This window comes from Bubalus kerabau, chromosome 4 (assembly GCF_029407905.1).
Source record: "Bubalus kerabau isolate K-KA32 ecotype Philippines breed swamp buffalo chromosome 4, PCC_UOA_SB_1v2, whole genome shotgun sequence".
In the NCBI taxonomy this organism is placed as follows: domain Eukaryota; kingdom Metazoa; phylum Chordata; class Mammalia; order Artiodactyla; family Bovidae; genus Bubalus; species Bubalus kerabau.
In genome coordinates this window covers 32,020,003-32,091,405 of record NC_073627.1, presented here as the reverse complement: position 1 = coordinate 32,091,405, position 71,403 = coordinate 32,020,003, and the positions used below count along the sequence as shown (strand labels likewise).

General features: G+C 48.2%; 1 protein-coding gene across 1 annotated transcript; it reads left to right on the top strand.

Annotated features, from left to right (window-relative positions):
- Positions 1–14,970: 14,970 nt before the first annotated feature.
- On the top strand, positions 14,971–55,646 carry HS3ST3B1 (heparan sulfate-glucosamine 3-sulfotransferase 3B1). The gene is made up of 2 exons (XM_055576470.1): positions 14,971–15,568; positions 54,288–55,646. The coding sequence occupies exons 1-2, from the start codon at positions 15,021–15,023 to the stop codon at positions 54,904–54,906; spliced, it is 1,167 nt and encodes a 388-aa protein (XP_055432445.1). The 5' UTR covers positions 14,971–15,020; the 3' UTR covers positions 54,907–55,646.
- Positions 55,647–71,403: the final 15,757 nt, after the last annotated feature.

Genomic DNA, 71,403 nt, shown 5'->3' with positions numbered 1-71,403 from the left:
CGTGGAAGGCGGGAATAGAACACAGAGGTGGGGGAGGGAGAGTGGCCCTCTGCACCCTGTCCTTCACCTGGAGCATCCCCTGACTTTAGACCCTGTCGTCGGCTCTCCTGCGTTGGCCACTTCTGCAGGTCCTGGGACTTATTCTCCATAACTGTGGGAGCCAGTTCCTTACCAACCAGCCAATCCATCAGTCCTGTTGGCTCTGCTCCTCCAACTTAGGCTAGTCCAGGTGGGTTTTAGCAGGACAAATGTGTAAGGAGGATATCCTTGCCTGATGCTGACTCAAGCTTGTCTCCTTCACTCAGCTGCACTTCTCTGATACAGAGGAGGCTGACAGTTTATTTTATTTTTTAAATAATATTTATTTATTTGGTTATGCTGGGTCTTAGTTGTGGTGTGTGGAATCCAGTTTCCCGACCAGGGATCGAACCCTGGCCCACAGTACTGGGAATGCGGAGTCTCAGCCTCTGGACCACCGGAGAAGTCCCCACCCTGTTTATTAACCTTTGTCCCCTCGCTAAGAAGGGAGCCTAGCAGTTTAGGAAGTTTCAGTGAGATGAGCAGGACTGTAGACACAAGGCTGTAAAGAGTTTTAATTGAGTCTTTATGTAATTGTCAAGGTCTTGGCAACTTCTGGGTTTCCTCTCAGTGGGCAGCTTTTATATCTTTATATCACACCTACATGTGACCAGAACTGCCCGGACGGAGGCTGCCAAGGCTGAAAAATAAAACAAAAATATTTATATGTCAACTTTATAGACTCTTCCCGAAGCACCGTCTTTATTTGTGGGCTATGGGCAGCCAGCTAGATTTAGGAAGACTGATGGCTACTCATAACACTTGGCATAGTGTCTTATGTCTAGAGCAGTAAGACTAACATATTTTGAGGCTCCCATAAGAGGTAACACCATTGCCACCTAGAAAATGAACCCATGCTGCTACAATTCTGCAATTTCAGAGGGTCCATGCACCGCACCCCCCCAGTCTCTAATACAGGGCCTGCATGAGTTTGTGCCCACTCGTGTCCAACTCTTTGCAAACCCATGGACTGTAGCCCACCGGGCTCCTCTGCCCATGAAAGTCTCCTGACAAGAATATTAACATGGATTGCCATTTCCTTCTCCAGGGGGTCTTCCCAACCCAGGGACGGAACCTGCATCTCTTGTGCCTCTTGCATTGGCAAGTGGATATTTTCTCACTAAACCACCTGGGAAGCCCCCTAATATGTGGAGGTGGCTCTTAAGAGATTTTCCTTCACTCTTTCTAAGTGTCTTACTTACGCTGACATGTTTCATCTCGGGCTGACTGCCTCAGAGATTTCCAGGACCATATATATCCATTCTGTCCACACACTGATGGTGAAACCACGCAATTAGGAGGCAGACAGATCTGAACGTGAATCTGGGTGTGTCTGACCCTGGGCGCTGTGATGGCAGGGGTGTGTTCCCACCTCTCTGGGCTCCCATCTGTAAAGTGGGCACAATTCTTGCCATTTCAGAAGTTGCGGGAGGGAGAACCGGAGTAAAGAATTTGTATGCTTTGCTCTGTACTGGGCTGCCCCAGGGAACTGTTTGACGAATGATTTCCCTAAATTGTCCAATTGTTCTGGCCTCGGGCAGACACTGCCAGAGGCTCTGAAGTAGAGTGAGATTGGAAACAGAGCCGCAAAGCCTCCCTGCAAGTGTGGGCGCGTGTCTGCCCTGCAGGGCATCTACCTGAGTCTCCTCCTTGTCCCCACCGCCCCCTCCTCGCAGGCGTCTGGTCCTTCCTGTTTCTGTTTTGGTGCTGAGTTCGCCTTCACACAACAGTGCCTCCTAAAGGGACCTCAGTCTTCCATGCACCCCACCTCCTCCTCTAAACTCTACTACGCGTTTAGCACTTCGTATTTCTGTTCTTGTCTTTCAAGGCTGAGCACGTGCAGTTCACAGTCTCCAACGGCATCTGCTACAGAACATGTTTATGGGGTGGAATCCTCATCCCTCCACCCCCCACTTCCCTTTCCTCTACACGAGCCCCCAAGTCCTCCTGCAGGAGCCATGACTTAGGGCCAAACCAGTCCTTGTGTGCTCAGTCACTTCGGTCGTGCCCAACTCTTTGTGACCCTATGGCCATAGCCCACCAGGCTCTTCTGTCCATGGGATTTTCCTGGAAAGATGGACTGAGTTGCCGTGCCCTCCTTCTGGGGATCTTGCCGACCCAGGGATTGAAGCTGCATATCCTGCATTGCAGGCAGATTCTTTACCACCAGCGCCACCTGGGGAACCAACCCTTACCCCATGAGTGTGAGGGTCCTAGGGCTACTGTAACCAATGACCACAAACGGAGGGGCTTAAAAATGACAGAAACGTGTTCTCTCACAGTTCTGAAGGCCCAAAGTCTGAAGTCACTGAGCTGAAACAGAGATGTTGACAGGAGTAACCACCCTCCGCAGCCTCCAGGGGAGGCTCCGTCCTCACCTCCTCCAGCCTCTACCTCTCCTTGGTTTATGGCTTATGACCATCACACTCCAGTCTCTTCCTCCTCTGACACATTGCCGTCTCCCGTGTGTGTGTGTGTGTGTGTGTGTGTGTATGTGTGTGTGTGTGTGTGTGTGTGTGTGAATCTCCCCCACCGCCAACCTCTCGTATAGAAGGACATGTACATCCTAAGCCAGAACCCACCCAGACAACCCAGGTCAGCCTCCCCATCTCAACACCCTTACCTTAATCGCATCTTTTGCTGTCTAAGATATTAGTCATAGTTTCTGGGAGTTGGGGCCTGATATCTTTGGGGCACGTTTTTCAATCTCATCATCAGCACGTAAAGCTGCAGCCATTCATTCATCGGCTCAGTTCTTGCCAGATAATCCCCGTCAACAGTCCCTTCCCATCCTCCTTGGGTCATCTCAACCCTGTGTTTATGTCTCTTTTCTCTCCGCATCCTGCCACCATCTGCATGGACAACAGCCTCCACTTTTAAAGAGCCAGTGACTCCCTTTGATCTCACAGCCCCCAGCCTCCACCCACTTTTCTTCCAGCCTCACTTTCCACCTGGCGCTTGCACGCAGACCTGCTCCTTCGGTGTCATGCCCCCTCCACGCAGGTCTACAGGAGGAGCGGGGACACACACTTGCTTACCTGTGTCTCAGCTGCCTCTTCCTGTCCCGGTCTTGTGTGGACAGCCCCATGGGAGTATTCGTTCATATGCAGTTCTTAGAGCCTCTGTCACAAATGACCACACGGTTGGTGGCTTAAAGCCGTGAAATTTACTCACTCGCATCCTGACACTAGTGACGTGGATGGCCTCACTGGTTCCGGAGCCTCTGGAGGAGGACGGGTCCCCGGCTCCTCTAGCTTCTGGGGGCCCCTCGGCTCCTGGCTGCAAACTCCAGGCTCTGCCTCCATCTTCATGTGGACTTTTCTCTGTCCTCCTCTTCCCTCTGAGGACACTTGTCATCAAATGTAGGGTTCACCCCGATCCAGAATGATCTCAACTCAGGATCCTTACCTTCATGACATCCGTAGAGACCCTTTATCCAAACAGAGCTGCCTTCTCAAGTTGTGGGTGGGCATTCCTTCAGGGAGACTTCCGTGCAGACCTCTGCGCCTGTCCAACTTCAAATCTGAAAAACACAGCACACAGCAGTGCTGCAGCCAACGAAGGGCCAGGTAATGCAGGCTGGAAGGCTGCGGGAGTCACTCCCAACTGATGAGCCTTGACCAGTGTGGGACAAGAGAAAGAGAAACCCCCCTCCAGTGGTAGATAAACCTCCATCCCATCCCGGGAACCTCTCTCCACTCTTCTGAAGATGGCTAGTGGGAAATAAAAATAAAGAAGTCTAATGAGTCAGTCTGCCCATCTCTTTCAGCTCTTCTCTAAGTCACCGCCCACAAAGTACGCCCACAAAAAAGCCCACAAGGAGCTCTCCTCTCCTTGGTCTCACATCCCACATCTTATAAGTGGCCACTTATAAGAAGGACATCTGCATTTGCTATTTGGATTCTGTACATCTTATAGATTTTTTTGGTCCCTCATTTCCTCCATTGTTACCATCTTTTATGCTTAGTTGATTTTTTTGTAGTGACACACTTCGATTTCCTTCTCACTTCCGTTTGTGTATCTTCTATAGATCTTTTCCTTTTTAAAAAAGAAAACTTTTTATTTTGTATGGGGTATAGCCTATTAACAATGCTGTTATAGTTTCAGGTGAACAGCAAAAGGACTCAGGCATACATATACATGTATCCATTCTCCCCCAAACTCCCCTCCCATCCAGGCTGCCACGTAGCATTGAGCAGAGTTCCATGTACCATAGATCTTTTCTTGATGGTTACTACGACACATTTAAAGTCTTAAAGTTATAACAATCTAATTGCAATTGCTATCAACTTAACTTCAGCAGCATGTTCTCTGCTCTCATACAATTCCTTATCCACCTCTTTAATGTTATATTGTTACAAAAGATTACATCTGTACACTGTGTCCAGCATCATATGATTTGATTTTTATGTGTCTGTCTTTTAAAACATATATAAAATAAAAATTATACTGGCTTTTCTACTGGCCCATGTATTTACTTTTATCGAGGATCTTTATTTATCCAACTTTAAGTGGCTCTCCAGCATCCTTTCATTTCAGCATGAGGGACTCCCTTTATCATTTCTTATAGAGCCAGCCTGAATTCACCAAAACAAACTTTCTCTGGACTTCCCCAATGGGATCTAATTGCTTGAATCATTGCTAGGTAGTATCTGTGTTTATACTCAGGAGTCCTTGAGGCCAAAGACAGATGGAAGGTCATGAAATGCTGCTTTCAAAGGTCATTAATTCCTTCCTGGATGGAGCCAAGGGCCCACCAAAGCCTCTTCCAGATCTGTGTTCCTACAATGCCAGCTTGCAGTGCAGGAATCATTCAGCCTTCCTCAGTTCCTTTAGGGAATAACTGTTTGTCTCTGAGCCACCAGTTAGGAGGGCCAGGAAGTGGGGAGAGATTCCATGTCTATGGCTATCTGTTTCCAATGGAATTCACCCTTAGTGTCCATGTATTAAACTAATCTGTCTTCTTCATTTGTATAATGAATGCTGCTGCTAAGTCACTACCGTCGTGTCCGACTCTGTGCAACCCCATAGATGGAAGCCCACCAGGCTCCCCCGTCCCTGGGACTCTCCAGGCAAGAACACTGGAGTGGGTTGCCATTTCCTTCTCCAATGCAATGAATAGATACCTTTATTATATCTGTATTTAAAGCTGTCAAGATGGTTCTGCAGATTGTGAGTTGTGTGAAGGCATGTACTGGATTTCTATGTATTTCTTTTTGGAAAAGATTTATTTATTTATCTTTGGAAAAGACCCTGCTTCTGGGAAAGATTGAAGGCAGGAGGAGAAGGGGACAACAGAGGATGAGATGGTTGGATGGCATCACTGATTCAATGGAGTTGAATCTGAGCAAACCTTGGGAGATAGTGGAGAGGCCAGGTGAGCCTGGTGTGCTGCAGTCCACGGGGTCACAAGCAGTCTGACACGACTTATCAACTAATGACAAATTTTTATTTAAAATTTTTTTTGGCCACATGATGGGGGATCTTAGTTCCTTGATCAGGGATCGAAACCATGCCCTCTGCATTGGGAGCATGGAGTCTTAACCACAGGCCACCAGAGAAGTCCAGTGGACTGCATGTCTGTTACTAACACAGGGACTAGCCAAAGAGGTAGCTCAAGAAAATACAAATACATGAATGAATAAACGAATGAATCAAGACTTGGAGCTAGTGGAAGATCCAGAATCTCACTCACTTTAAAATGCAGGCGCTCTAAAGCAGACCACAGACTGACATTAAACAGTATTTAAGTGGGCCATTAAGTAAGTTATTACTCTCATGCAATAACCCAATGTGCTTAATTACTTTAATTACTTTGAGTAACAAAAATTTGTTGGCCACTGACTGTCAGTCTAGGATGGTGCCAGGCGCCAGGGCAGGGGTGGAGGAGGGTTTTCACAAAGTGGGAGAGTTGGTCTGTGGATAATGATGAAATGTACCAACAGGAGAAAGTGAACCATCGGCAATGGCCCAGGCTTCTCTCTGAGGGAGGCTGGACTGGGAGTCTCTTGCGTGGTGGAGTGGGGACCATGGGGGATGAAGCTCTGTCTGGCCCCTTTTGCTGCAGCTTAGATGACCTTCACTTTGTTGGAAATCAGTGTTCGCTTCTGTTAACAAGAGTCAGAAGTCTTTTTGACTCAAACATTGTCATTTCTGCTTGGGCTCAGGAACTCTCTGGAAGAAACAGAGGTTTGTAAAGGCCAGAGGTTACCAGTTGGAATTTCTCAGTCTGATCTATTTGTGTTTGCCTTAATGACCCCCAAGGCTCTTTTAAAATTTTATTTCAAACATATAACTTTTTAAATCCCCTCCCATATAAAATGCAGGCAATTTCACATAAAAACCCAGTTTTGTATTTTAGCTTTGCTGGAAAAATTAGAAGATCTGGTAACACCGACCTACCAGTCTAGAGTGCGCCTGCGGCTTTTCTGCCTCCTCAGACTCCCCTCCTCAACCTTCCCCTCTCACCCGGCCAGGCATGGTCTACACCATGTTTCAGGACACGTATCTGAACAGGAGGCATTCAAGTGATGCTCGTGGGGGAATGTCCGTGGGGGTGGAAGGCGGGAGGGTGCTCCCTAGGGGCTTAGATCAGAACATCTGAGTATGTTTTCAGCTCCAGAGGTTCTGAAGGCACCCCCTCTCTAATTGCTCATCTGAGAATCATGGGCCATCGTGAGTTACAGAACAGAGGAGGGCATTGTGGCAAGGGAGAGTGAGGTGACGGTCATTTACTTCTGATGCGGAGAGCCAGCATATTCTAGATGCCAGCATGGGGCTGGGACTGCTCTAAGCCCTGATGGCATTACCACCCACTTTACAGAAGGAAATTGAGGCAAAGAGAGATTACTAACTTTCCAAAGAGTTGTGGGAAAGCAGGTGACAGAACCAGATAGTCTTGTCCAGATGAAATCGGAATTGAGAGCCACAAGTGCGCACAACCAAGAACCACGCTTTGAGCAGGAGCGGGACAGGCAGAAATGAGTGATGATGAGTACAGTTAAGATGAGCACAGCAGAGCCTGTAGGCTAAACGCCCACTGAATTAATGCTAAAAGCGATTTCCTCAGAGAGAATTTTTCTCCAGGACAGTGTGTTACTTTCAACACACCAGTAACTTCCTCAGGACACAGAATTAGGGAAACCAAGTAAGAAGCTGCTCTGGGTTTAATTAACTAAGCTGGTTCTTAAGTAGACTCACTTTTGTACCTTCCAGATGGAAATGGGGTTGAAAGTCTGATGCTGGGAGTTGAAGAGGTAGGCAGACCACTATGGGGACAAAGCCCACCTTTCAGGCTCAGAACTAATTGTCATGCGTGGATGATGGAAGTCAACATCACTATTTTATATTCACACTCTTACTTCACAAAAAGTACCAGGCATTCCTATTTCAAGCGGGTTTCCCAAAAGTTCAAAATTCATCAAGCGCTAATGGAAGTCAACAGGAAATCCATCTTTGTTGGTTGTACAGCCAGTTTTTTCCATAATGCACTTAGCAAAACCAGGGAGACGGGGTGGGGCAGGGAGTGGCGTTTATGATGACGGGCAACTCACTTATCTGTTACATCTGTCTGTTTGGTGACTGTTGGGAATTGGAAATGAGGAATAGGTTGCGAAGGTGATTTCCAGAGGGAGAAGTGGAAAGCAGAGAAGAACAGTCAGAATCGAAAGAGGACAGAGCGTCCATCGTGAAGTGGGTATGACATTGGAATGAGACTAAAGGGACTGTGAAGCAGAGCTGGAAACCTGTGGAATCAGCAGCCTTCTGGATGCAAAAGAGAACAAGAGGTAGTGTGTGTCTGCATTTATTAAAGGCACACCAGAGAAACTGGTGATGATATGCAAAAACAGGGTCACAGACACCTGGCTCTGGGGACAGTTCCAGGCTGAACATGTCTCAGGATTTAGAAGGGATCGCAAGTTATATTTCAGCGGCTTTGGTCTGAGAAAAATCTGTGTGTGATACAGCAAGTCTGTGGCTGTTGGTCCACAAGACACTGTGTCCAGTGACTTCCTGTCACTTTAAGAGGAATCAGCAGGAAATATCTAGAACCATATACAGACCTTTGGGAGATAAGTTATAGGAAGCACTGGTGCCCCCAGACACTGCTGAGGATTCTCAGGGTTCCTCTTTAGCCAATAAGCAAGGAGAATCTGCTCAAAGGTTTTCAGGTGGCCACCTGCTACTTGCAAAGCTCTTTAAATTCCCTGAGCGGATGACTGTAGGGCATTCACACTCCTGGGTGTGGTAGAAACCAACATTTTCTAGGTGTCCTCTCTCTGTGTGCAGCAAGAAACTGTCTCCGAAGGTGGGTTTCGGTACAGACCAGATAGGTATCTGGAAAAGGTCCCATTGTGATGGCTGAAAAATACAAATAGGTCAGGAATTTAAGGGTATTGGTAAGGAATCTGGATTCCTGTTCTATTTTTAAAATTAAATGCTGATGTGATTGAAAATTCCCCTTCTGTATTACATCAGATGTCCCCATCCATTCTGTAAGTGGGGCTTATAAACTATAAAAAGTTTATTCTATGAATGTGTAAAAATACTGCAAGGTGCGCTAATTATTAAAGAAACGTAAATTAAAAACACAGTGAAGTCTCACCCATTAGGATGGCTGCTATGAGAAAAAATAAGATAACAATTGTTGGTGAGGGTGTGGAGACAGTGAAACCTTTGTTTTCACTTTGGTGAAAGTGAAACATTCCTGCCCTGTTGGTAGGAATGTAAAACAGGGCAGATGCCCCGGAAAACAGTGTGGCTGTTGCTCAAAAAGTGAAACAGAATTACCACAGGATCTAGCACTTCCACTCCTGGGTAGATATCCAGAATAATTGAAAGGAAGATCTTGAAGAAATATGGTTATACTCTTGGTTATAGCAACATCATTCATAATAGCCAAAAGTGGAAGCAATTCCACTGTCCACTGATGGATAAATGGGTAAACAAAGTGTGGCTTATACGATGGACTATTGTTCCATCCCTAAGTCGTGTCTAACCCTTTGCAATCCCTTGGACTGCAGCATGCCAGGCTTCCTTTTGCTTCACTGTCTCCCGGAGATTGCTCAAATTCATGTCCCTTGAGTCCATGATACCATCCATGGTTTAAGGATAGAAAATTATCCATTCTCAAAAAGGAAGGGCATTCTGACACATGGCACAACAGAGAGAGGGAGGCTTGCTTGCTTGTGTGCTCAGTCATGTCCTACTCTTTGTGATCCCATGGACTAAAGCCCGCCAGGCTCCTTCTGTCCATGGGATTCTCCAGGCAAGAATATTGGAGTGGGGCTGCCATTTCCTCCTCTAGGAAATCTTCCTGACCCAGAGATCAAACCCGTATCTCTTATGTCTCCTGCATTGGCAGGTGGGTTCTTTACCACTTGAGCCATTGGAGAAGAGCTAGAAAGGGAGGGAAATACGTCAGGTTCGGGCTCCTGGACAAGCATGCAGGTTGCCCTGAGACCAACACCTGGAGGAGGAGGAGGCGAGGCAGGCTTGGGCAGAGGGAGACTCCAGCTGCAACTCGAGCCCCACATCCTCTGCCCACCCAGCAGGAGGCTCTCAGTGATGCCTGGAGCTGACTAGGATGACCGGGCCTTCTCCTCCTGCGGGGTCACTGGATGTCCCCACCCCCAACCCATGCTTGGGAAAGGGCATGACCTCCGGCCTCCGCAGGAACCCTCTGCAATCTGGAGGGCCTGACAGCTGGAGGCTGTGTGAGACAGCTCGTCCTTCACTGACCGGGACTGGGTGGCCTGTCTGTGTCCACACAGAAGGGCTGTGATTCATGGGTGAGGAGATGGGAGGTGAGAAGGGAGCAGGTTCAGAGTAGCCTGGGGCTCACTCTGTGTCAGGCTAGCCCACAGCTGCCTCCACTGTGACAAGAGGGAGGAAGGAGGAGTTGGGAGGAGTCAGGCGGGTGCTCATCTGGTGGTGTAAAGGTGTGGACATCTGTGTTCTCAAAGAGGTTTTGAGAAATGCCAGAGGGATCATAAGAAATACTGTCTCAGGGGCTGGGGAAGTGGGCCTCCTGGAGACACTTAGGAGAGTCGCAGCCTTACATGTCTGTGGAAGTTTGTGGAGGAAAAGTTAAAGCTGGACCCATCATCTCTAAGACGTGACCTCCTCCAGCGCGGGCCCGAAAGACTGAAGGCAGGACCGGCCTTGGAGGATTTCCACGGCCAGGAGACCTTGACGGAGAAAGAGGAGAAAGAGGGGGCTGACGGCATCTGGAGCAGAGGAGCGCAATGACAGCCAGCGGTACTGGGGCTCAGAAGGGGTGTGTGACTTATTCAAAGTTACACAGCTGGTAAGTGGCTGGGAACCAGATTAGGCAAAGTAATGCAACCCTAGTGAGAAACTTCCCTGGTGGCTCAGACGGAAAAGAATCTGCCTGCAGTGCAGGAGACCAGGGTTTGATTCCTGCGTTGGGAAGATCCCCTGGAGGAGGGCAGGGCAATCCACTCCAGAGTTCTTGCCTGGAGAATGCCATGGACAGAGGAGCCCAGTGGGCTACAGTCCATGGGGTTGCAACTAACACTAACAGTGACAAAGTCAGGGTCCTGGCAGGACAGCTGTGGGACATCACCTGAGTAACGCACAGGTTGTGTAACAGAAGGACCACTTACAAAGATGCTGGAGGGGAAGGAGAACCTGGGGAGGGCACGTATTTGGCGCTGGAAAGGGGAGGTGTCATCACCGCCCTAGATCTGCAGAGGCGAGCAGACAGCCATTCCAGAACCTGGTGACAGCAAGTCAGTGTAGAAGGACTTCCCGCCAGGGGCTGTGTTTTGCAGAAGAGGGAAACTTCCAGCCTTTGATGACCCAGCCCAGAGGGAGCCTTCGGATAAGGGAAGCCTAAGGACAAGGGAAGCTCCAAACCCAGAGCACAGAGGCCACTGTGAGGGAGCTGGAATCAGCACAAAACCTTGACTCCTCAGGACATCAACCACCAGAGCTCGTTTCTGTTGTTTTTGAGCACCAGAGTTCTTTTATCCTTAGGACAGGAGCAGTCATCTCTCTTCTGTGATGTGCTGAGGGTCCTCCTGGGACCTGAAACTGCCAGAGCCCCGGCGCCGGGGTGATGGATCCAACTGAGGTCGCTAGACACACTGTCCCTCAAGTGCAGCTGGAGCGCAGCCTGGGAAGCCCTTTCCTCTTGGCCGTTTCCTTCTGGCCACTCTTTCAATGGGTTTCTGATGGCCCGTCTGCTGGCCTGCCTCTAGCCCTCAGCTCTGACCGGCGCTCTCCGCGAGGACAGGGGCTCTGAGGTGCGCCAGGGACAGCCCCCTGGGAGTTGGGGAGCCAAGACCCACCCCCCGCCCTCACCCCGCAGCTGTCGGAGCGCCCCCCTGCGGGCGGGCATCTGGGCGCAGCGGGGCATAGGGTGGAGGGAGCTTGCAGCTGCCAACTCCGGGGTCGCCTGGCTGGGGGGCAGGGAGAGGACACGGGTTCCGGTGACAGGAACCGGGCTCCGGGCCACCAGCTCAGGCAGCCCAGGAAGTGCGACCTTTGTGGCGAGCAGCTGGGGGCCGGCCGGGGGAGCCGGAGGGTGGGCGGGATGAGCGTCAGGGGCTGGAGCCCAGAACCAGAGAATCTTCAGGCGGAAAACCTTGGCGCAAGTCCCCTGCTTTACAGATGGGGGATTTTAGCTCCAGATAGTGAGCCGACAGCGTGGTAGGCAGCAGGAGGTGAAGAGGGACAGGAGGTGGCCCCTGGGGCGGCCTGTGCGTTTCTAAGGGGAAGGGGCTGCCTGCCAAGTTAGACCGTCCGTGGTCCTAGGTGAGCACCCCATATTAGGTAAGCGCAAAAAACCAACCCAGAGAAAACAGCCCTTCCACGTGTGCTGAAATCCCACTCGCTCCTCTCTCGGTTTCCCGGGGCTGGCGAAACTTATGCATAAATGTATCCAAGGCCGGCCTTTCTCGCATCTGGGTGGTCACGTGACGTGGGGACCCAGCACTGCTGAGCACAGGTTAAGGGCAGAATCTCCAATTGGGTTCACGGTCGGCCGCGCCGACAGATCCTTGCAGGCTGACCTCGGGTTACCCATCAGCTGATTGGGACGATGGGGGGAGACGGCTTTGACCGAGGGCAGAGCCAGCAGCGGCCGCCGCGCCCGGGGATTTCGCGGAGCTCTTTGGGGCTGACCAGCCGAGTGGGAAGAAGGGTCAAAGCGCAGGGTCGCGGGGCAGGATTGCTCCGCCCTGTTGAACTGCCCGCGGGGCGCTGCTCAGGCCAGGATCACCGCGGACATCAACTCAGCGCGCCGCCCGTCGCTCAGCGGTGGGGATCGAACGCGCTCGGCTGGCCTCGGCGGCGACTTGGCTCGGGGTCGCTGGGCTCTGCGGCGCTCTCCTGACGGTTTCCGATGCCCAAGTCTTTGCTTCCACCCCCTCTTTCCCTTCGCCCCTGGAAAAAAAATATCCTAAATATATCTGGCGAACTGACTTTTTTTTTTCTTCTTTTACACTGGACTTTGCTAACCCTCAGGACAGGGATCATTTTTAATCAGAATTATCGATTTAGAAAACCAAAACCAAACTATAACATTCACACCCAGCCACGCCCAAAGTTAGCCATGTGGTAGCTACAATTCGTGTGAACACGCACAAATCATAAACCACTATCACCCACCCCCAAATCCACAGACGTCCACAAACTCAAAGCCGCCTAGAGATAGCAGGCAGTGACTTCATTCCCCGAAATTATATGAATTTGAGCAAACGCTTCGGAGACACTAACATTTTCCCTCGCTTAAAAAAAGAGAAAAAGAAAAAGTTGGCCTAAGCTAATGCTCAGAAATACATTCTCATGCTTCAGAACTTTAAAATAAATTAGTAATAAATTAATGTAATTAAAAACTAAGGGGAGATAAGTCACTTCCGAAGGAGAGGGGGAAAGAGCTCTGGGAATAAAATTTCCCTGCGAATATAAAAGGGGGATGAATTCTCTTCCTAAATTACTTCCCCCGCAGCCACTCTATAAGAAAATGTCTTGGGCTCCAGAGTTACCAGGAGGTCGTCCGAAGCACAGCTGGGCGTGGGGGCCGCAAGGTCACCCGAACCCTCCAGGGTCGCCGCTCCCGCTCTCCCGCACTTTCCAACTTCAGAAGCTCATGATCGAGGGGCGTCCTCGGTGTGTTCCCGGCGGAGGGGAACAGGACTCGCGGCGAGACTGAGGGACTCGGGGAACTTCCTCGGGAGGGGACAGCGCGGCAGAGGGACCTGGGCTCGGCGGTTCCGCCGCCCGCCCGCGCGCACTGGGAAGACAGCGGGGGCCGCGCTCAGCCTGGGGCCGCGTGGAGGTCGGGATCGGAAGGAAGGTTCTGTCCCGGAACCACGCGGGGCCAAGCGTGGGAAGCCCGCTGACCCCTCTGGGGCCGAGTTTTCTCATCCAGAACTTCCTGAGTGCCGCCGGGGTGAACAGAAGCTTCCAACCGGAACGCGGCGCATCAATGCAGCAGCGAGGCCGCCGCCAGGCCGGGACGGGTCACTCTACGGAGGAAACTCTAGGCAAGAGACTTGGAGTTGACTTTAAGTGCAACTCCGGGATCGATTTGCTCCGAGTTGACTTTTGACACAGAAAAAACACCTAATACTTCGTGTAACAGGTCAGCAAATCAAACCGACTCCTGATGCAGGGGAATGTTGGCTTTGATATTTATTCATGGGAAGGGAAGAGAACGTTTTCCAACATACCCAACAACTCATATCCGGACAAAACTTTCACACACACTTTTCGGCGCCGGGAAAAATTCCCACAGCCTTTAACTCCCTGTTAGTTTCTCCCGACCTTTCTCCAGCCCTTTGGGAAGCAAGGGAAGAATTTTTCCTAAGGATAGTTTCTCAGGAACTATCTAACCATCCATCGATTGCGTTAACCTGCTGCCCGAGAGAGATCAACTCCCAGCAAACAGTAAGAAGGAGACTTTAAAAAAGAAAAAAGTTCGACAGCGATTTCCACTTAAACTTCCTAAACCCTTGCCAGTTCCGGAAGGGCCCCCCTCCGAGTCCCGGAGTAGGGTGGGCGGGCATCTCCGGCCAGACTCTTGCGCTTCCACCCCTTCCCTACTTCTAACGCGCGCACACACCACCATCCCGCCCGCGAACCATCTGTATGGGGACGCGTGTCCGCACACAGGAGCAAATGCAGCCGAGCCCGGCTCCTGGGGAACGAGTGCGGAAGTGCGTGCGGGCGCCGGGGTGCAGCGATCGGTAGGTCGGCGCTTTCCCTGCTCGCGCGGTCTCTCCAGCATCCTTACTCCCAGCTGCGTCTGTCACCAGCCCCTGGTTCCGCCCCTCCAGGCCCGCCCCTTGTCTCTCAGCCAACAGCAGCCCCCGATTGCTCTCCACCGCTCCCAGAGCCTTTCCACACCCCCATGTTCCGGGAGCTGGTTGGCTGCCGAACCCTCAGCGAAGCGGCGGGATTTGCATGCCGCTCCGGGTTTCTGGTAGGTGGAGTGACCCATCACTCCCGGTGGCCGGACCCGCCCACTCTGCTTCGGTCTCTGGCGCTCTTCCTGCGCAGTCCTCCTTCGCAGCCTCCGCAGGGGAAGCGCCGGGGCTGCTCTCAGAGCTCGGTTCACAGGACCGTGAGGAGGCAGCCCCGGCGAGCGGCTGTGCGGCGCGCACAGTCCAGAGGGGTCGGAACGCCGGAGTGCGGAGCTCTGCCGGCCCCGAGCGCGGCGTCGCAGTCCCAGGCCGGCAGTTGCCACCACCCGACCTTCGTTCCAGTTGTGGCTCCTCCCGGCAACATGTCAAAAGCCGCCGGCAGTGCAGCTGCCGCCGCCACCTGGGGCAGAGCAACAGCGGCGACCGCGGGCGCGCGGGGCCAATAAGCCGAACCGCCCGGCGTCCAGGGAACTCTCGCCGCGCTCCCTGCTCCGGCGGGCCCTGCGCCATGTGCTGAGCCATGCCCCTCGCCGCGCGCGCGGGCAGCGCATGGGGCAGCGCCTGAGCGGCGGCCGGTCCTGCCTCGATGTCCCCGGCCGGCTCCTGCCGCAGCCGCCGCCGCCCCCGCCGCCGGTGAGGAGGAGGCTCGCGCTGCTGTTCGCCATGCTCTGCGTCTGGCTCTACTTGCTCGTCTACTCGTGCGCCGGCTCCTGCGCCGCCGCGCCCGGGCTGCTGCTGCTGGGCTCCGGGTCCCGCGCCGCCCACGCCCCGCCGGCCCTGGGTCCCGACGGGCCTCCCCCGAGGCTGCCGTTCCCGGCTTCGCCAGCCACCCAGTCGGCTGCGGGCGAAGAGATGGCCGCAGGCGCCGCGAGCCAGGAGGAGCAGAGCCCCGAGACGCCGGACTCCCCCAGCCCCATCTCTAGCTTCTTCAGCGGGTCCGGGAGCAAGCAGCTGCCGCAGGCCATCATCATCGGCGTGAAGAAGGGCGGCACGCGGGCGCTGCTGGAGTTCCTGCGCGTGCACCCCGACGTGCGCGCCGTGGGCGCAGAGCCCCACTTCTTCGACCGCAGCTACGACAAGGGCCTCGCCTGGTACCGGTGAGTGTCCCGGGCAGGGCCAGGGGCTCCAGCCGCGATCCTGACTGGGAGAGGACGCAGGCGTGGCATGTACACCGGGGAGCTGACAGGGGTACAACTTCGGACCACCCGGGCGGGAAGGGGAACCGAGCGACGACCGCGCGGTGCTGGCCCGCAGCGCCTTACGGGGTGCGCTGGGCTCCGCTCTCGCCCCAGTCTGGAGACACTTCTCCAGGCTCAGCGGCCCACGGTGCCTAGGGATTAGTCCTGCGATCTTTCCTCAAGGAGGGAGGCCAGCGACTGGGAAGGTGCTCAGAAAAGCGCGCAACCCTCTAACTGAGGCCACCTCTCAAACGAATCTAGTGTTTTATTTTTCCTCTCGGATCCGGGACGGTCTCCGCCCCAGACCAACTTCTAGAGCAGCTTCTGCTGTCCGGATGGGGATAGGGTGGGAGCTACACCGTGCTGCGGAGGCCGCAGGCAGTCCGTTCACTTTCCGAAGGGGGTCAGACCGCTCGCGGCCCGGCAGCCTGGGCTCCGGAGGGCGAGCGGGCAGGCGCGCGGCGCGTGGAGCGGTGCTGGTCCCTGTCGGGCAAAGGCGCGCACTGCAGCCGGCGGGAGGCGCGCAGCTTTGAAGGCTTCCAGGCGCCCGGGGCACGGCCCACCGGTTTCCGCCTCCCCGGCCCGGACGCTGAGAGACCCGGGGCAGGGACGCGTGTCTCCGCTGGCCCTTGAAGCGCCGGGGTGCAAAGAATATTATGGGTGCATGGATTTGAGAAATGCGGGTTGCGTGGGCTTCCGTAAACTCGGTTCTCGGGTCGGGTTATGGGTGCGGCTCCAAAGGGACATTGCCACCCACCCCCCGGGGGTCATAATCGCGACCTCTTACCAAGGCCTCCCGCAGTCTTTGAGGGTGAGATGTTGGGTTGGTTGAGTTTCCGGTGAGACGGGGGTGAGCTAGGGGTCCAGATTCCGGTCTCACGCCAACCAGGGGTCCGGCCCTTCTCCCCGGTCACTGCCTCCGACCCCCACAAACATAACTCCCTCGACTCGCCAGCACCCCTCCAGGTCCAATCAGCCTGCAAGAGGCTGGGGATTTCGGAAAACAAAAGAAGAGAGTCGAACCAAACCCCATCCCTGCCCCCATCCCCTCTTTGGGGACCGGGAGAGCTCGAAAGATAAAAGGGGGCTGGCCGAGCGGATTAAAACCGCTCTCTCCCCAGCCTCGCCCTCCCCTCCCTTTTGTCCTAACGTTTATTATTGTCAGGAGTTGCCCAAGTCTCGAGGTTTAGCCAGCCGTGACAGTCACCCTTCCCACCGTCCCCAGGCCCTGGACACCGGTTGTTGAGAATGGTGGCTCTGGAGCCCGGCGCCTGGATGCTCGTCCCGACCCCGGCAGCTAGCGGGAGTCCTCGGCGCCCTCACCTGCGCTCCGGGCGGCGCGCGAAGGAGCGACTGCGCCGGCGCGTGCGGGTGCCTGGCTGGCAGATGGGGGCCGCGCTAATTGCCGGCTATTGTTATCGACTGTATTGTTGTAATTATTCCAGCCACCACCGCCCCTCCTCCTCGGGGGATAACGATTCCGGGGGCTGGGACAGGCAGGCTTGTTACTAGCGCCCTCCAGGTAGAACCCTTCGTAGGCCGGAGGCAGTCCGGCGTTTTCAGAGATCAGACGCGCCGGGGGGCCGGGCTGGGAGGAACTGACAGGAAAAGAACTGAATCCTTAATGTCGGGCGGTTCCAGCAGCACCTGGGCAGGCAGTGGAAATCCCCACAGGAAGACTCGCGCAGGCTCCTGGGCGGCCGCCCTCCACCTGCCACGTTCCTTTTGATTGACTCAAAATGCTGAATAAAGAACGAAGTCGCCCTGGAAAGGCTGGCCGCGCGCCTGCAGCCGCTCGCATCGTGGCCCCCGGGGCGGCTGGACTTGGGGGGCGCGGGGGCTTGGCCGGGCCTCGGGGCGGGAGCGGGTCGAGGGGGCAGGCGGGAAGTGCCTTATCCCCCACAGTCACTTGGCTACACTGATGGGTCGGACTGTCCGGCCCGGAGGCCCAGCGCCCGCGGCGATGACCCAGCGGAGCGCGGCGGGAGGAGCGAACTGTAAACGTCGCAGCTCACCCCCAAAGCTGGGTTCCGGGGCTGCCTCGATCCACGCGGTGCGTGGCCGCAGGGTTAGTGGATTAAGGAATCTTTTCAATGCCATCTGCTTACTTACAACTTTTAAATTAACTTGGAATATTCTGAATGTCTGGGCAAATGTGTGGACTTAATTATTTTGAAGGTGGCCGTTTTAACTTGAAAAACAGACCACACCGGGAGAAGAAGCCTAACCCAGAAGGCTTTTCCTAAAATCCTGTGTCCAGGGAGCAAGCTCCCTTCTTCCCCCGCCCCGCGGAGTTCTGTCCGCGGGCCCCAGTCTGCTGCTCGCTAGAGGAGCACTGCTCGGCTCCGTCTGTGCCATCAGAAACTGGATTGGAGAAGAGTATAAATAATAATTAGCCGGCGTTGCAGTTCAGAAGCAAGTAGTTAAAACAAATCCTCAAAGCTGGAAAATAGGAAACAGGGGAGACATTCCAAAGGCAAGGATGGATGGTTGAATCCAAGGGTCAGCATCGGTCATGGGTTGGAGAAGGAGATTCTGCCTGTGTCTGAGGGAGCGGTTAGTAAGTTTCAGGGACTGATACACAGCCCGGGTGCGGGCCTAACCGGCAACCCAAGGCCTGGGCAGATTTGCTTGAAGGCTCCCAAGTTGATAGTAGTTGCTTTGACGTGGCAAAACGAGACACCATTGGGCGGGATCCTGGTGGGATGGAGCCCACAATGGTGGCGATGCGGTGCTGACCTGCCATCAGCCAGAAGTCGGGGAGTTTGCCACGTCTTTCCTGCCTGCGTGCTCAGTCACTGCTTTCTTCACTGCTGCCCTTCAACCTAAGAGTCTGTTTTAGTCGGGGATGCAAACTCTTCTGGGTTTACTTTTCCAGTTCATCACTCAGCTTACTCTTGAATCTGGCCTCCCAAATTTAGCAGGTACTTATGAGGATCCCACGGGAGGGACTTAGGACTTCTCTTGAAACTGGCCCTTACCTTCTGTTGCAGGGGGTGATAGTGTTTGAAATACAGAGACAGGTGGTTCAAGAGAACCTCACACTTGCCAAGATGGAGAAACACCCACCCAGTACATTTAGGCTTTCAACATTGATTTAAACTGTGCCAGTCAGTCAGTCCTGTCTGGCTCTTGGCAACCCCATGGACTGTAACCCTCCAGGCTCCTCTGTCCATGGGTTTTCCCAGGCAAGAATACTGGAGTCGGTAGCCAGTTCCTTCTCCAGGGAATCTTCCTCATCCAGAGATGGAACCCAGGTCTCCTGTATTGCAGGCAGATTCTTTATCATCTGAGCCACCAGGGAAGCCCAAAATTAAGTATATATTCTTTAATAAGTTTCTCTTTTTGATTTGGTTTAGGTTTCATAGATTGTCACAAATTTGAATGACCTCAGTTTGGGATTTAAGTTAGCCAAATATGGTGTAACTATTTTTTTTTTTAATATATGGAAATATTCCTTAGACTTTCCACCTTGACTCTTCTTTCCATGTTTGGCTATAAAAACTAAACTGACATTTTAATGCTGTGGCCACACTAAAAAAAAAAAGTGCAGTGTGTGTAGTTAAGTAAGGTTGGCAGCTAACACTTACTGAATGTTTTCCCTATGTGCCAGGAACTGTTTCAGGTTTTACAGGATTAGCAAATTTAATCCTCATCATGATCTTGGGAAGCCTGTACTTTTGCAGATGAGGAAACACAGGCACAGAGAGGTTAAGACACTGGCCTGAGGTCTCACAGCTAGAAAGTGGCAAAGCTGATAACACCAACCCAGGGAGTCCTGCTCCAGAGGTCACTGTGCCATTCTCCCTTGCTTAAGTGACAACACGTGATATTGGTCATATATGATGAATTCATAACTGAGTTGCTGAGTTGTTTTTTTTTTTTAAGTGTTTGAGTTTTCTGTTGTACCTCCAGTGACCTCAACGAGGGTTGCTCACTTTGTCATTTAGCGTAAAAGAAGACCAGCTCCAGAACAGGATAGTAACAGTAAGGACATCCAAAGTTAGTTTATAACCAAGTGAGGGTAATTACATCACCTGGGCAGTTTGCTTTCTCTGCCTGCACCAGACAGGGAGAATCAGTGGAGTCACTAACATGACACAAATATCCCCAAGCATAAAGACAGAGAAAACACGGCAAGTGTCCCCACTGAGAGGAAGTTTATTCTCCTATATTTGTCCTCTTTTAAGGCTGGGAGACGTGGGAGAACACAGGGTTAAAGGAGATATTCCAGAAACTCCTGGAATGAATTTATTCATTTAAAAATGTGCAGTGCTTCAAATCAAGACTGAAAATGTGGACTTCTTAGCCAGAAGACCATTACCATTTTGAGTAGAGTGCTTTAGTATTAGAATCTAAAACCCAGTAACTTCAGAAATCTCTGTCTGGAAAGCTTATACCTGAAAATAGCAACTTTCCCTACATTTTAAATTTAACAAATGCTGAGAAAACTAATTTCTCCCCTCTTTGTCTAGTCTGTTTTCAGAAACTTGGTGGCAAAGACTGTTTCTGTCTTCCCTAAGCGAACTTTAAGATAAGACCTGATTGGGGATAATCTTTTTTGAAGTAATTGCATTTTTTCATTCCAGTTTAAATCAAATATGCAGCTCGCTTCAAGCTGCTGAGTGAAGATCAAAAATCTACATTTATATGCAACAATTTGAAATACAAACCATCTTGTTACAAAGCTGTCAAGATTTATTAGCAAGACAGTGTAGCATGTGTTGGATTCTGTTTTCAATTAGGCACCTAAATTAGACCATAAAATGGTTGATTAATCTTTTACAAGTTGAGGGGAAAATATAACATAAATTAACCTAATCATAAGTGTTTTCCCAGATGCTCTGAGTTAATAAAATAGTCAATATTAAATAGCAACCTATTTGTTTTAGGTAAATAAAATGCTGAAGTTCATGAATTAAATTACACTTATTATTTTCCAAATGATATGCTATTATTGAACTCGTCTCTAAAAAATCAGGTTGCAACCCACGTTATTAAAAATATGTATCAAAATAGAATACTGTAACTTGACTAAGCTACTAAACTAGATTTTGCTTTTTTAATGGAGCCAGATTATTGAAAATTTTCAACTTAATGTAGACTAATATTTATAAATATTTATCTTTTATAAATATAAATATATTTTATATTATAAAAGATATTTTTCCTAGCTAAAGTTGTATTTATTGCTAGATAGTTTTTAAAGTAACCCATCACAAGCTTCTGGTTTTTTTTTTCCTGCTTTGCTGTTATTATTTTTTGTCTGAAGAAAAACTTCTGATAGTTTGAAAAATCAATATGTCACAAAAACCTCACTCCAGATATATATGCTGATATACTGTTTTGTTGAAAATGTTGTAGGACATAAGGTTTTCTGATTATATGAGATGACTCTTTGAATCACCAAAATTATTTAGAATTAAAAGCACGCCAAGAATTAAAAAAAAAAAAAAAAAAAGCATTTATTTGAAGCTTCAGGACTGAAATACATGACCAGGGCTGCCTGCCCATGGCTTTCTATGTCAGTAGTTTTTGAATACTTTATGCTCTCAATTCTATGAACATGGAAATTAAGTTGATTGACAGAAACACAAAATGTCCAGTCTCAAGGCACAGCATAATGAGCACTTCTTTTGCTGTGAATAGACTTAGTTCCCAAATAGGGTGCTACTTACTTCTCTCTTTTAACAGTCAGTGATTCCAGAGAGTAAGGGAAATTTCAGTGCTAAGCTGTTGGGATAGTCAGGCATCCCAGCAAAATGAATTCCCCAAGTATGTGGCATATTTTCAATGGTAATGAATACAATATGCTGCCTACCTCAAATGAAAACATTTACCATGACCAAAAAGAAATAAGATACTGATATCTTTGAAAACTCTTTGGGAATAGAACTTAAAACTTTAAAATATATATATATATATATATATATATATATATATTTTTTTTAAAGATGACCTTGTTAGAACTCGCCTATTCTCTATTCTCCTCAAACTATACCAAAATAAAACTAACATCAAATAAAACTGATATTAGCGTATGTTGCTTTTTCTTTCGGATTTTAGATTTGGGGAAAAGTTTAGGATGTGAGGAGCAATTACCAGCTTACTGATATGTTAATAAATAATTTTCATTCCAGCCAAAAGACTGTGAAAATACATCTAATGCTAATAAAATCCCCTATTAATTTTCTCAGTATGGAGATAAGAGTGACATTGGTTTCCTTTATATCTGAAATTCTTCCCTTAAATACCCGTTTTGTGACTTGAAAAATACTAAAAGTAGCCTAAGTTTACTGGGGTATTAAAAAATTGTGCTTCACTGTGTCAAGTATGAAGCATATTTAAATTACAAAGCTGAAGTGCACTTTGTTGCCTCCCAAAGAGAGCTGCTTTTAAAAATTATGAGTCCGGGTCTGAAGAGAGAGAACTGGCATAAAGAGTACTGCCAGCAAGGCATTTATATTTTCTGTTGCATTTTAAAAGTGTGTGTGTGTGTGTGTGTGTAGACAAGAATTTGCTGTGACTTTAAGTTGATACATTTGTTACAGAACAGATAAACTCTTGGCACAAAAATATTTTTGTCCTAACTATGGCAAATGTGTTAAGGCTCTCGTTTTTGTACACTGCATTTCAGCCCAAGCTAGACTATTTATTGCCAAGGGGTCACTTCTTTTAAACTACCCTTTGAGTAGATGTGAATGATGCCATATGCGTTCATCAAGCAACTTGGGGGCACATGATCCAGAATTCCTGTTGTTTTTTTCCCCCAGGTCTTTGCCACACAATACTTAACAAGATTATAGTCGCTTAGAAACTCACAAAACTTGGAAAGATAGTTTTGGGCAACATGAAGCTTGGGGCAACAAATGGAGAGTGGAAGGAAAAAAGGTACATATACACTGGGAAGATAAGATTTTTCACGCACACTCGACTTAATGAATGGGGGCGGGAGGGAGGGTCTGGTGACAGAAGTGGCCAACAAGTCCCAGCAGGCCCGACAGGCCACGTGTCTGCTCTCTGGCAGCCATAGGGGTGTTTGCGCGGAGCCCCCGGATCTAGAGGGGGTGGGCGAGGCGCAGTCAAGAGCGCGAGACGCGGCTTCTTGGCCGGCTGGCCTCGGGTACTAGAGCGCACGGCCCCTGGGTCGCGTGAGACCCCCGCATCTGGTCGGAGGAAGCAGATGGCGGCGCCGCCTCGTGTCGGGGGCGGGGCCCGCGGCCCGGCTGCCCCTCGGCCCAGCGGGTCGCCGGCCAGGGCCACGTGACAGCGGAGACGCCGCGCTCGGGCTTCACCTGTTGGGCGCAGCTGGGTCAAGCATCCCGCGCTCGCAGTGGGTGGTGCCGGCGGGCATGGCCCCACGCTGATTGGCCCGAGCAGGAGCCGGGAGGCCAATGGTAGTCCGTCTTAGGGGTGGACCCGCCCAGAGTGGGGCGGGCCCGCCCGCGGCCGAGCCGGGCTTCTAGCTGCTGCGCATCCTTCCCGCGAGCTTCGCGGATGCTGTGAGCCGCTTTTCAAACTGGGCTTTTCTGCTGATCTGTGTCTCTTTGAACGTTTGCCTCTGTTGGGTGGAGCAGTGAGGACGCTGGAGTCTGAGTCTGCCTTTCCATTGTCCGCGGTGTCGGACGTGCGTCTGAATGAATGAATTCTGTAGACCTGTGTGTGGAAGCTTTGTCTTTTTAGGGCCTTATTGTGGGTGGGGAAGAGAGTGGGACCATTTTCAACCTGCATGGTTCTTTGCTTTCTTCTCCTCACCACCACTCCTCACCTTTCTCTTTTGGGGGTGGGATGGGGTGGACTGGGGATGAAATATGTAATTCTCAGTTCATTGACTTCTATAAGGGATATTTAAAATGCAGTTCAGCAAGTAGAAAACCAAAAATAGGTTCATTACTATAATGTGACCCTTTAAGTGACAGGATGAAGAGATGGAGAAGACACCAAAGGACAGGAGAGGAGGGCAAGGAAAACCCAGTAATTCTCAGCCCCCTTACCAATCCTGGGTCTCTGCTGGACTGAGGTCAGGGCCCGTCCTCCCCAGCCCATCCCCACGGCGCTCTTGGGGTCCTCGGGGACACGCTGTCCTGGGCGCCCTTGGTCTCTTTGCCCCTTGCCCGCAGCCTGCAGCTGCCTCTGCCTCTAAGGGGAAGGAATGTCTTCACCGGCAGCCTGGAAGCCGCCTTTCTGCTCCTCCAGCCACACCGGCGGGCATCTGGAGAGCGGGGGCAGGGGGGGCCCGCACTAATAAGCTGACCTTTTTCAGGCAGAATCCGAGCTTCTCTCGGGATGAGCTTTACACGGTGGCGCTGAGAATTCTGCTGTGGGTTTGGATGAGGGCAGCCTTGGCTTTCTCAGGTGGCGTGCAATTGGTAAAGAATCCGTCTGCCAATGCAGGAGATGTAAGAGATATGGGTCAGGAAGGTCCCTTGGAAAAGGAAATGACAACCTACTCCAGTGTTCTTGCCTGGAAGATTTCATGGACAGAGGAGCTAGTGGGCTACACCCCATGAGGTCGCAAAGAGTCAGACACAGACACTGAGCACACACAGCTTTGTCCTGAAAGTTTATTCAGAGGTGCAGGAGATGACCTGTCCTAAAAGTGCAGGGACTCATTTAGGACATTGCTTACTGCCACAGGAGATGCTGAAGAAACACAGGACTTGGCCCACATGTCCATTAAAGTAATCTCCCTGAGGGAGACCACACACCCAGCTGACAGAGAAAGGTAACCTCCAGATCACTCCTGGTGCGTCTCCCTCATCCCCAGCTAAAAGGTCTCTCCCTACTAGTCCTCCTCCTTCTGGCTGGAAACCCTCCCCTTCTGACTGGAAACGCACCCTGGCTCAGCATGCCCAGCCATTCCACTCAAATGCTGGTCCTTCCTCTGACTGTTTCATTCTCCAGGCACTTTGCGTGTGCTGGTGCTGCAGTTAACACAGATCCACAAAGAAATAAACATCCTGTCCCAGCAAAGAGCATTTATAGATGCCCAAGTATGTGTGTGCGATCTGGGGTAGGAGAGCAAGGTAAGGCGCTCTCCTCACATTGTCATGGACTTGAAATGCTTATTGGAAGAAGGGAAAGGTGACCATTTTAAGTCTTTTTCTATCGTCAATGAGGGCTTCCCAGGTGGAACTTGTGGTAAAGAATCTGCCTGCCAGTGCAGGAGACACAAGAGATGCAGGTTCGATCCCTGAGTTGGAAAGATCCCCTGGAAAGGGAAAGTAAAGTGAAGTCACTCAGTCGTGTCCGACTCTTTGCAACCCCATGGACTATAGCCTACCGGGCTCTTGCGTCCATGGGATTTTCTGGGCAAAGGTACTGGAGTGGGCTGCCATTTCCTCCTCCCGAGGGTCTTCCTGACCCAGGGATCGAACCCAGGTCTACCTGCACTGCAGGCAGATGCTTTACCCCTGAGCCACTAGAGATACTCATTTCCCTGGAAAAGGAAATGGCAATCCACTCCAGTCTTCTTGCCTGGAAAATTACATGGACAGAGGAGCCAGGTGGGCTTACAGTCCACAGGGTCGAAAAGAGTCGGACATGAATGAGCATGCACTACACTGCTAGTCAATGAATAATACATTCTTATAAATTATGTGTACCTTAAATAAAAGCTTACCCAGCAAACACTTACTTCGTTGTTGTTGTTTAGTTGCTAACTTGTGTCTGACTCTTTTCGACCCCATAGACTGTAGCCAACTAGGCTCCTCTGCCCAAGGCATTTCTTAGGCAAGAATCCTGGAGTGGGTTGCAATTTCCTATTCCAGATGATATTCCAGATCGAACCTGTGGCTCCAGCCTCATTTCCTGCAAAAGCAGACGGATTCTTTACCACTGAGCCACTGTGCTTACTTTATATATAGAAAGAGACCTTGCATTTATTTATTTGTTTGTTTATTTGCCACACTGTATGGCATGTGAGATCTTAGTTCCCTGACTAGGGATTGAACCCATGCCCCCTGCTGTGAAAGTGTGGACTTAACTGCTGGACCACCAGGGAAGTTCTGGTTGAGTATTTCCTTTTAAAAACATATACATACTCTTTATTTTTTAGAGCAGTTTTATATTCACAGCGAAATTGAGTGAAAACACTGTATACACCCTGCCTCTCACAAGTACCACACACTCCACCCACCATCGACCTGCAGCCCCAGAGTTGCACTTTTTTTCCCACTGATGAACCACCATCGTCCAAAATCCTTAGTTTGCATCAGGATTCACGTCTGATGTTACACATTTTATGGGTTTTGACAAGTATATAACGACGCATATCCATCTTTAGTGTGTCATACACAACAGCATCAATGGACATGAGTTTGAGCAAACTCCAGGAGATAGTGAAGGACAGGGAAGCCCTGGCATGGTGCAATCCATGGGGTCGCAAAGAGTCGGACAGGACTTAGTGACTCAACAACAGCAGAACTGTATCAGTGCCCTTAAAATGCCCTGTTTGAGCACTTCCTTTTATCGAGGGTTCTCCTAGGCAGCACTTGAGGTCCCAGGAAAAATCAAGAGACATGAGCTTGTCCTTGAGGGGCCTGTGTTCATCGGTGAACTAAAATCTACAGATTCAAAGAGGTGTCAGAGCAAGTTCAGGACAAAAACCACTAATACATCTAAAAACCATTGGAAGGAGACAAAGGAGTGTGCAATAAAATAGTGAAAATTAAGAAATGTGATTTTGTATTTCACTTTTCTGGGGATGTTCCAGAGAAAGCTGAGAAGAAGGAAGGAAAGGGGATGTCAGTTACTAGGTGACGCAGTAGGGAGAGAAAACAGCCCCTCTTTAGCGAGCCAGGCATGCTGTGTGCCAGCCAGCGGCTGGAGCCTGTTTCGTCTTAGCAGCCTGTTTCTTGTGTGAGTTCCCCTAGTCTGCAGAGGAGGAAAGGGGCACTCACAGAGATGACCACTGTCATCCACCTGTGTCTGTAGGTGGCTCAGCTCCTTGAACTCAAGGCCTTCCTGAGGGCCCTTCAAACTCCACGACTAGGAGCTTCTCTCCCGGGCTGAAATGCAACAGGACATTCCTTCTGGAGCAGATTAAGCCCTGTCCTTTGTTATTTCTTTCTACCCACCCCACCCCAAACACAGGCTTTTCTATATTAAAGTGTCCCCAAGATTATATTTTTTTCCTCTTTTTCTGCCCCAATTTATGCTCAGTCTCAGCCTTGTCTCTGTTGCAAAGACATTTGCATGGGTGCTGGTGGTTTTCATGCATGTCACCCCGCACTGACCCCAGCCTCTGGCGTCATCCCCCATGCCCTTCCGAGATAAGATCTGTATCTCTGATGCTCCTTTTCTGACCTCAGCCCCTCTCCATATCCCCATTTGCCAGCCCATCTCTTTGTCTCACCTGTTCCTGGAAGCTGCCCACCACGAGCAGGACACTCAGGTTCTTAGTTTTCATGACACTGAAACCCTCTGCGATCTTCTGCTACCGCATCAGCTGACACCTAGCCGGCCTTGCCCCCGCTCTGTACACTCCCTGTTGTGTATCATCCCCAGTAGCTGGCAGGAGAAGGTCTTCCCCCTGAGCAGCCCTGGCCCGTGGAGTTCCTACCCTCCACCAAGAACTCGGGCCTTAGCCCTGCTGTCGCCACCCCTGACCCATGCCAGAACCACCACGTGCATCGATCCTTCTGAATGACATCTTCTGCCTGCGAGCACCTGTCAGCACATCTCACCCCGATCCCAACACTGGGAGAAACTGTAGAGAAATTGAAGCACCTGAAGGAATTCTGCTGTTTCAGCTACCTCTCTGCATGGCCTTGATTCCTGTATACTTTATCCAAAACAGCCCTCCATTGTTTCCAGGAAGTGTACTCTTTTCCGTATTATTTGAAGAAAATAATAGCTAAAGAAAATAAATTTTATCTGTATATCTGACCTATATATATGTGTATATATACATATATATACACTTGGGCTTGCCAGGTGGCTTTAGTAGTAAAGAACCCACCTGCCAATGCAGGAGCCACAGAAGATGTGGGATCGATCCCCGGGTCGGGAAGATCCCCTGGAGGAGGGCATGACAACCCACTCAAGTATTCTTGTCTGGAGAATCCCCATGGACAAAGGAGGCTGGGGGCTATAGTCTCTGGGGTCTCAAAGAGTTGGACATGACTGAAGCAACTTAGCACACGCATATATACATATATATGTATTTCTTTGGTAACTTTTATTCATATGCCTACAAAAAAGTGTACCGATTGTTAAGTGTGCACCCTGATGAATTTTCACAAGCCACATCCCTGTGTAATAGTGGTTCCAGAGTCCCCAGGGCCATACCCATACTCCCTTCTGGACACTGTTCCTGTACCAGGGATGACCACTGTCCTACCTCTTACCTCTACTGATTGGTTCACCTGTTGATGGACTTAAAATAAATGAAATGCTTGAATGAATATTTATCAGTTCAGTTCAGTTGCTCAGTCATGTCCAGCTCTTTCTGACCCCAAGGACTACAGTACGCCGGGCTTCCCTGTCCATCACGAACTCCTGGAACTTATTCAAACTCATGCCTGTTGAGTCGGTGATGCCATCCAACCATCTCATCCTCTGTCAACCTTCTCCTCTTGTCTTCAATCTTTCACAGCATCAGGTCTTTTCCATTGAGTCAGTTCTTCACATCAGGTGGCCAAAGTATTGGAGTTTCAGCTTCAGCATCAGTCCTTCCAATGAATATTCAGGACTGATTTCCTTTAGGATTGGCTGGTTTGATCTCCTTGCTGTCCAAGGAACTCTCAAGAGTTTTCTCTAACACCGCAGTTCAAAAGCATCAATTCTTCAGCACTCAGCCTTCTTTATAGTCCAACTCTCACATCCATACATGACTACTGGAAAAAGCGTAACTTTGACTATACAGACCTTTGTCAGCAGTATTTATAATGTTTTAAAAACATGCAAATTTATTGCTGATGTTGACAGATTTGGAGATTGCACATACAAATGCAGATTTTCTGTTCTTTTAATTTTTACTTTATATTGGAGCATAGTTGATTAACAATGCTGTGTTAGTTTCAGGTATACACAGTGATTCAGTTATACATGTATCTATTCTTTTTCAAATTCTTTTCCCATTTAGGTTATTACACAGTATTGAACAGAGTTCCCTGTGATATACACTAGGTCTTTTGGTTATCTATTTTAAATATAGCAATGTGGGACTTCCCTGGTGGTCCAGTGGTTAAGAATCCACCTGCTAATGCAGGGAACATGGGTTCAATCCCTGGTCCAGGAAGATCCCACATGCTGCAGGGTGGTTAAGCCCATGTGCTTAGAACTGATTCTCTGCAACAAGAGAAGGCACTGCAGTGAGAAGCCCACGCACCCCAACTAGAGAGTAGCCCCTGCCTGCCACAACTAGAGAAAGCCCATGCACAGCAATGAAGACCCAGCACAGCCAAAACAATGCCCCCCCAAAACCCCTTCCCTTTAGAAAAATAAATATAGCAGTGTGTACATATCAATTCCAAACTCCCAGTCTATCCTCCCACCCCCAGTTTTCTGTTTTTGATGAGGGATCTGACAGTTTTGGGCTTGCCTTCCTCACGGCAGCAGCTGGCTGGAGCTGGAGAACAGCTTGGTCTGTGAACTGGGATGGGGCATGCATCTGTCTCTCCCTTGAACACAGTCCACACTGTTCCTTATTGTCTCACAGTCGGATCTGGCCACCAGCTTCTTTCGCCGGCTTCCATCGCTGTGCCCTCGGCAGGCTAATTGCCGGCTCAGCTTTCCAAGAAGCTTATGATGTCTGTTTTCAAAGGTAAGGGCTCGTCTCTGTGCTATTTATACAGAGCAGGATGTCTGATGATGCTGCACAAAGAGGCGAGGCTGTTTTGCACCCTGCCTGGTCCAGGGTCGCCCCCATAGTCTCCATCTGTGTTATCATCACCCCAGGCTGACTGCTCTCCCCGCACAGAAGTCTGAGAAGTAACTGCAGGGCCATGTGGAAACACTGGCAGCCTTGAGCCGCAAACAAAGCCATTAGCCTTTTTTTCTTAACATGCATTTTCCCTTCTTTGTGTCAGGGCCAAGGTGGGGACACTGAGAAGTCTTCTTTGGTGCCCCAGCGCTGGAAACGAAGGAAACTTTCAGATTGGGTGTCGCTGGCAAGGGAGATGAGTGGGACCTTTTACGGAGTGAGATGGGGATTAGTTTCCCTGTTGGTGCAAACCTTGAGTTACAGGAGGGTGGATCTGCATTTCCCTCCGTGTGCTCTGCTTGCTCCAACGACCTTGTTATCTCCTGATGCACTTAGCAAGGACCCCTCCTCGTCTTGGGTGAAATCCGAGTGCCTGTGTACATGGCCCCTTCACCCCGCCTGGAGGTGGGGGAGGAGTCTGGCTAGGGCATTTCCCATGGTCTGGAGGTGAACAGTTTCACACCATAGTGGGGTCCTCAATGGTGTATTCTTGACTAGCTTTTCACTCTTATCACACTTCCTTTCCTATAAAGTTACGTATCTTTTACCGGGACACTTAATACCCACCTGCTCTCTCCATGGGACTGTGAGCATCAGGCAGTAACGACACAGCCTTCCTGCCAAGTCATGATCGGAGTGTCTGGGTGGCCATCCTAATGGGACTTCCCTCGTGATTTGATTGCATCTGCCAGACAGTTTGGAACAACGATGGGCCAAGTGGTGTGAAAGTACTTAGAAAAATTAGATGTTAAACTGTTGTCAGTCACTTCAGGGAGCTCACATTCTTATGCAGTGGGCCATAGTGATAGATAATGTAGCACAAAATGAGAAATGCCAAAGGAGCAGAGAGAAGAGGGCCCAAAGGAGAGGTCACCGTTGAATTGGGCTTTGATGTATGCATAGGAGTTTGCTGGCTGATTATCCCAGAAAGCATTCAGGGTAGAGCCGCTCTGTGGAAAAGGCCCAGAGGCCCAGAGCAAGGCCTGGTTGAGTGCTATGGCCATGTTGGGGATGGGGAGAGGGTGCAGGAAGCCGGCTCAGAGGCAGAATGTTATCTTGAAGCTGGGCCTTCAACTCACTGGGAGATTTTGGGGTGAGCAGAGCCTACCATACTGAAGAAATTCAGACTTTTTTACAAATTATGCATGAATCATATGAATGTATTTTTAAGGAAAATGAAATGATTTGGTCTTTCCAAGGCAGAGAAAGCAAGAAATGTATATGGATGGTTTTCTGGGGTGGACAACACGCAACCCCACTGGATGGTTTGTGCGAGGCTCTTGGAATTCCAGGATGAGTCTGTGTCTCTGTGGTACTCAGGAGGAGGGACAGAACCCAGCATTCGTCTCTGGGGACTTGGATGACTGTCCCAAAGGGCTTTGGGGGAAAGACAGCCCTTCTTCCCAAGTCCCAACTGGGCTGCAGATGTGGGGAAGGAACAGATGGCTGTAGCCCACAGGCAGGACCGCCCGCCCCCTCCTTTGGTCCCCGGTTCTGCAGCGGGGGCAGCCCCGTCATCCCTCTGGGGTGAGGTTCTGAGCAAGCAGAGAAAGCCAGGAGAGGATGCCACGTCGCCCCTGCTCCCTGGCCCTGCCAGGTAGGGCTAACCCTGGCCATTGCCTCAGAACCTGGGCAGGTCTGAGAGGAGCACTATTCCCACCACTTACCATGAAGGAACTCAGTTAAGCTTGGGAGTGGCCCATGTTGGCTTATAAAAGTGATGGGAGTTATTGATCAAGCCTGGCTTAGAATTGCATTTCCCTGATCCAAAGACTATTTCAGTGTAGAAGAACCAGAGCCAGAGGTCAAGGGGTGGATCCAGGAGAGTCTGGCCAGGGGCTCTGGGTAAGGGGGCTGCCAATGTGACCAGTGTTGGACCCTGTGCACCGGCCCCGTCTCTCTCCATCCGTCCCCTCCAGGGGGATGTTCTGTCACTCGTGGTTATTTTTAGGGTTGTTTTCTTACAGTCCCAGCTGGAAACAGAAGTAAGGAACAGGCCTGTGGCTTTTGTGTGTGTGTGTTCTGTTAAAGGAGCATTTGTGCGGGAGGGAGAATGAGTCCCAGTTTCCTCGAGACTCAAGCTTGCATTTGTTTTGAGGACCTACCCCAGATGGTGTCTTTAGGGGACTCTTCACTAGGGGATGGGAAGTGCCAGGGCTTGGCACCTAGGGGCGTGTATCCTCCGTGGTTGCTCACCCCCTAGCTGTGGCAGATGGGAGGCAGGTCCCAAATGCTGGAGCTGTGTACCTGGTGCTAGTGGGCAGCTGTGGTCTGGGCAGCAGGTAAAGGTAACTCTCGGGTGACAGCACCATTCAGGTTCAGCCCACTCATCTATAGCACGTCACCTCCCTGAAGAAGTTGCTGGCTGCTGGTTGCTTGTCGATTACATTCTAATTTAGATTTGGGGCTGTTCTGTCTCTACTCTAAAATCCTTTGGCTTCTTTCTCCTCAGTGAAATCTCTCGAGAGGACCACCTGGGGGTGGTAGGCATTAGGGGTATCCCCACAAACCTGATGCTGAAGCTGAAGCTCCAATACTTTGTCCCCTTGATGCGAAGAACTGACTCACTGGAAAAGACCCTGATGCTGGGGAAGATTGAGGACAGGAAGAGAAGGGGGCAACAGAGGATGAGATGGTTGGATGGCATCACTGACTCGATGGACATGAATTTGAGCAAGCTTTGGGAGATAGTGAAGGACAGGGCAGCCAGGAGTGCTGCAGTCGACGCGGTTGCAGGGAGTCAGACATGACTTGGCGACTGAAGAACAACAGCACCAACCCTGTGGCCTGTGTCGTTTGAAAACCAGCTATGGGGACGGAGAATTGCGGACAAGTCCAGTTGGTTTCACTTAGCTTGTGGTGTCCCTGGGTTAGAATGGCCACAGATGTCAGCTTTTTTCCTTATAGTTGCATATTGATTTTATTAATTTACTGAGCAGCTATTCTGTGCCAGGCTCTGTGGATGCAGCCACTTATTGATCTCACAAATATTATTGACTGCCTATTTTGTCAGCACTGATCCTCACCTCCTGTCGCTTACATTCTACTAGGGCGAGAGACCAATACGCAAGCAAACTACCAGAAATAGAAGATCCCCTGTGGTGATAGGAGCCATGAAGAGACATAAAACAGAGAGAGGGGATGGAGAGTTGTGGGGGAGAGGATGATGGGAGGAAAGGGCTATTTTAGGCCTTTTTAAAGGAGTGATGTTGGGCAGAGACCTGAAGGAAGAGAAAGGATATCTAAGGTCCCTGCCCACAACAGCAGGTCCCTGTGAACAGCGACTGTGATCAGAGATCAAAGAAGGAGGGCAGGTTAGGGGCAGAGAGGAAGCTCTCTGTGTTCTTAGCCTTGTTCTTAGTGTGAAGCGATGCCCGTTGGGGTCTCTGTAAATGAGGGTGGGGACAGGGCTTAGCCTATGATGTGGATATTGAGTATAGAGTGTGCGAGCAAAGGCAGGGGGTGAGGTGGCTAAATACAGTCATGTGTAATGCAGGCAAAAAGAGAGGGATGCTCAAGGCAAAGAAATAATGCAGAAGAAGGAGTGATTAAATCTAAGTGGGGAAGGAGCATCCCTGGAAAGGCTTCAGAGAGGAGGGTTTTGGTGGGGGGTTTGATGGATGAATAGGAGTTCGTGTGCAGACCAAGTAAGGAAGGAGGTCTTGGCAGAAGGAACACACATGAAAAGGCAATGAGGTTTGTGTGAAAAAGTGTCGTGGATGAGGGAAGGACCAACAGAAAAGAAAGGAAGGCGAGGAAAACAGCATCAAGGGGACTGAGGTCTTTGGTGACCGAGCCTTTAACAATCAGGGGGCAACTAATACAGTTTATCATGCATCTTTCTTTTCCTCTCTGTCAAGTATTTCAGCTTGGAAGAGGTATTTACAAGGTGCTGCTGAATAGTATGAAACAGGAAATGTTTTGCTGGTAATCAGAGAAGATGCCATCCAGAAAAAAAAAAAGACAAGCGTTAGGAGCCTCTCAGGATGAGCTCGAAGACCTATATCCTCTTAGCTGCGTGCTTTTTGCCTGCCTGGATGGAGCCTGTCATTAGGGTAAAGCCCAAAGCCGTGTAATTAGAAATTCTACTTCTCGGCTCACGGACCTGCGGCAGGAACAGCCCTGCAGAGGCTGGTTCCTGAAATCTTAGGATCTGCGCGGACCCGGCTGCCAGCGCCAAAATGCCAAACCTGGTAATTATGAGGTGGCTTTGCAAGCACACACCTGTCGTGAAGGTGCAGGCAGGACCTGCTGCCCCCTCACTGGGCAGACGACTGTGCTTGGAGCATCCCCAAGGATGCTAGTTGTGTGCTGTGTGTTTATCCTCTCCCTCCTCACCCTCCCCTTTCTTTCTAATCTTTCTAATCTGAACACTTGTTACTCTGTCTCTTTCTGAATGCCACACTCCTGACCATTTCGTCTCATGAAGCCACCTCTTTGGTTATTTCACTAGGAGCGGCCCTGGTGAACTGTGCTTTTCTCTGAAAATCAAAACCAAGAAAGCAGTCTTGCCCCTTTGGCTGTGTTGTTTTCCTCATCGTTCAGAAGAGACGCTGCACCGAGGGGCCCAGCTTGGAGGGTGGGAGTAAGCTGCTTGGGGGATGGTGTTGGGTGGTGGAGTTTTTTCCCCAGGATGGCTCATCAGATACTTTCCACTCGACATTCCTGGTTTATAGCCAGGCTAATTTAATTTCCAGCCGAGAAGCGACTCCCCACATGATGGTAATCTCAAATAGTTAATGAGCTAGAAGAGGAGGCAGCCTATTGAGTTGATTCTTGGGGGCTCTGCTCTGTGGCTTCGCAGAACTAATTTATCAGCCTGTTTTTCTTGGTTGGAGAGACTTGTTCAGCCTGGCACAGCTTTGTGTATCTCCCCGCTTCTAAAGATGGATTGAGCCATGACTTCTGGCCTCTGGACATTTAGAACCAGCTCGCTTTGCCTTCTGTACCTGGTTTGTTTAAAGAGAAGAAGGAGAGCAGAGTGGATGCAGCCTCTGTCTGTGGTACCTGAAAACACCTTGTGCGCAATCCTGGTTCTTTCCTTGTCCCCAGTCCTGGTTCTTTCCTTGTCCCCAGCCAAGTGGGGAGCAGAGCCTTCTGGATGAGCCGTATAGAACCATTTTGGTCTTTGAGGTTGGTCTTAGGATTTGGGGCAAGTGTTTTTTCCCCTGCAGAACGCTGGAATTTTGAGAGATTTTTTTTCTTTCTTGGCCTCACTGTGCAGCATGTGAGATCTTAGAGATTCCAGAGAACACAGCCCTTTCCCCAGGTTCTCTGCAACCCTAAAAGTGGGAGCACTCTGCTCTGAGGGCATGACTCTGAGATTCGCATGACTGTTTTGCAGGCAGCAAGGGTAACATTCTGTAATGATAATTAATAAGCCCCATTTCTGACCAGAGTGAGAGGAGAACCCTCTCTCTTCAGAGGAAGAGGGGACCCAGAAAAAGGGGTCCTTTCCTGGATAGACACTGTATTTATCTCATAAAGAAATCTCTCAGAATTACACATTCATGGAGACAGCTTAAGGAGATGTGGTATGTACATATACGATGGAATATTACTCAGCCATAAAGAAGAATGAAATTCTGCCATTTGCAACAACTTGGATGACCCTGGAGGGTGTTATGCTGAGTGAAATCAGTCAATCAGAGAAAGACAAATACTGTATGATACCACTTTTATGTGGAATCTAAAAAATAAAACAAACAAGTGAAATTAATAAAACAGAAACAGACTCACAGAGAACAAACCAGTGGTAAGTTACCACTGGGGAGCGGGTGGGGGGAGGGGCAAGATAGAATGAGGGGATTGAAAGGTACAAACTATTATGTATAAGATAAATAATCTACAAGGATATATTAAACAGCACAGGAAATCTAGCCAATAGTTTATTATAACTTTAAATGGAGTATATGTATGAAAATACAGAATCACTATATTGTTTAACTATAACTTACATGATATATATCAACTATGCATGCTAAGTCACGTCAGTCGTGTCCGATTCATTGCCACCCCATGGACTGTAGGCCATCAGGCTCCTCTGTCCCAACGATTCTCCAGGTAAGAATACTGGAGTGGGTTGCTATGACCTTCTCCAGGGGATCTTCCAACCCAGGGATCGAATCCCCATTTCTCTGTCTCCTGCATTGGCAGGCGAGTTCTTTACCACTAGCACCACCTGGGAAGCCCAATAGTTCAATTTAAAAAAAAAAGGGAAGAGAAAAAAGATGGTCAGGACTCCAGTTCTTGGGATCCTTACACAGTCAATTGATTCCATGCCTCGTTTTGGTACCTGGCGGTCCTGCCTGCCTCCATGTGACAAGTTAATTGATGTGTGTTCAGCCAACCCAGGGAAACAGTGTCCTTGGGGGAGTAGCGGGGGGAAGGGAGGTATATTAACTTCCCAAATGTGCTAATGGGGCAGCAGAGAGGAGTCTCTTGTTCTCCTCTTCAGGAGTGTTTGCTCACGGGCTTAGTGCTGTGTGTTCCCAGCCCTGGATTTGGAAGTGGATTCATTTGGGAAAGTAGCATCTTAAAGGTCTTTATTTGGCTTTGTCAGTGAATGGAGGGCAGTGCTGAGCATTGCAGGGAGAGGCAGTATTTGTTCATGACCCCGGCCTCCAGGCTGGCCTGCCAGGGAGCCTCGCACCCCACCTGGGCTAATCTGTCTGGACCCAAAGCTAGCTTAGAATCTGGGGTCATGTTCACCTCATCTCCATTTCTGCTTTTTACATAGACACTGAATCCTAAACCCTCTTGTGTTTATATCATTTCTGGGCTGAGCACCTTCATTGTGTCCTGACTTCCATCCTGAAAAGTGGGTTGGAAGCCACAGTTTCTGTGGGTGAACTCAGAACCCATAAGCGTCCCACCCTTGATCCATCTTGCTTAAAAAACTGAAGGTCTTTCCTCATCTCTAACCTGCTTTCCTTTTTTCCTCCCTTCAGTATGTTTTCCAATCAGCTGTCCTGTTGTTTTCGCCCCCACACCCGCTTCCCATTCAGATCTACGGAATTGCATTTATTCTGTGTCCGCCTTCTTGAACACGTACTTCAGGTGGTTTTTGAAGGATACTTAAAGGGCCACAAACACATAAAATGTGAGAGTAAGAAAGGAGAATCCATAGTGGGGGCCACATAGTGGACATGACCTTCAGCTTCATGGCAGCCTTCACAGACAGACAGGCCTCAGTTACACAAGTCATTCAAACAAACTGTTTGCTCAACGGAAAGCATGACTGTTCTTGGTACTAAGATGGGAAGGTGGTTGGTATCAAGAGGATGCTATGGGGTAAAAGCCACTGGTGTGGATAGCACTCTTTTTATATTTATTTTATTGAAGTATAGTTGATTTACAATGCTGTGTTAATTTCTGCTATACAGAAAAGTGTATATATATATATATATGTGTGTGTGTGTGTGTGTGTGTGTGTGTATATATATATATACATATTCTTTTTCATTTTCCTTTCCATTATGGCTTATTGCAGGATATTGAATATAGTTCCCTATGCTACATAGTCAGACCTTGTTTATCCATTCTATATGTAATAGTTCACATCTGCTAACCCCAGCCTCCCACTCCATCCCTCCCCGCCTCCTTAGCAACCACAGGTTTGTTCTCTATGTCTGTGAGTCTATTTCCGTTTCATAGATAAGATCATTTGTGTCATATTTCAGATTCCACATATAATTGATATCATGTGGCATTTGGCTTTCTCTGTCTGAATTACTTCACTTAGTGTGATAATCTCTGGGTCCATCCATGTTGCTGCAAATGGCATTATTTCATTCTTTTTTATGGCTGAGTAGTATTCCATTGTATGTATGTACATGTATGAAACTGAAAGTGTTATTCACTCACTCATGTCTGACTCTTTATAACCCTGTAGACTGTAGCCTGCCAGGCTCCACTGTGCATGGAATTCTCCAGGCAAGAATACTGGAGTGGGTAGCCATTCCCTTCTCCAGGAGATCTTCCTGATGCAGGGATTGAACTTTGGTCTCCTGCATTGCAGGTGCATTCTTTACCATCTGAGCCACCAGGGAAATCCATATGTGTATACACACATGCACACATACATACCACATCCTCATTTGGATAGCACTCTTATGAAAAGCACATGGCTAATCCAGGCTTTTGGTAAAGGATAATTTTCTAAAGGCAAAAGGTAAAATCATGATTCATCCACTACAATGTTAAGGATTATATTTCCTTAATGACCATGTTAAGGATTTTATTTTACTTATTATTAATGAGAGAACATGGCAGCTGTTACCATTGGTCCAAAGAAGTCAAAAGAACCTCAGTTTCCTTGGAATAAAGGAACGTTGAGATGACATTATAAGTGGGCGAAATTGACTTTTCCCATGTAGTGGGTGGTGGAGAAGGAAACCCACAGAAGTTCTACCAGAAGGCACTTATTTGCATGCCTGTGGTCAAGAATCATGTTGCCTTGCCGTGTTGTTACCTATAATTTACAGAGTTGCCAAATATCTCAAAAGCAATAAGAAAGCTATCTCCAGATAACGTATTGTTCAGTTTTCCACTGGGGATGCCCAGTAATCTTTTCTGCTTATTCCAGTGTTCTTTACACCTTCTTGTATCAAGCTTCAGTAGCCTCACGGAGTTTATCATCAGCTAACAGCCCAGATCTGTCTCCCCCACTCCTGATACACTTTCAGGTCGCTCACTCCCATGTTTGATGTGGCTTCTCATTGTCTGAGATCAAATCCAAGTTCTTTCTAGCAATTGTTTATTTATGCACCCTTCATTCATCTAAATGCCATTGAGTTTGGCCACAGTGCAAATAAGGCAAAGTCCAGGCTTCAACCCCCTGGAAGTAGATAATAGCAGCTAGAGAAAGGGTATGCTAACATGTATGTGTGTGTGTGTGTGTGTGCGTGTGTGTGTGCGCGCGCGCACACACATGTGTATATTTGCAGGGAGGCTGTTGGCAGGGTAGGATCATAAGAAGGGAGCAAGAATTGCTAACCCAGCCTAGGGTGGGAATGAGTGCTGTAGGAACGTACGAGAAAGAGGGGGACTCTGCTTGCCCGTGGCTGGGGTGAAGGGTAAGAATGGAGGAATGGGACAAGCATGTCCTTTTGGAAAGGTAGGGAGATTCCCGGCCAGGAAACTTGAACATCTTGTTCAACATCATGAGAAGCTGTGAAGTTTTCTAGGTTTAGCTTCTGGAAAAGATGTTGGGGAAGCAGTGGGGGGAGGGCTGGGCAGAGTGGAAAGGGGGCCACTCCAGCCACTTCCTAATCATTGTAGTCTTATTTCTCACCATTCCTCAAACAAACAAACTTCAGTCCAAGCCCAGTGTCTCAACCACTGCCTTATGTTCCTACACTTGGGTATCTTTTCTTCTTGACATTGTTGTTCCCCTTGGCCTTGGCACCAGCTCAAGGAAGCTGCAGATGTCCCAAAGGACATGACTTTTGGATGCTTGTTTTGCACATTTCAATGCAATATCTATTGGGGAACTTCCTGGATGTGGAATTTCTCTCCAAATACACAGTGAGCCCCCTGAGGGCAAGAAACGTCCCTGTGAATGATACCTTCACACCATGTCACTGATTCCTTAGCTGTCCATAAGCCATCCCACCCGCCATCCCACCCACATTCCTAGTCCTTCCCTGATTCTAGTGTATTCCCTGATTCTTTAACCATCCATGAGAGATCCTGCCCACATTCCTAGTCTTTTTATTATTGTTGTTGTTCAGTCGCTAAGTCATGTATGATTCTTTGCAACCCCATGGCCTGCAGCATGCCACGCCCCCCTGTCCTTCACCATCTCCCAGAGTTTGCTCAGATTCATATCCATTGGTGGTTTATTACTGCACCCCCCCCCGCCCCGCCCCCAAACTCGGGGGCATCCAAAGTTCAAAAGTGAGAAGAGCTCATGGCTGGCGTCTGTCCCTCAGGTGAAATAAGGGACTTGTTCTTTGCTGTAGCTTAGCACGCAAGGTCAAGACCTTCTTTATGTGGATGGCCTCCTGATGGAATAGTGTCACTTAATGTAATGGGTGTGGTGGTACATAAATGTTGCTCTAGGATTAATTACTTTGGGCATTCAGATCCTGATATGGTCACCATTTTCAAACCTTCCCCAAATGGTAATTTATCATCCCAGGTTGCCCCCAATTCTCTTTACATATTTGCCCTGTGACCCCCAGTCATTAGCTTTAAGCACTGCAAGTTAATTTCCTTTCATTCCTTCATGTGTTTGTTCATTCAGCAGATTATTTTCCAGTGCTTCCTATCCCAGGTTTTTTGCCCTTTTTCTTGTATTTCTTTTGAAGATGTACTGTCTTACGAGGTACCATCCAAAGAAATACAAAACAAAATATGGCAGGCCATAAGATTGAACCAAACATCTTGTTCTTAGAAATCATCATTAGGCTTAAAAGTAGTTACAGGGTTAGTTTTTCACTGGGGCTAATGCAGGGTAAAAGGCTAATCTCACTTGTAATTCTTAGCAGCCCTCTCACTAACCATTTGGTTATTTGATCCCCCTGGTGCTCGCAGTTTTGTTCCCTTGCGGGAGTTGTGGGGTAGGGGGAGGGAATGCTTTGTGTCAAGAACAGAAGCAAGGCTGGAAGTTGTAAGACTCACCATCTACCAAAAGGTTCTCACAGAATATGAACCGTCATGAGGGAATGTGCTCAAATAATCCAGAACACTAAGCAAAACTTCAAGCCTCCAAGACTTTCCATTTCTCCTCCCCTCGGACATGAAATATACAGGCAAGTTGGACTCTGCTTAGCAATCTGTTACAGATGTATTGAGGTTTTATAAAAAATGGTGACTGGCAATAAGTGGATGAGACTCTGAGGAGGTTGCACTTACCTTTCTCCTCCTGAAAACTGGCTCTTAGAAGCCTCTATCCTTTCCAAACTGAGAGTCTCCATAAGCATAGGAGAGGGTGGACTTTGATGGGTGTCTTTAGACTTTCTATCAGCCTTGCGTGCCACTTCCTGTCTCAAGACACCTTCAAGCACCTAGAACCACTGGGAAGAAACAAGTGCTGCTGCTGATAGGTGTGTGAGATAAGAAACTGCGAAACTGCGGGTCTTCTTTGTCTGCAGCGTTTGTCTCCAGCTTAATACACTCCCAGGGATGTTCTCTGTGGGCAGAAAGCACCTCTTTTCTTCTCTAAAATGTTCTTAGCGATTTAGAGCCTGTGATAAGGGGAGTTTATTTGTTCTCATTTCCCATCCGTTGAGCTTTACTCAAACTTATGTCTGGGGTTTTTATTGACCTAATTTACTTTATACTGTTTTCAGCTGATAACCATAAAATGGGGTTCTGTTTGTCAAGTGGAAGGGGAGCGGGGAGCAGGATGGAGCCATTGTCTTGGACTTAAGAGTTGACTGGGGTTTCTCTCATCCCCAACTCCCGCTGGCCCCGCAGTCAGGGGGCAGGAAGGTAACGGATTATGTCAAGTCTTCACTCTGTGGATCTGGTTTCAGCAGTTGGGTTGTTTCTTTTCATCAGCCTCAGATGGCTCCTGCCCCTAAACAGACTGTTTTACTTCATGTAAACCTCATTCTCTGCCATAGAAAGAAAGAGGTGAGGAAGGAGAGCAAGAAAGGAAGAAAGAAAAGAGGGAGGAAAGAAGGAGGAAAGAAAGAGAAAGAAGGGATGAAAGAGAGAGTGGGAGAGAGGAGGGAGGGAGGAAAGAAAGAAGGAAGGAAGGAAAGAAAGAAAGAACCTTCCGAGGCAGGATGTGTTCATATGAAAGACTGCCTCATTTCCTGCTCCTTTTTGGCTTGGATCATCACGTCCATTCAGTAATGTCAATGCAAGAGGGGGAGCTTGGTTTTCCTTGGTTGCCAGGGTCCTACCAGGGGACTAAGAAAGAAGGTCCACACATGGGATCCTTTCTGGCACAAGTGAGAATTCCAGGAAATGGAGACACTTTCAAATACTTGTTTTACAAGAGACTTTGAATGTGAGAACCAATGTGGAATTTCTTTTTCCTTAGCAATATTTCCCTAGAAATCCCCCTAGCACCTAGAGCCGTAAGTCAAAGGAGATAAAGTGGGGACATGAGTGGAGGTCATCCCACCTTACCCTTAAGTAGGGTTTCGCTGTGTTAGGAGCTTGTTCACGTATGAACTACGACTGAGTCTCATTCTTGTTTTTTTTTTTTTTTAAAGTATCTCCATTTCACAAATGAGGAGAGACAGCTCAGAGATGTTAGACAACTTGCCTGAGGACCCACAGCCTGACCTTGATTGAGCTCTACTTCCCTTTCTGTTTCCTCAGGCACCAGTTTGCCTAGTTTGGGGGTGCCCTTGACAGTAACCTCTGTCTGAATTACATTCGTGGGGTTGACCTGTATCCTCAAGGTGCCTAAAGTACCCTTTGCACCTATTCCATCATTAAATATTTGTATAGATTCTCCTGTATCAACTTGTGCCAACCTACAACTGGCTGGGGAAGGAGGTGGCATGAGGGTGTGGTGGGAGAGATGGAGATTGTAAGGGTCCCCTTATAGAATTTTAGAGCCAACAACCCTTTTAAACCAGTCCATTCACTTTTTAAAAGATTTTTTGATGTAGACCATTTTAAGTCTTTATTGACTTTTTTTTTTTTTACAGCATTGCTTCTGTTTTATGTTTGAGGTTTTTGGCCACAACACGTGGGATCTTGGCTCCCTGACCAGGGATCAAACCTACACCCCCTGCACTGGAAGATGGACTCTTAACCACTGGACCACCAGGAAAATTCCCATTAACTTTTTTTTTATTAGTGTCAAAATCAACTTTTTTTATGGTTAAACTTTTTATTTTGAATTGGAGTATAGCCAGTCAACAATGTTGAGATAGTTTCAGACAGCAGAGACTCAGCCATACATATACATGTATCCATTCTCCCCCAAACTCCCCTCCCATCCAGTCTTCCAGGTAACACTGAGCAGAGTTCCCTGTGCTACACAGTAGGTCCTTGTTGGTTATCCATTTTAAATGTAGCAGCGTGTACATGTCCATCCCAAACTACCCAACTATCCGTTCTCCCTGTCCTTCTTCCTGGCCACCATAAGTTCGTTCTCTAAGTCTGTGAGTCTGTTTCTATTTTGTAAATAAGTTCATTTGTATCACGTTTGTTTACAATGGAATACCACTCAGCTGTCAGACAGAATGAAATCATGCCATTTGCAGCATCATGGATGGACCTAGAGGTTGTCATTCTGAGTTAAGGAAGTCACCCATTAATTTTTCTACACTGAGCCTGAAGCTTTGAGTGTCAAGTCTTGTCAGCGGCTGCGCAGGAACCAGAGCCCTGGGCTTCAAGCGTCTAGCACTGGGTAGACTTCGCTATGTCAGGAAGCCCCCTCCCCTTATCCTGGGTGCGGGCGGTGGAGGAGAGGGGTGCTTCCCTGTGTGGGGAAGTGATTTCCATCCACTCTGTGTTGACTGGCGGTGCTGAGTGGTTCTTGAGTAAGGGTCTGTTTACTAACATTTGTACCTGGTTGCCAAGAGCACAGGGGTGGGGTGGGATGGGGGAAGCCTTTCTTGGGGTGAAGCCTGAGCTGGGAGAGGATTTCAGGAGCCTGTGAAACATACCAGCCAGTGCAGCCGCCTGAGGGCTGGCCCTTTGTTGCTGGGGAGTCACCCAGGCAGAGCTGGGCTCCCAGCACCCCGGGGAGAAGAAGCGGATTCCAGAGGGGAAGCCCACATGGATCAGAAGTGAGGGCAGGTCGGGTCTACACAGAGAAGAATCTGTCCAGGGAGGGACAGCCTTCCCACATCTGTCTGTGCTGCCGAGGTCTCCTCTCCCTCTGGGTCCTGAGCTCTGCCCCCACCCCCCTGCCCATGGACAGGCTGATTTTACTTTCTAAAGACTGCGCTTCCCAGAAAACTTTTTTTTTCCTCTCTTTCTATTGATCAAAAACAATTTTTTTTCCAGGAAACGGGGGGCACAGATTACTCTGATTTCACATGGTTTGTGCCCGCACACAGTGAGGTCTAATAAACACGAGCAGTGCCCCAGAGCGCCCAGACACAAAAGGCTATTAGCTTTTAATTGAAACCCTCCCTCTGCCCCCCAGCCCCCCCAGTCCCTTCCAGGAACAGGAACTCAGGCCTTTGTGAAGCAGGGTCTATAGTAGAGGATTCTGCCAAAATGAAAGGAATCTTGGATTGACCCAGAGCTGCGAGATGCTCTTTTGAGCACCACCCCCTTATGGCACTCAAAGGCTTTTCATTTTCTGAGCAGTATTGAAATTCTCATACAATGGAGGCCAAATCCTTTCGGTGGGGGTTGAGGGGTGGGAGGGGCGAAAGGGGCGAGGGCTGGCAGAGGAGGGGGCTTGGGGGAGTCCATCCTTTGTTATGTCTCTTCTTTCCTACCCATTACGTTTTTTTAAAAAAGTAAGTAAAAAGACCCAGTAAACTTCATAATGAATAATGACATCACTTCCGGGAGCCCAACCACTCCAGGGACCAGAGAAACAAGGAGAACAACAGACTATTTATAATTTCATTTTAAATTATTTTAAACACTCCCGAAGGAGTTCTTTGATATGCAAACATCTCGCCCAAACGGAGATAATTATTTATGGAGATGTGTGGCCCTTTGAAAGGGAGCTTTCCAATCCTTGGGCTCAGAGACTTCCTACAAAGGAAGACGTTTCCAGATAAGAAGGGGTCGAGCTGATCCCCACCTTCCTCCCAGCCCTCCTCCCTTCTCCCCAGGGAAGAAAACTGCTTTAAAGATGAAACTTCCCAGGGTTACCACTTACAGCTCAAGTTACAAGTCTCAGGAGTAACCTTGTCTCCTAGTCCACAGTCGAGGTTGCAGGAAGAGTTCCTTTCTCATCTCTGCAGCTCTCATCTTCCTGGAAGGGAATAGAAGCCACAAGCCTAGACCTTTGTCTTTGTCCCCCATCCACCTGAAGTCCACTGTAACTTACAAACTCACAAGGGAGAAGGATGCTGTCCTGGGGACAGTTTGGGGTAGTCACCTGGGATAGAGGTTCAGGGCTGGTAGACAGGCCTTCGGGAAACAGGACCCCAGCTGCCCACACTTGTCACAGCAGAAACCCCTTCGATTAGGATGGTAATGACCCTGGAGACTGCTCTTTTTCTTCCCCCTAGTTTTTTTTTTTTTTTTTTTTTAATTTTAATTTTTTTTTTTACTTACTTTTGGTTCTGCTGGGTCTTCATTGCTGTGTGGACTTTCTCTAGTTGTGGCGAGTGGGGGCTGCTCTCTAGTTGCGATGCGTGGGCTTTTCCTTGCGGTGGCTTCTCTTGTGGAGCACGGGCTCTGCAGGGCGCATGGGCTTCAGTGGTTGTGGCTCATAGGCTCAGCTGCTCCGTTGCACACGGGGTCCTAGTTTCCAGACCAGGGATTGAACCCACGTCCCCTGCACTGGCAGGCGGATTCCTAATCACTGGACAAACAAGGAAGCCCCTCTCCCCGGTTTTTCTTTTGAAAATGATTTAACTCCAGAGCATCCAGCACCCACTGAAGCCTGGGGACACGTCCCCCTGCCTCTCCCCTCAACCTATCAGCATCTGTCACCTCCTGGACGGTCAGCAGCTTTGCATTTTTCCTCCAGGCAGCATCCCCAGCCCTCCACGCCCCCAGCAGCCCTTTCTGCCCTTTTCAAGTTGGCCACTTGAGTGCTTCCCTGGCCTCAGTGACGGGAGGTTGAGGCACTCAGCTAACCTCAGCCTAACTCCCTCCTCTGTGGACCAGGCAGGGCAGTGGGCCTCTGAGCCCAGGAGGAAAGGCTAAGGGAGAGCAGTCAGATCCCAAGAACCCAAGGGCATCCTTTCGTAAAAGAAGTCTTGTTATTTTTTGTTTGTTTTCTGAGTTTATTTTTTGTCATATATTTTCAAGGCAGGAAGTTGGAGATTTAGTCCCTTATGCTGCTTACAGGTTAAGATGTTCTACCTGTGTTCACAGGTCAAGATGTCAGGGACAAACCCCAGGAGGAAAGGGTTTTCTTTCTTCCTGAGTGGTTGGGGGTGAAGGAGGCAGCATAGAGAATGCAAAGGTGCCGTGGCCCCAGCATCCCAGGAGGAGCCCTTGGCCCGGAGTGCAGGGGAAGGCGAGGGTACGGAAAAGACTGCCATGAGCACGGCGTACCAGTGCTCGTGGCCCGGGCTGAGGACACGAGGGTGCGTGACCCCGGCCTTCCCACGGAGGAAGCCATAGTCCACAGACAGGAAGAGGACAGACAGGATCTCAACCTTCTTCTTCTTTTTCTTCTTTTTTTAAGCAGTTTTAGGTTTATTGCAAAATCAAGCAGAAAGGGCAGAGTTCTGGAAACCAAGCATGGGCATTCAAATTAGGGTTCAAAAACATTCCCATGTGCTTCCTGCTCCCCCTCAAACACAGCCTCCCCCACCACTGATAGCCCCCGTCAGAGCGGTCCACTGGTCACAACGAGCTCACACCGACACATCAGGCATCATCACGCCAAGTCCACGGTTCACAGCAGGGTCCACCCTAGCTGAGCTGTGTTCTGTGGGCTTGACTGTGTGACATGTTGCCACGTGTCCGTCACGAGGGTATTGTTCAGGGTGTTTTCACCCCTCTTTGCTCTGTTCAGCACCCCACTCCCTGCATCCCGGGGTCCCAGGGCTTTTGAGTTTTGCAGCTGATACTTGTGGATTTAACAGCTCTTTTTTTTAAATGGCGCCTTATTTGTTTAACCCTTCTAAGGGGGGATATCCTTATTTCCCACACCGATTTGGGACTGGGAGAGGAGGTTTGACTGTTTACTATCAGTTTGCAGGGTGGGAGGAGAGATGTAACCTTCCTAGAGATGCTGATTATTCTGTTTGTAAAGGTTTCTCCTGGCCGCACCATGGGCTTTTGAGCTCTCAGAGGCTGGATGTGGGCTTTGAAAGCGAAAGTGTTAGTCACTCAGTGATTTCTGACTCTTCAGTGACCCCATGGACTGTAGCCTGCCAGGTTCCTCTGTCCATGAATTCTCCAGGCAAAAATACTGGAGTGGGTAGCCATTTCCTTCTCCAGGGGATCTTCCCAATTCAGGGATCGAATGCACGTCCCCCGCAATGCAGGTGGGTTCTTCACCATCTGAGCCACCAGGATGTGGGCTTTGGGAAGTCTAAAGATGATATGGCATCGTTGCTCCCTGGCCTGTCCTCCCCACCCTGAGTTTGTCCTCAGGGCAGTTTATCAGAATTTGACCTTCTCTGTGGTACTGATTTACAGACCAGGAAGCCGAGGACGCAGGGATGTGGGGGTGGGGTGGGGGATGGGGGACAAGCTAGTTAGGAGCCAGAACTGGCAGACAGACAGAGACCTGGAAACAACTTGTAGCTGCTTCTTCTTTTAAAGCAATGGTAAATAGATTTGTGATGTCAAAACGTCTAAGTCTATTGACCATTTTCTCTTCTCAATCAATATTTCCGTCCCAATGGTATCAACGCAAGGATTTGGGCAGCCTAGGGCCATTTGTAAGGGGATTTGCCTTGTGCACAGAGTTCGATTTTAGATTTTGATGGAAAGGAGCAGTGCAAGAGAAAGAGTGGGGAGTGAGGGAATTGAGCTGGATTACGACTGTGATGCTGGCTGTTAGACAATTCTGTGCATTTGTCCAAAGTCATAGAACTGGACAGGACGATGATTTATGTAAGTAGGTTAAAAAGTAGGTTCTAAAAAGGAAGAAAAAAGATCTTTATTGGAGGTCAGGAAACATGAGACTATTTCTTTTATTTTTTTTTAATTGGAGTAGTTGATTTGCAACTAATTTATGTTAGTTTCGGGTGTGCAGCAAAGGGATTTAGTTATACATATACCCGTCTCTATCTATTTAACTATTGGAGAAGGCCATGGCACCCCACTCCAGTACTCCTGCCTGGAAAATCCCATGGACGGAGGAGCCTGGTAGACTGCAGTCCATGGGGTCGCTAGGAGTCAGACACGACTGTGTAACTTTCAAGTAGACAACCTGAGCGACTTCACTTTCACTTTTCACTTTCATGCATTAGAGAAGGAAATGGCAACCCACTCTAGTGTTCTTGCCTGGAGAATCCCAGGGATGGGGGAGCCTGGTGGGCTGCCATCTATGGGGTCGCACAGAGTCGGACACGAATGAAGCGACTTAGCATCTATTTAACTATATCTTCAGATCCTTTTCTCATATAGATCATTATAGAATATCGAGTAGCATTCCCTGTGCTATCTAGCAGGTACTTGTTTATCTATTTTATCTATACTAGTGTATATATATATATGTGTGTGTATATATATATATTTGGTGTTTCTGGAACCAAACAAAGAGATCATCCTCCCATCCTCCCCTCTTTCTAGTTTTTCTCAGTCCCAGAGGGAGCTGGGCCCACCCAACCCCATTGTGGCTTACAGCTTTGTCTGCTCTCTGAAGTTCAAGTTCATTCACTTCCATCATCTGTTTTGTGTCAGTGTTTCAGCATCTGTTTGGCTGTAGTGCGATGGGTTACACCCATCTCAATAATCTTCCTCTTTTTTCTTGTGTAACTTGCCAGTTCCAACAGTAAGTTCACTTGCTGGACTCTGGGAACCGACATGCCATCCAAAGAAAGAAAAGAAGCAGAAAAAGAAAATTAGGGCAACATTGGCTGCTGAAGAACATCAGAATTACAAGGCTTTTAGAACTTGTCTGGTTCATTCAAATTTCCTCCGCCTGTTGGCTTGAAGGTTTGCTTTTAAGAGCCTGCTTTCCGAGGTAACGCATAAGAGCCCCGTCGAGACATGGGCTGTTCATTGTAAACACTGGGCTTCTCCAAAGCCCGTGACGGCCACGCCCCTCGGGAGGCTGAGTCCACAGGTGGGCTCCCAGCTACTCCTGAGTCTGGCGAAGGCACAGGTGCAGGTGAGCGCCCAGACCCGGGGCTGAGATTCTATATCCTCAGACCGGACTCTAGACATCCTCCTGGTTCACCTGCCACAAGCCTGTGAAAGAAGAAATGGCCCAGTGGTCATTTTGACCTCAATGCATCTTAGTGTCATGAGTTTTTCAAAAATGAAGAGACCTTAGTTTCATTTTAAGCCATGAATTTGGCAAAAGCATAAATCAGATAATTCAGGGCTTGTACTCTTCTTCACCTGCTTGTTTTTCTCTTTCTTCTGTTTGTGTTGATATTACCTAACTTTAGATGATAAAAGAGTTAGATGCATCTTTTAGTCTCATCACGCGAGTTTCTTCTAGTTCTTTCAGTTTGCCTCCTTTTGTTTTACTGAGAGCCTGATTTGTGTTTGATAGTTAGCTTGGTGTAGTGTGTGTGTGTGTGTGTGTGTTTGTGTGTGTGTGTGTGTTTGTGTGTGCACATCTCTATGCATCTGCACACATGCATGTCTCTGTTGTTGTTGAGTTGCTTAGTCGTGTCTGACTCTTTGTGACCCCCATGGACTGTAGCCTGCCAGGCTCCTCTGTCCATGGGATTTCCCAGGCAAGAATACTGGAGTGGGTTGCCATTTCCTTGTCCAGGGGATCTTCCTGACCCAGGGATCGAACCTGTGTCTCATGCATTGGCAGGTGGGCATCACCCTCCCTTTGGGGCCTGGTCTGCTTTGGCAGGGAGGATACGACCCCAAGTTCTCTAGACTTCACTCCAGGAATTTGGTTCAAATCCTGCCTTGGATTAGCTGAACAGCTTTTGTTCTGTTAACAATATTGTTTTCTTGATTTTTTTCCACCATGGGGGCCCTCTATCACCACCTAGCACTGTGCCCCGTACCCATAGGTTCACAGGGCATCCACAGAATAAGGGGCTAAAGTGCAGGGCAGCTGCCAGCTCATGGATGCCCCAGGGTGACAACTTCCAGCCTGGCTGCAGGTTGGCATCATCAGAGAGATTCCCCTGTCAGGACCCCACCCACAGGGGCCTGATTCTGTGGGTCTAGGGCAGGGCCCGGGCATCCAGCACCCTCGGCATCAAGGCTGAATCCCGCCACTGCCAAGGGGCCCATTGCTTTCTTTTGAGTTTCCTGAAACATGTTGAAAGCCTGAAATACCCGCTGCAAATCCTGCAGTTTCCCAGGTCCCTGCTCTGTGGTCCAGGTCTTTGAGGGCCCTGATGCTCCCAGACTGGTCATCCCCAGGCCTGAATGTCGTGGGTGTCACCTGAAACCTCTGCGTAGCATCTCTTCTTCTTGTCCTGAGGATGGGTTGGTGGGAGCATGCATCTTCCTGAGACTTGCCCCAGAGAGACCTCCAGGTCCACTGGCTTCATAAGCAGCGTGGGGAATGTGTACCAGGTATGGAAGAGTGTCCCTTCCTGCCCACGTGGTGGAGAGGGGAGGATGAGGTGGGGGTGGGGGGCAGCGTCTGGCAGGAAGAACTACTGTTCCATCCTGTCCTGACCCCCCAGCCTCATCCTATGCAATTAGCAGCAAGCGTGTGTGAGCCTAAGACATCTATTGTTTCGAAATCTGACTCATCTTTGAACAATTATGATCATAGTCATGTGATTCTAGCCCTGGAATACCTATTATTAAGATGCTAATCTCCAAATGAGAGGAAGAAATACAGGTATCTCTTTAAAGAAAGGACAGGTGTGCAGCTCTTTGTATATTTCATCATAGTAGGGAAAATGCAGAAGGCTGGGTGGAAGAGGTGTGGTGATGGTATCAGAGGGCCCGACTCCGGGTCTCAGCTCTCGGCCTACTGGCAACTCCCTCCTCAGTAGGTTGGGGCTGGCAGTGCTCTCTTGAAGGCTTGTGCGCGAGGGATTAGGTGAGACGCAGTATGTGAAAATTTCTCTCAGAGCCCCAAAGCGCCGCCTAGATTATTAGCTGTGGCTATCAGTTTGAGAAATTGGCTGTCCTAATGAGCTGCTCAATTTAACTGCAACCCATCTGCTGGCTTGGGAGGCCCGCCCGCGGCTGGAGCCACCACTGGAGGGGTCACTGGGGTGAGCTGCTCTGCCCGGAGAGGTTCTGAGTGTCCGGACAGGAGAGCCTGGCCTGTGAAGGATGCGGGTGGGAAGAAGCTGGGCCCAGGAAGTGAATGGAAAAGGGCTTCGCTCCAGGACCAGGGGTGCTGGGAGGCAGGGAGGGTGGAGGGTGACAGAAGAGTTGTTTGACAGAGGCAAGAACAGGGTCTTGCCTCTAACTGCCCAGAAGGGTCAACAGCACACTTCTTGGGCCATGCTGGGGAGATGCCCCACTCTGTCTGAGCCCAGGCCTCGGGACCAGGAGAGAGGAGGAAAAATAATTTTCCCTCCTCCTTTCTAGGTTCTTAGCTGAGATACCCCCACCCCAACCCAGCTCCCTATAATAAAAGACAGTCAACAGAAGAAAAACAAACAAGTTTAATAACATGTGTCCCTCCTGTGTACAAGGGAGATGCCCAGGAAACCTGAGCAAGTCTTGGAAACAGCCCAAGCCTCCATCTTAAATGCCATCTCCAGCTGGAGACAAAAGATTTTCGGAAGGGGGAGGCCAGTTCTGGGAGGTGGAGGGGAAAAGCCCAGTAGATAAGGGCACAGCTGTTGGGCAGACTTAACTCCATGGATACGAGATTCTAGAGATATAGCCAGTCTTCTCCTCCTGGTACAGACAGGAAGACACTCTTGTTATTCAGTCGTGTCCGACTCTGTGACCCCGTGGACTGCAGCACGCCAGGCTTCCCTGTCCTTCACCATCTCTCAGACTCATGTCCACTGAGTCTATGATGCCATGCGACCATCTTATCCTCTGTTACCCTCTTCTCCTCCTGCCTTCAATCTTTCCCAGCATTTCCCTTATAAATATAAATGTCTCTTACTAAAAGTTAGCATTAACTGGTTTTCAGAGCCTTTCAACGTCCATTGTTTCTTAAAAATAATCAGCCTAAAATAATCCTTAACCCAAAGAGACATATTTCGTGTGGCTTATTCTACTCCCCTCCCCCTGCCACAGAAATGCACCTGGAAACCCATGGAGAGGACTCAGGGAGCACCTGCTGAAATGATGGAGAACCCCGTAGCACATTCGCCCATCAGCTGCTCTGTGTCCACACCACCCACACTTAGGGAAAGGTGTCTGTGGAGCCTGCAGTGGACGGGGACTGAGATTCTGTGTCAGCAGTTCCCCAGCTGTTATTGATAAACAGAGAAAGTCTTAAGACCCTGAGTGCTTGCTGACATCTATGTGCAACCTCTGGACTGTCCTGGGGAGACGGGGTCCTTTGGAGCTCATACTGCAGCATGGCAGGGGGTCACCCAAGAAGCTGACCCTGGTCCAGAGATGCATTATGGCTGAGTAGGCTGTGCCTTTGGACTATAAGATGGTGACCATTTCCTGTTCTTTTCTGCGCATCCTGATATGGGCTCTCTCACTTGGCCATTTTGTTCCATGATCGCCAGGCCCTTGTTTAGGGACGTCGAGGGGATGCATGCAGCAAAGGTTCAGAGGTGGTTCTGGAGCCTAGGTGGGCAGAGAGCCACGTCCACTCTTCCTGAAGCTTTGCTTGTCCCAGGGGCATCCCTATGGCTCCTCTCCAGGTGAACCAAGGGAGTGAGCAGTCCCTGCGTGTGACCCTTGCCTCCTTGCACCCTTTCCCTGATGCTGTCAACAGTAGGGAACTGACCACCTTTCTTTGGCACCGATTCGCTCCCACGCTCGGTCCCAAGGAGAACCCTGGGTGGTGGGCATCATCCTTTTTCTCACAGACCAATTGAGAAAATGGAGGCGTGGACAGGTGAGGGGCACACACCTCAATCCACGGGGTGCCGAGAGTCAGACCAGGGGCTGGACTTCTGCGCCTGTGCTCCGTCACTCAGACCCTCTGCAGACAGACTCCAAACCTGCCCCACGTGCATGGCCCTGGAGAACGTGGCGGGTGGGGTTTTCTTAGTCATAGGGATAGCACTTGGATTTTGACTATTGAACCCTTTCTTGTAGACTTGGTCTAGATGTAGGTGGCTGAACACAGGGAAAAAATTCGGACTTAATCAGACTCGACCTGCTTTTGAGGGAAATGCAGAATAAGTTGAGAGCTAGGCCCTCTTTAATCCTCCATCGAATTAGCCTGATGACAGGGCTACCTTCATCTAAGTGGTAAATGGGCAAAGTGGGTTAATCCAGCTTTAGCTTAAGCTGGGGCTGGTGGCAGGGTTGTGGGGCCACCCCCCATCAGGGAGAAGCCCGCTTCCTCTAATTCGCTGTGAAGGAGGAGTCTGTTGCCCTTTCTGGCTCGTGTGAGTTTATATCATCATTTCTATAAACATGTCCGTAAAGCAATTTTGGTCTCAGTAGATTAGGGATGGCTTGAAGCTGGACGTTTAGAACATCCTGAGTGTTAGGTGCTCAGTCATGTCTGACTCTTTGCAATCCCATGGACTGCAGCCTGCCAGACTTTCCTGTCCTCCACTATCTCCTGGAATTTGCTCAAGTTCTGCCTATGTAGTTACATTTAAATTATGCAGCAATAAATAAATATCATACAAGTCTCTCTCTCCCTTTAAAAATATTTATTTATTAACTTATTTATTTTGGCTGTACCAGGTCTTAGTTGTGGCATGTGGACCCTTCATTTCCTCACCAGGGATCAAGCCTAGGACCCCTGCATTGGCAGCAAGGAATGAGTCTTAGCCACTGGACCACCAGAGAAGTCCCTGTCTCTTTTTTAATTATTTATTTTTAATTGGAGGATAATTGCTTTATAATATTGTGTTGGTTTCTGCCATGTATCAAAATGAATCAGCTATAGGCATTCACATGTCCCTTCCCTCTTGAACCTCCCTTCCACCTTCCACCCCATCCCACCCCTCTAGGTTGTCACAGAGCACTGAATTTGAGCTCCCTGCATCATACACCAGGGATCTATAAAAAATAGATTTCCACCAGCTAGCTATAAAAAATGGAATCTGAAGTAGTTTTGGAGGCTTCTAGAGTTGTGTCTCAGCAAATTCTCTCTTCGCATCAGTTTATATTTCATCTGAATCCTCCTGATTTTTTGGCAGCTGTGTGCCTCGAGGCCTTCAGGGATATCTTTCACAGTGAAGGCGTTTGGTCAGTGGTCACTGTGGCGATGCTAGTACACCCTGACTGGCCCTGGGGACATTTTCCTTCCCGTGTCCACAGGGGTTTTGTCCCAACATGATAAGCACAGCAAGGCAGGAAAGCGAGGACACGTGGACACCCAAATCTCTAGGCGCTCCAGGTGATATTATTTTGAAAGGCACGTATCCAGAGGCCAGAGGTCTCTGTTCTGAAGTCAGACATTCAGGGCCATCTAAAAGCTGGATACCCCCCCAAAATAAGGGAGAGGTGACACTGGGGGGAAGATCTCAGAGAAGGTCGAATCTTACTCCTTCTATCTTAAATTAAAGTGCCTTCCCATCCTAGGTGGAGAGCATCTGTCCTCCAACCTTCAGATGGGATGTACCTATATCTCTCAGCTCTGAAGTTCGACTTGCATTTTCTTTATGTTTCTACAAACTGAAATTAGATGGGGCCACAATTAAAAGTGCTGACATTGCCACTCGGTGCTCTGTGATGACCTAGAGGGGTGGGATGGCGGGATGGGTGGGAAGGAGTCTCAAGAGGGAGGGGATATATGGATACGTATAGCTGGTTCATGGGTGTTGTACAGCAGAAATTAACATATTTAAAGCAGTTACCCTCCAATTAAAAACTAAATCCGAAAAAAAAGCAAGAATAGCAAAAAAAAAAAAAAGTATTGCTATTGAGACGTATGACCAAAGAGCTGTGACCTCTGACCCGCCCTGGTCTGTTTGCTCTGCGTAGGGACCTGATGCCGAGGACCCTGGACGGCCAGATCACCATGGAGAAGACGCCCAGCTACTTCGTGACGCGCGAGGCACCCGCGCGCATCTCGGCCATGTCCAAGGACACCAAGCTCCTGGTGGTGGTGCGGGACCCGGTGACCCGGGCCGTGTCGGACTACACGCAGACGCTCTCCAAGCGGCCAGACATCCCCAGCTTCGAGAGCCTGGCCTTCCGGAACCGCTCGGCGGGTCTGGTGGACCGCTCGTGGAGCGCCATCCAGATCGGCCTGTACGCCGAGCACCTGGAGCGCTGGCTGCGCCACTTCCCCGCCCGCCAGATGCTCTTCGTGAGCGGCGAGCGCCTGGTGCGCGACCCGGCCGGCGAGCTGGGCCGCGTGCAGGACTTCCTGGGCCTCAAGCGCATCATCTCAGACAAGCACTTCTACTTCAACCAGACCAAGGGCTTCCCCTGCCTCAAGAAGGCGGAGGGCAGCGGCCGCCCCCACTGCCTGGGCAAGACCAAGGGCAGACCCCACCCCGAGATCGACGCGCAGGTGCTGCGGCAGCTGCGGGATTTCTACCGGCCCTTCAACCGCAAGTTCTACCAGATGACGGGCCATGACTTCGGCTGGGACTGATGGCACCCTCTTGGGCTTAGGAAATATTGAGAGAGAGTATATGTATGTAAAATGTACAGAAATCTATTTTATAATAATTTATTTTTAATTCATAAGCAATTAATTCACTAAGCTGCCTAGCCACACTCTTTTAGAGTCACGTAATCTGTTAACATTCCAAAGTGTTTTCTGATATTTTCTTGTCCTTGCAATGGATGGTGCTTCCATTTTTTTTTTCCCTCCTTTGAGTTTCCTTTCTACCCATTGTATTTAAAGAAAAGCACAACTTGAGATTTTTGTTGTTACGGGTATGCAGCCTTCGATCGCTGTCTGGATTCATTTGTCATCTCCTTGTTCTGAAACTCCAGTTTCCCTGGCTGCCTGGCCACCTCTGGGAGCTCTGAGGTGACAGACTGCCACGAGGCAGCTTCCTCGGCCACTTTCTGACACGTCCAAGGGCGCAGACTCCAGACCACAGTGCTAGGTCCACCACCCCGCCCCCACACCCCCTCAAGTCCACTCAGCACTGGGGAGAATCGCTACTTTGGCAGGGACATCCATGTCCTCTTAGAGCCTGCTGGTGAGGGGTCAAGTTCATGGACTTTAGCTTTTGATTTTGAAGGCTGCCCCCTTGCCTCCTCTTCTGCCCCATCCCCAGTTCATCAACTGGCTTGAAGTGTATGCAAATGTCAGCCCCCCCTCCGCCCTCCCCACCCCACAGCACCTTTCCCAGGTCCTGTGCTTGGCTGCTGCTTTAGAAATAAAGATGCTCCTTTCTAATTAGCATGCGAGTGCATCATGCTCTGTTCTCGGGCAGACAGTCTCTGCCTTGACACACCAAAGAATCCCCCCAGCTAGCAGAACAACCAGCATGAACCAGGGGTGCTGGGTGTCAAGACCTGAAGGGGTCAGGTGCCTTCCCTCCTGACTCCACCAAGATGCCAGGACCAGCCCCCGTTTGGGGTCTGAAATTCCTCTCCTTGGAATTTCTAGCTCATCTCAGACAACATAGTCTGTAGCCAACAGCCAGACAGAACCAGGAGAGGCTCTTATAAAAAGAGACTGGGAACGCTGGCCCCGTGTTGCCTGCGACACTCGAGCCTGGGCTGTCTCTTGTTCTAGCCAGGCCCCGGCAGGAGAAGTACCAGCCTTGTAGCTGCTGATGTGGAATGCTCTCCTCTGCTTCTCTCTGGAGGGAGGGGTGGGGTGGGAAGGCTGGGGGAGTCATTTGATGCTGACCAGCTAGTGGCTCTTGGGTAACCGTATAGCAATATGACATAATAATAATAATCTCTTCACTTGATCCTCAGTTTTCTAACCCAGAATGGTTCTACCGTCAAAGAATTGTCATTTGCATTATACTTTCATCAAGGAATATATGGGAAGATGTTGTCAACCTGGTTGGGTTGCAATAGTTACAAAGGACACATTTGTCTGTTCTATGCGATAACTCGCTCGCTAGAGAAACAAAACACTGGTCTTTAAGGGATGTCTTGCAGATAAGCTGGTTTGTTTTTGCCCACGTAGCTAGTCTGTGCTTAGCAGCAAAACTGTCATCATGTAGGCTGGGTATAGGAGGATGGACGTGGGGAGGGGGCAGGGAGCTGTGCATTCCTGAGATGCTATAATCATTCCATAGCTTTGTTACTGCCTCTACCCAGCGGAGGCGAACCTGCACTTAGGGGAACGCCCATAATCACGGGGTGGTTCTCCCTTCTTGCTGCTTGGGTGTCAAAGACATCCTCATAAGGGTGCTGATTGATCATGCATTTCTCCAGTCAGCTAATTAGAAATAAAACCGGAACACCCCCTCTTTTCCGTTACAGTAGAACATGGCTTCAAGTCCGAGTCAGTCCACAGCCACCACCTGCCCCTGCACCGTCGGCTTTCTGGCTGCTCTGGTGCCCTGCTGTGGCACGTGATGCCCAGTTGCAGAGTAGTTCAGAGAAGGGCTTGCCACAAAGCCGGGGGGGAAATGCACACAAGCTTCTCCTTCCCCTCCGGGTCCCTGCTTGTCTTTTCAAGCTGGACCATTTTTGATTAAGTTGTTTATTCTCTGCCTTAAAACTGAAACAGGAAATCCTCAGCTTGAAGGAGGGTCATTTAGTCATGAACACTGAAGTGAGTCAAGGTTCCATTCTAGGTCAAATCCTTGAATCCAAACAGATGTTGATAATTAGCATTGAAGGACTAGAATGAGTTTTTCCGTGGAAGACAAATAAATCAGATTTCCTGTGCATCTCTTCCGAGGGGTCTGAGGGCTTGCGGTTTCTGACTGCTCCCGACGGCTCCCAAGGTTACACTCCATCGCGTGATACTTATTACAGGGCCCACATGCCTTCCTCCTGGAGAAGTCAGGCAACACATAAAATCAGGCCTTAACTTTCTTCCTGTTCCAGCCATCTGCAAGACCACCAACTTAACTTTTTTGCTGCTAGAAGGCAAACACCATATCACCTCTTGGCAAATTTTGTCCTAACGCACGTTTTGGGTTTCTTCCAGGTTATAGGAAAAGCTCTGATATTCATGAGGTACTCTTTACTCCACTCAGTATGTTTAAAAACAAACAAAAATGCTGAGAAAAAAATTGGAGGTTTCTGTTGTTCCTATCTAGCCCACGCTGTCTTTGAGGTGTTTGTCCAAGAGTCCGTGAACTTGGTACGTGGGACCTAGAAAGGTGTTTAAGTACACAGACTGCATGATGAACATCTAGTTGGAAGATGAAGGAGGAGAAATTGTCTCCTTCCTCCTAGGAAGTCACTCTGAGTGACAGGTACATTATAGACATTGGAGAAACAGAGTGTCAGATCCTGCCAGGATATTTTCATAAGAAAGGAAAAATGTAAGAGTCCATTCAACTAGAAACACTCAGTGTCGAAAAGGCCAAGGTGGAAGTCGATGTCTTTTTCTTTTCAGTTGATCAAGAAAGATGGTCAATAAAACTTCAAGGTGTGGTTAGATTTTTTTTTTCACTTTCATAACATTAATTTATGGCTGAGTTTCATTCAACCCAATAATATGAAATACTGTGCAAATCCTAGCTGTTTCCTCTATAACCTGGATGTTAGAATAGCCAATATGTACAAAAAGGAAAAAAAAATTAAATCAAGTATTTTGTCCTATGTATAACACAAATTAATTTTACACAGAGAAAGATGTTTCTAGGAAAATGAAATTCTGGTAATTCATACTATTTCTTTGTATGAACAAATAAAATATATTTTACCAACTCGTGTGTACTTCTGTGTTTTATTATGTGTTGTGGATGGGCAGGGAGGTGGTGGTGGTTGTTCAGTCACTAAGTTGTGTCCAGATCTTTGTGACCCCATAGACTGTTGCCCACCAGGCTCCCCTGTCCTCCACTTTCTCCTGGAGTTTGCTCAAATTCACATCTGTTGAGTCCACGATGCTTTCTAACCATCTCACCCTCTGGCACCTTCTTCCTTTTTCCTTCAGTCTTTCCCAGCATCAGGGTCCATATCTTTAGCAAACAACCTGTTTTCTTTTAACAAAGCATACCATCTCCATGGTTATATGGATTATTATTTACTACTTTAAACATTCGATTCATTCTACTTGATATTTTAAAATTTTCAATTGAGATTTACTTTCTGGTGGCATTTTATTTTATTGTTATTTTCTAAAAATATTTATTTCTTTGGCTGTGGTCTTATTTGGTCTTAGTTGCAGCATGTGGGATCTTTAGTTTTAGCATGTGGGATCTGGTTTCCTGACCAAGGATCAAACCTGGCCCCCTACATTGGGAGATGGAGTCTTAGCCACTGAACCACCAGGGAAGTCCCTCTGGTTGCATTTTAAAGTAGCCAACACTAAGTTAATAAATTAAGCCTCAAGAATCCTCACCTCTTTTTCTTTTGTTTGTTTTATAAGCCTCTTTATTGAGGCGAGATTGGTATACAAAAAGTGTGCATGTTTAACGTATACCACTGGATGAGTTTCGTGTAAGTACACACCTGTGAAACCAACGCCATAAACATAGCCATCACCTCCAAAGTGCCCCCCACCCACTATTTTTATTTATATTTTTGTGGTAAGAACATTTTACACAAGACCCGCCCTCTTAGCAAACTCTTAAGAATTCAGTATAGTATTGTTAACTGTAGGCACTATGGTGTATATTAGGTGTCTTGGATTTAATTCATTTTGTGTAACTGAAATTTTATTCAATTTAAAAAGGAAACACCTTAACAGTTTCAGGTGAATAGCCATTCTCTCTTGCCATAAAGAAGCGATCGTAATTAAAAGCATAAATATTAATAGAACAAAAACTAATTGATGCTAATAATTCCTAGTTATGTATAACTCGAACCATGTTTGCCATAAGTTAACCTCTGCTCCTGGCAAAGGCCACTCCTGTTGAAGGCTCGCACTTAACCTGAGATGTGCATTCTTGCCATGAAGGAGGGAAGAGAATTGAAGAGGGAACAATTTGCTTTTTGGGGTTGAGTCCAGCTTACCATTTTGGAAAGGCAGTGAGAAGAGCACCCCTCCAAATGGGGGGATGCCTGCTGCTCAGCTAAGAAACAGGTCTCCGGTTAACATTTGGTGTTGAAAAGCCTGCATTTTATAGAGCTCGCTCCTTCAAACCCAGGAGTATGCCACTGGTTGATATATTTGTGGGTCTTGAGTGCTGACCTGACCTTGCACCCCAGCCCATCAATTTCTTGCTTTTTCTACAGAAAGGTAATAAAAGGGACCTAAAATCTACTCATTAACCTGATGGCACAGTTTAGAGCAGTATTTCTCAAGCTTGGGCAAATACTCGGATGACCTAGAGAGGTCTTAAAAATTACTGACGCTCTAACACACCTCAGAACAATTACGTTAGACTCTCTAGGGGACAAGGCCCCGACACTGGTACATTTTAAAAGCTCCCCGAGCTTGGACTTGGAGGGCATTATGCTTAGTGAAAAAAGTCAGACAGAGAAAGACAAATACTGTGTCATCTCACTTATGTATGGAATCTAAAAACAGCAAACTTGGGGAAACAGAGCAGAATGGTGGTTACCAGGGGCTGGGACTGGAGGAAATGGGGAGATATTGGTCAAAGGGTACAACATTCCAGTTATAAAAGCGTGAGTATTTAACATATAGCATGGTGATTATAGCTTATAATACGGTATTCTGTACCTGAAAGTTGCTAAGAAAGCAGATCTTAAAGGTTCTTTCCACAAAACAAAAAAAGAAATGGCAGTTATGGGACAGAACAGAGGAGGTCGTAGACTGTAGCCAGTCAGGCTCCTCTGTCCATGGGGTTTTCCAGGCAAGAATACTGGAGTGGGTTGCCATTTCCTCCTCCAGGGCATCTTCCCTACCCAGGGACCTAACCCAGGTCTCCTACATGGCAGGCGGATTCTTTACCTTCTGAGCCACTAAGGAAGCCCAGCTGATACAGTGGTGGTCATCAAATTGCAATTTAATTAATTAATTTATTGATTGGCCACACTGCATAACCTAGCAGGTGGGATCTTAGTTCCCTGACCAGGGATCAAACCCATGCCCCTGCAGTGAAAGCGCAGAGTCCTAATCACTGAACCACCAGGGAATTCCCTAAGTTGCAATTATAAACATATTCAATCAAGACATACCCTTTCAACTTACACAATGTTATGTGTCAGTTATATCTCAGTAAACCTGAAAAAATTTTTATAATATGAAAATCTCCCCAACTGACTCTCTAATATGGATCCGAGGCTGAGAGCCTTGGTTCTCTGTGTGTGTTTCTTGGACCACATCAGCATTCCCTGGGAACTTGATAGACACACAAATCCTCGGGCCTGGTATCAGACCTACTGAGTCAGAAGCTCTAGGTTTCACGAGCTTTCCAGATGATTCTGATTCCTGCTAAAGTCTGAAAACCAGCGTGTGAGAGCCTAGACTTCACTTCAGTTTAACACTGGAGAGCTTGGATTCTTCTTCAGGTACCTTTTCCTCTGCCCCGTGTTCTTTACCGAGAACAGCACTAAGCAGTCACCCCTTGGGACTCCGGGTCTTCTCTAAGGGAAAGTCCATCTGGCAGCATTTCAAAGAGTGGTCATCACCACCTGGTGTCCCTCACTCCACTGGGTCCTCTTTGATGTGGCAGCCCTCAAGCTATCATCACTAACCTGTTCCTGCTGCTGCTAACAAGCGCTCAGTTGTGTCCAACTTTGTGACCCCATGCACTGTAGCCCTCCAGGCTCCTCAGTCCACGGGATTCTCCAGGTAAGAATACCAGTGTGGTTGCTGTGCCATCCTCCAGGGGATCTTCCCGACCCAGGGATGGAACCCTGGTCTCTTAGGTCTCCTGCATTGGCAGGTGGATTCTTTATTACTAGTGCCATCTGGAAAGACTGACCTGTCCCTGAAACTGCGCAAAAGTGGGATGACAGATTTATCATCAGGGATTTTAAAACGAGAGCTCAAATCCTTGAAATCCCTAATGTCATCTTCCTGTCTCGATTCAGTCTTCACCAATATATTTCTGGCACTTTGTATGGAATCTACTGTTATTTCTCCTTATCCTTCACAACTGAATACACAGTGGACTTCCTCAGGGATGGGCCATTAAAAGTGGAAGATTCCCTCAGGGTCACCTTCTCAATTATAAGAAGCTTATCTGAACAGACAGTGCCCATCACTAGCATCTAGTTTTTATTTTTTTCATTCCCACTCATGTTTATTATACTGGGGGTTAAAGTTGATCAAGTGCTCATGATACTGCCCAAGACTTGCTGTAGTCATACATCTGTGGGCTCAAGCCTGCCTCTTCTCCAGTTGAGTGCCTGGGATCATCTGTCTTATGGGAACTAAAAGGGGCTTAAGGACCCCAGGGTATAGAGTCCTGAGAAAGGTAAGTAGAACACACTGATGCTTGTCCTTCCTGCCTACATATCTGTGCAGGTGTCAGAGGCTCTTTTTCATCTTTATAAAGATGAAGCTGTAACCATTCTCCACAGATCTTGACCTCAAAACTTGCATGCTTTCTCTTTCGATATCTTTAGCAGAAGGAGCACCAGAAGCCACCACATCTCCATCGGAAGCGTCAACGACAGAAGGCTCCGGAAGTCCTCAGGAAGGGGAGTCGTCTAATGGGAGGGAAGTTCAGAGATGCCTGTTTGGGGTGCGCTGTTCCCTATGACTTGGAGCAGGAAGAGGCTGGGGCCAGAGATGAGTTCATTCATTCAGTAAATATTTACTGAGTGCTTATGGCTGCTCCAGACACAACCTAAACAAGACATATTTCCTGCCTCGAGGAATTCTTGGGGGAAGCAAAGATGCAACTCAGTGTGATAAGGGGCCGTGAGGAGGTACTGTGGGAAGCCAGGACAGCGGGGGTCCAGCCAGATGTGGGCTGGGGGAAGGGAAGGGCCAAACCCTCCGGACTGGTAGGATGCCACCAGGTGATTGGCTGGACGGTGGTCAGGAGGCAGAGGAAGAGAATCAATCCTTGCAAGAATGTAGATGTGCAGGAATCCAGCCAATTGGAAACTGTAGGCGGATCCATGGGGACGTGCCCCTTGGGGGAGGGGCAAGAGGGTTCTAAAGGGGCCAACAGAAGATGGTATCACAGGCAAGTTCAAGCAAGCAAGCTCACTGCAGTCCAACTATTTTTGAGCTGCAAACTCCTCCAGCCAGTTGCGCCCCCCCCACCCCCCACCTATTTGGACGTCTCCCTGAGCATCTCCAATAAAAGCATGCCCCCAGTTGAAATCCATTCAATAGGTTCTCCTTCCTAAATCTTCTCCCCTTGTCTCGCCTGCTTGTAGCACTCAAACTAGAAAACTTGGAGGCTTTCTTGGCATCTCTTTCCTGCACATTCCTCGCGTCCAATCCATCACGAGTCCTGTCAAGACGACTTCCAGAAGTCTCCCATATCCATCCACTCCTTCCTCTCCTCTGACACCTGGTACAAGCTGCCATTGCATCCGTGCACTCCTGCAGTCGCCCTGCACCTGGCCGCCCACGAGTTTCCTGTTGCTCCCTGCAAGCTCTTCTGCTCACAGAAGTTGGCAGCATCTTTTAACACAACTCAGATTGGACAGTGCACTCCTCTGGCTAAAAGCACTTAAACAGCCTCCCATTACTTTTCAGTTAAACCCGGGCTCCCTCATTTGTCTTGGACATCCCTTCTTGGTCCCCGCGCTCCAGCTGCAGTAGTTTTCTTTCTCTCTGTGGATACTATTCTCCTAACTCCTTGCCCTGTTAACCAGACACTCACCTTTCAGATCTCAGCCCCCATCTGCTTGAATTCCTCAGGGAGGGTCTCTTCTAACGGCCTGTGGTGGATGGTGACCCCTGTGAGCCACACCTCCTGACACTCACATACTTGGGTATCATGCTGACTTGCTGATGTGACTGCTTTAACCAATAGAACGAAACCCGGGTGCAGATGGGAAGAGAAGAAGGCCGCACCTGTTGCCATAGTGATAGGGGGGCATCAGAATCAGGGCCTGGTTGGGGTGGTGGCTGTGGCAGATTCTGGCTTGCTGACCAACCCCTGCCTTTCCAGGGGACCTGCTTCCCCAGATGTTACATTATGGGCACCACCAGTTCGAATGAGCTCTTTAAGTATCTGAGAGCCTGGAAGGACAGGTTGAACTGTTGGAAATCAGAGAAGATCTTAGTCAGACTGGGGACTCTGGGGAAAAATGGTATTATTCCACTGAGTTTTAAAATAATAATTGTTTCTTTTTTAAAGGGTTTTGTTCTGATACTATTGAACTCTTTTTCCTCAATGATCCATGAATGGAACCAAATGTCCAATAATAACTTGGTCAATAGCTGTGGAATAGTCTCATCTTGAATGTTTGTTCTTCAAGGCTTCTTGGCCTCTTGGGGATCCAGGCATTTGCATAGCATCATACAATCTATTGGGGCTTTCCAGGTGGTGCTAGTGTGAAAGAATCTGCCTGCCAATGCAGTAGATGCAAGAGATGCAGATTTGATCCCTGGGTCGGGAAGATCCCCTGGAGCAGGAAATGGCAACCCACTCCGGTCTTCTTGCCTGGGAAATTCCATAGACAAGAGGAGCCTGGTGGGTTACAGTCCATGGGGTTGCAAAGAGTTGGCCACGACTCAGCACACACATACACATACATAAACAATCTATTGCATGAGGCATCAAGTGTTTCAAATTGCTGATTGATGACTTGGTTTAATGCAATATATCATTAAAGTTTTTTGTTTATTTGCTAAGTCATGTCTGACTCTTTCAAGACCCCATGGACTGTAGCCTACCAGGGTCCTCTCTCTGTGGGATTTCCTAGGCAAGAATACAGGAGTGGGTTGCCATTCTGAACTTCGCATTCAGGGGGTGCAGGTTGGATCCCTGGTCAGGGAACTAAGATCCCACATGTCTCTCAGCCAAAAAATACAAATTAAAAAATTAATGAAAACAAAAATCAATGGCCAAAATTGCAGAAGTTGGAGATTTTTTTTTTTTACTGTTGGAAGAATCTTTATCGCCATATGTGTACTTAGTCACTCAATCCTGTCTGACTCTTTGTGACCCATGGACTGTGGCCTGCCAGGCTCCTCTGACCAGAGAATTCTTCAGGCAAGAATACTGGAGTGGGTTGCCATGCCTTTCTCCAGGGGATCTTCCCAATCCAGGGATCAAATCTAGGTCTCCTGCACTGCACGCAGATTCTTTACTGTCTGAGCCACCGGGGAAGCCCCCTGATTGCCATACCAGGGATAAACTCAAGTCTATCAAGAGAGGTGAAGCAAGTGTCTAAATAGTTACTCACCTTTCAGGTGGTCCATCCAGGACTTACCCTCCTGTCTGACCCTGAGTCTGTATCTTTTCCAGTGGAATAATCAGCCTCAACTTTTAAAGCAAATGTGGACAGAAACAGTGCCTCCCTGGAGCCGAGAGCTGCTCCCTTCTTTGCGACTAGCTCACCAGACCCTGTTCAGGGGTCTGCTCTTGCCCATGGCCTTGTGGGTTGGCCTGCTTGGAAACTCTACTACTGATAAGAAAACCCATTTAAGCTCTTCATGGAATATTAGCATCTTTCCCTTTGGCAGGCTGTTCTCTGCACTGACTGCCCTATTTCAGAGGCAAGAAACATAAATATGTCCCTGAAAAAATAAATTTTGACTTGAAGAGTTGGTAAAATTCAATCCTCTATCGTCTCGATCATCTTCAGTCCCTAAGATGGTGAAATAACATTTCAAAAGTGTCGTAAAGAAAAAAAAAATGTGGTCTGGAAATGCAGTGATTGATTTGGAGGGTCTGACAGCTCTAGTACTTAGCTTGGAATTTATGAAGCAAAAGCTTTAAAACTGAAGCCAAGAAGGTTTTTTTAAGTACTACTATTTCCACCTAATTAAGGACTGTCATACAAGTATGATTTATCTACAGTTATCACTCATGTATAGTGTGGAATTATCCAAGTCTTTTTTTTTTTTTCATTTCTAATGACTTTTCTGCATTAACTCAATCAAGAAACTTTCTTAAAATATTATCTTTCCCCTTCTGGATAAGGAAATTAGTGCCTACTTATTATGCAAAATTTAGAAACTATAGAAAAATAAAATGGGAACATAAAAATCACTTGATTCCTACCACCTGGAATTAATCATGCTGAGCACCCATAGGTCAAATATTCAGTTGTATATAAATTTATTCATGTATATTATATAGACTAAATAAAAAATATATAATTTTGTATCCTGCTTTAATTATTTAACAGAACTTGTTTACTCATTGGAGAAGGCAATGGCAACCCACTCCAGGACTCTTGCCTGGAAAATCCCATGGACGGAGGAGCCTGGTAGGCTGCAGTCCATGGGGTCGCTGAGGGTCAGACACAACTGAGCGACTTCACTTTCACTTTTCACTTTCATGCATTGGAGAGGGAAATGGCAACCCACTCCACTGTTCTTGCCTGGAGAATCCTGGGGATGGGGGAGCCTGGTGGGCTGCCATCTATGGGGTCACACAGAGTTGGACACGACTGAAGTGACTTAGCAGTAGCAGCAGCAGGATCTTTTCTTCTATTGTTGAGGCAGGAGGGCTTAGTTGCCGCATGGCATGCCATGGGGCATGCCATCTTAGTTCCCTGACCAGGAATTGAACCTGTGTCTTCTGCATTGCTAGGCACATTCTTTAACCACTGCACCACCAGGGAAGTCCCACCTCCCCTCTTTTTTTAGCCATAGTTATCTGGGAAAAAATGGATTTTCTGTAGTATCAGATGAAAAAGAGTAGGATATGAAATTGTATCTTCATTGTTATCGCAATGATTTAAAACACATTGAAATATGTGTTATGCAAGAATATTGTAGTGATTGCCTCTGAGTAGTGAATTCTTTTACTCACTTCTTTAGACTTTTAAAGTTTCTGGTGGACAGTCTTTCTGGCCTGCCCCCCATGACACCTTTTTATGGGCCACCATAGGAAGCTGTGCTCACCTCTAATCATGCTCTGCTTTTGTTTGCCTTAAATTCTCTATTCACATTTTTCTTCTCTTTTTTCAAGATGTTTGGTTTTATAAATGAAAGTTATGCATGTCAGTGAATTCTTCAAGGCTTCCAACCTAAATGACATCTCCCTCAGTCACCTGCCTCTTTCCACGCCTCAGAAGGCACTCAGTTTCAACTCGTTTTGGGAATTTTTTTACATTGTGTCTCCTTCAAAGCCTTCTTATGCCAGATTACTCCAAAATCACACTTTATTAGTAGACACACACTTAGTGCTGAAGCCTTAAAGTTTTCTTCCCATAATTCATGTCAAAAAAAGGTTCAAGGTAAATTAAAATGAGCTTTTCTCAAGCTCGGTGCATGGCCAGGATTAGATCCATCCATGATTCAGAACCATTTAATTTTAAAGAGAAAAGTATTAAGTTATAAGTACAATTGCAATTACTTAAGTTGCATGTAATTACTAAAGAGTTTTAAAGCATACTGCTTTTTAAAAGGTCTTAGTTATTACAATACACTTATTCAGAATACATTTAATGATGACCTATGATATTCTGACAGTGGATGTGATCCTTGACCTCATACAGGTAAGACTCTGTTGAGAGGTAAAATAATTCTAGTACTGAATCTGGTATGTGGGTTTTCCAGCACCACCAAGGAGATGGCATCAGATCCACGAGTGAGGTCTCAGTCTGATCAGATTGTCCTGCCTCCTGCTTCAGATGCCAATCACAAGTCCAGATTGTCATCGACCTCCTGACCACACGGCTATAGGTGGGAGGATCTTACAAATCCCCTTCGTGGGTTCAATTAATTCGCTGGAGTGGCTCACACAGTCCAGAGAATTTTACTCACTAAATTGCCTGTTTGGGCTTCCCTGATAGCTCAGTTGGTAAAGAATCCTTCTGCAATGTGGGGAGGCCCCAGTTCAATTCCTGGGTTGGGAAGATCCCCTGGAGAAGGGATAAACTACCCACTCCGGTACTCTTGGGCTTCCCTTGTGGCTCAGCTAGTAAAGAATCTGCCCGCAATTCAGGAGACCTGGGTTTGATTGCTGGGTTGGGAAGATCCCCTGGAGAAGGGAAAGGCCACAACCACCTGTGGAAAGTTCTTAAAGAGATGGGAAAACCAGACGACCTGACCTGCCTCCTGAGAAATCTGTGTGCAGGTCAAGAAGCAAAGCTAGAACTGGACATGGAACAACAGACTGGTTCCAAATAGGGAAAGGAGTACGTCAAGGCTGTATATTGTCACCCTACTTATTTAATTTATATGCAGAGTACTTCATGTGAAATGCCAGACTGGATGAAGCACAAGCTGGAATCAAGATTGCTGGGAGAAGTATCAATAACCTCAGATCCACAGATGATACCACTCTTATGGCAGAAAGCGAAGAAGAATTAAAGAGCCTCTTGATGAAAGTGAAAGAGGAGAGTGAAAAAGTTGGCTTAAAACTCAAAATTCAGAAAACTAATATCATGGCATCCAGTCCCATCATTTCATGGCAAATAGATGGGAAAACAATGGAAACAGTGAGAGACTTTATTTTTTTGGACTCCAAAATCACAGCAGATGGTGATTGCAGCCATGAAATTAAAAGATGCTTGCTCCTTGGAAGAAAAGCTGTGACCAACCTAGACAGCATATTAAAAAGCAGAGACATTACTTTGCCAACAAAGGTCTGTCTAGTCAAAGCTATGGTTTTTCCAGTAGTCACGTATGGACGTGAGAGTTAGACTATGAAGAAAGCTGAGCACCGAAGAATTGATGCTTTTGAACTGTGGTGTTGGAGAAGACTCTTGAGAGTCCTTTGGACTGCAAGGAGATCCAACCAGTCAATCCTAAAAGAAATCAGTCCTGAATATTCATTGGAAGGACTGATGCTGAAACTGAAATTCCGGTACTTTGGCCACCTGATTCAAAGAACTGACTCATTGGAAAAGACCCTGATGCTGGGAATGATTGAAGGTGGGAGGAGAAGGGGACAACAGAGGATGAGATGGTTGGATGGCATCACTGACTCGATGGTCATGGGTTTGAGCAAGCTTAGGAAGTTGGTGAGGGACCAGGAAGCCTGGCGTGCAGCAGTCCATGGGGTCACAAACAGTCGGACATGACTAAGCAACTGAACTGAACTGAACTGACTGAAATTGCCTGTTCAGTAGGTCTCCTACACATGAACCTTCAAGTTGTGAACTTTCAAAGGTGCGAATGTGTGTTCCATCCATGTCAGGCATGAGTGACACTGAAGCTTGTCCTCCAAGTCTTCTGTTGCTGATGATCCTTCAGCTCTACCATCTCCCACCTCCTCTCCCGCCTCCAGTCAGTAACTCTTCCTGCCTGTTCATGGATGCCAACCCCTGTTTGCCCTCTGTTGTACTGGACTACTATACTTTTCAAAGTACCATACTGTAAGATTCAAAATATCTTTTTTTTAAAAAATGTACTATATGTGTAGAAAGTTTTATAAACCTATTACAGTACAGTAGGGTTTCCTAGGTGGCTGTAGTGGTAAAGAACCCACCTGTGATTTCCCTGGTAGCTTAGTTGGTAAAGAATCCACCTGAAAACAAAAACAAAACAAAACGAACCCACCTGCAATGGGGGAGACAGACCCCTGTTCAACTCCTGGGTCTGGAAGTTCCCCCTGGAGAAGGGGTAGACTACCCACTCCAGTATTCATGGGCTTCCCTGGTGGCTCAGATGGTAAAGCATCTGCCTGCAATGCGGGAGACCTGGGTTCGATCCCTGGGTAGGGAAGATCCCCTGGAGTAGGAATACCCACTCCAGTATTCTTCCCTAAAGAATCCTGTGGATAGGGGAGCCTGGTGGGCCACAGTCCATAGGATCATACAGAGTCAGACACGACTGAAACAATTTAGCGTTCATTATGGTACAGAACTATATAGCCTGCTGTGCTGGTTGGGTAGCTAGGCTAATTTTGTTGGACTTATGAACAAATTGGACTTACAGATGTGCTCTCAGACTGGAACTCATTCGCATCTAGAGGAGTTGCTGTGTTGTAAAAGATATCACTCCCCAAAGGAACTACCAGACGGAAGAGAGGCACAAAGCAAAAAGCGGGAAAAGGATGCATGGATGAGATTAGTGTCATTTAAAGGAGACTGCACAGAGCTCCTCGGTCCTTCCCCCAGCTAAGGACATGGCAAGAAGTCCATGACTTGAAAGAGGACCCTCTCTGGACCAGGCTAGCCCCCTGATCTCAAAATTCCAGCCTCCAGAACTGTGAGAAATAAATGTCTGTTGTTCTGAAATGACCCAGAGAAGGCTGAACGCCAGAGAATTGATGCTTTCAAATTGTGGTGCTGGAGAAGACTCTTGAGAGTACCTTGGACTGAAAGGAGATCAAACCAGTCAATACTAAAAGAAGTCAACCCTGAATATTCATTGGAAAGACTGATGCTGAAGCTGAAGATCCAGTATTTTGGCCATCTGATTCGATGAGCCAACTCACTGGAAAAGACCCTGATGCTGGGAAAGGTTGAAGGCAAAAGGAGAAGGGGACAACAGAGGATGAGATGATTAGATATCATCACTGACTCAATGGACATGAATTTGAGCAAACTCCAGGATAGAGTGAAGGTTAGGGAGGCCTGGCATTCTGCAGTCCATGGGGTCACAAAGAGACAGACAGGACTTAGTGTCTGAACAACAACTGTGATATTTTATTATAGCTGCTTGAATGGACAAAGACAGCCTGCAGTATCGTTTGAGCTACTTGCCTGATCCCTGGAGGCACTGAATTTCTAAGACCTAGTGTAGAGGTGTGTGCTTAATTTTTTAAAAATTGTTATAAGATATACATAAACCTTACCACGTTGATCATTTTAAAGTATATGTTCAGGGGTATTAAATTCATTCATTTTGTTGCACAACCTTCACCACTGTCCATCTCCAGAACTTTTTTCATCTTCCTAAACTGAAACTGTCCCCCTTAGACACGAATCACCTGTTCCACTCCCCCAGCCCCCAGCAACCTCCATTCTATCTTCAGTCTCTGTGGATTTGACCCCTCTGCGAACCTTATAGAGTCATACAGTATGTGTGACTGGCTTACTTCTCTTAGCATCTATCCTGCAAGTTTATCCATGCTGAAGGAAGTGAAAACCCTCTTCTTTTATTGGCAGAATATTATTTAGTTGTGTGTATGGACTCCAGTTTTTGATCCATTCATCTGTTGCCAGATCCTGGGATAGCTTCTACTTTTTGGTTGCTATGAGTGAAATATCTCAGTCCCTGCTCTCAATTCTTTCCAGGTATTTACCTTTAAATATTCTCTTGTGTCTAGAGAAGGGCCTGGTAACCCACTCTAGTATTCTTGCCTGGAGAATCCCATGGACAGAGGAGCCTAGCAGGCTACAGTCCATGAGGTTGCAAAGACTAAAGGGACTTAGCACACACACCACAGCACCTTCTCTGATGTAGGTTTACATAAGGAGGTGTTCCCCTCCCTGGGGTTTGCATGGGTGTTAGGCTCCCAGCTTGTAGGTCCAGGCAGCCAAAGGGTCTTTTTCCCTAATGAATCTCAAGGGTGAACCATGTAACAACCTACAGGGCAGTAATGGGAATAGGATTTCATAGCTGACCTCCACCGCCTCCCCCACTAAATGGTTTTAAGAATTCGGGAGTGTGTGGGTGAGGGATTACTGTTACCTTAATTATTTTTGAGTCTTGAGAAATTAATCAGTGTCCCAACGATTGTTTATATTTGGCCATATAAGAACCAATCCCAGCTCCTTGGGTTTGTCCAGCTGTTCACAGATGTTGAAAGCAGCCACCAAGAAAATTAGGAGACTCACGAATAGGGGAGCTGAAATATCTTCCTAATGATGTGTAACTAGTCAAAAGTGACCTATGTGATTTCTACCCCATGACCTTTATTTGTTCAGAAAGGAGGGAGATCAAAAATACACTGACCACAGTGGTCCTTTGAAAATGGTGGCTCTCTTCCTGGTTGGAATGATTGTTTCCCTTACCTGGAAAAATATGGCTACAATACTGTGGCCTGGGTTTTGGGGAAACATGCCTTATTTATTAACACAAATAACTTATATGGGTGCTCAGTTA

What these genes read in the sequence shown, in the direction of transcription:
- HS3ST3B1 (XM_055576470.1), top strand. Translation starts at nt 15,021, where the DNA reads ATGGGGCAGCGCCTGAGCGGCGGCCGGTCCTGCCTCGATGTCCCCGGC. An exon ending in AAGGGCCTCGCCTGGTACCG is followed by an intron (nt 15,569 to 54,287) that starts GTGAGTGTCCCG and finishes TGCTCTGCGTAG; the next exon opens with GGACCTGATGCCGAGGACCC.